Source organism: Theropithecus gelada, chromosome 18 (assembly GCF_003255815.1).
Source record: "Theropithecus gelada isolate Dixy chromosome 18, Tgel_1.0, whole genome shotgun sequence".
Taxonomy (NCBI): Eukaryota; Metazoa; Chordata; class Mammalia; order Primates; family Cercopithecidae; genus Theropithecus; species Theropithecus gelada.
The window spans coordinates 44,393,242-44,465,330 of NC_037686.1; the positions used below are offsets into that span (position 1 = coordinate 44,393,242).

Here is a 72,089-nt window from a genome sequence, read left to right on the forward strand (position 1 = left end):
GGTGTGAAGTGTATCTCTCAGCTTTGATTTGCATTTCCTTAATGATATTTAATATCTTTTTCTGTACTTATGGGCCATTTGTAAATCTTCCTTGGGAAAATATCCATTCAAATATTTTGCCTATTTTTAATTGGGTTTTTTATTTTTGAGTTGTAAGAGCCTGGAGGGCTATTAAAATCATTTATACTTGGACTTCAAAACAGTTCAGTTAAATCAGAACACTGGAGTGGGCCTGGGATCAGTATTTTTTTTAATTCCCCTGATCTGTAGTCAGGGTTGGAAATCACTGGTTTATGCCATGTGGCCACACAGGAACAGAGATGCCACCTAAGAGCCCACAGAGTTTATGAGCTCACCCGATCACCATCAGGCCTGACTGGACCTGTTCATCATCATACGTTAAGTGCCTTTTTTGTGCCAATCACAGTGTTAAAGTGAGGAGAGGTGGAAGTCGAGAGGAAATGGAGATAAATAAGATGCGGCTACTGTGTATAAGAGCCCTCAGCCTCATAGAGAAGATGGGCCAGCACAAATCATTACAACACAAAGCGCTCCAATGGATACATGTGCAGAGTGTCAAAGGGCCTCAAGAAAGAGAAAAGCAACTCATTCCTTCCTGAGTGCATCAGTATCACTGAAGGTGGGTTGATGGTCACCCGGGCCTCTGCTCTAAGGACAGTCCCCTAGCAGCAGAGTTAGCACCCATTGGAGCTTGTTAGAAATGTAGAGTCCCAGGTCCCACCCCAGACTTACTGAATCAGAATCAAGTTTAACTAGGTCCCCAGGTGATTCATGTGTACATTAAAGTTTGAAATACACTGACCTCAAGTGATGTCAATTAAGAAGCATCCAGAATGTCTGCCCACCTAAAACAAAATAAACAAACAAAAGCTACTGCAATGAGCTCATTAAATTGTTCCGTAAGGTAACTGACTTCCTCTCTGTATCCCACATATTAAATAACTCTTAGTCACACATATCTTAGCATGAATTTGTTTACCAGAATGGTTTCACCTATGCCATTCTCTTTCTGAAGCTTCTCTGCCAGCCAAGTTACTAAGGAACAGGAGTTGGAACCAGATTGGGGTAATATTGGCACTTGGGACACAAGCACAGTTGAAACTGAAGTATAGCAGCAACAGAGAAAGCAGAAAACAGCTTCGTGATTTCCTTCAAAGCCAGCCCTTACTTACAACTTTATAGCAGATTCGTAGAGGCAAGTGTCTTACCCAGCATCACACAATAAATTACTGGCCAGCAATAGCTGGTTTAAAATTTGGGTGAAATGACCCATTTGACTCTATTCAACCTATTAGATCACACCTGATCTTGATCCTTCAACAGGCTAAACCACAACCTCTCCCCTGACTGTGGGGCTTTCCAAGGTTGAATGATCCATGCCCCAGTCTCATTCTGGGTTACATCTAATTCGCAAGTATCTTCCTACCTAAAAGGTCCCACGTCTTCCCAGAGGTGATTCAGCCCAGTGTTTTATGAGCTTTGCTGCTGGAGAAATCTTTTCATTTAACTTAAATGCCATACGCCACAATGGGAGATGAGAATTCTTAGGGGTAACTGATTTCCTTGAGCCAGATTTTCATGCTGAAATGCCAAATGAGATCCTCCTGCTCTCAGCCCCTCAGTCTCGTAGACAAAGACCCCAAATGAGACCCCAGGTGTAATGCTCACTGAGGGGTGAAGAGATGTGCAAATATACAGTATGGCTGGTTCTATTACAGCCTTAATTCAAAATCCCTTTGGACCACCGCCAAAAGCCCTTCCAAGCTCCAAATCCTAAGACTTAAGCCTAACTCTTTTCTTCTCTTCCCCCTCACTGACTGGGCATTAACAAAGAGCCAGGAACTTCAGAATTTGTCCATTCGAGTATCAAATGCCTACTGGCTTCAGCCTCTGCAGTGTCCAGGCCAGGCCCCCTCCCTATCTCCCTACACAGCCCTCAGCTGTGGTCCCAGGAGCACTCCAGGAGGTACAAACAGCTGCAGCTTCCCTCCTTCAACACTCAGAATCTTACACATGGGCTCTCCTTACTCATTTTTAACCACTTTATTGAGATAGCATTAACATACCACACAATTTGCCCATTTAACGAGTACAAGTCAGCAGTGGCATGTTCACAGAGTTGTACAACCATCAGTACAATCCATTTCAGAACATTTTATCACACCAAAAAGAAACCCTGTACCATTTAGCAGTCACTGCCTCTATGTCCCTCACCCAGCCCTAGCCCCAGCCCCTCAACCAAAGGAAACCACTAATCGACTTTCTGTCTCTATAGATTTGCCTATTCTGGACATTTCTGTTGTTGGGACTCAGAAAACAATATCCAAAAATGAAGACCTCAGATGCAAAAGTTTTTCTCTGACCTTATCCTGCCCTCCTGTCTCTGGCCTCTCATTCTCTCCCTGAGGCTAGCCATAGAAACTAGACTACCTCTTCCCCAAGGCGCATCATAGAAACCAGAACCCCTTTCCCCAAAGCCGATATCTAAAACCTAAAGATATCATATTACTCTTTCTGCCTGCCTGTCTGTGTAAAAACTGCTCATAAAGAATTATCTCAGCCGGGCGCGGTGGCTCATGCCTGTAATCCCAGCACTTTGGGAGGCCGAGGTGGGTGAATCACGAGGTCAGGAGATCGAGACCATCCTGGCTAACATAGTGAAACCCCATCTTTACTAAAAATACAAAAAATTAGCTGGGCATGGCGGCGGGCGCTTGTAGTCCCAGCTACTCGGGAGGCTGAGGCAGGAGAATGGCGTGAACCCAGGAGGCGGAGCTTGCAGTGAGCCGAGATCGCACCACTGCATTCCAGCCCGGGTAACAAGAGCGAGGTTGCACCACTGCATTCCAGCCTGGGTAACAAGAGCGAGACTCCATTTCAAAAAAAAAGAAAAAAGAAAAAAGAAAAAAGAATTATCTCACCTACCTAAATGTATGATGGACATTTAGGTTGATTCCATTTATTTGCTATTGCGAATAGTGCTGCCAAGAACATACATGTAGAATTATATTTTCAAGGTTCATCCACATCAGAATGTAATTCCTTTTTATGACTGTTATCCATTGTATTGATAGGCCACATTTTGCTTAACCATTCTTCAGTTGATGGACATTTGGGTTGTTTCCACCATTTGGCTATTATGAATAATGCTACTATGAACATTCATGTACAAGTTTTTGTGTAGACATATATTTTCAGTTACTTCAGGTATTTACTTAAGAGTAGAAATGTTGTGTCATATGATAACTATTTAACTTTTAAAGGAACTGCCAAAGTGTTATCCAAAATGACTGCAACAATTTACATTCCCACCAGCAGTGTATACGCATTCCAACTTCTTCACATCCTTGCCCACACTTGTTATTATCTGTGCATCTTATTATGCTCATCTTAGTGAGTACAAAGTGGTTTTAACTGTGGTTTTAACTTGCATTTTCCTGATAGCTAATAATTTTGTGCATATTTACATGGTCATGGACCCACTTTTAGTTAATTTAGTTAATTTTTGTGTAGTGTCAGATAAGATCCAACTTTATTCATTTGCATGTAAATATTCAGTTGTTCCAGCACCATTGTTGAAGAGACTATTATTTCTTACACTGAATGGTCTTAGCACCCTTGTTGCACATCAACTGACCAGAGATGTATGTGTTTATTTCTGGAGTCTATATTCCACTGATCTATATGTCTATACTTATGATAGTACCACACTATTTTGATTGGTATGGCTTTGTAGTAAGTTTTAAAATCAGTAAGTGTTAGTCCTTCAATTTTATTCTTCCTTTTCAAGATTGTTTTGGCTACTCAGGACCCCTTGTAATTCCATATAAATGTTAGAATCAGCTTGTCAATTTTGGCAAAGAAGCCAACTGAGATTCTGATAGAGATTGCATTGAATCTGTAGATGAGTTAGGGGATTATTGCCATCTTAACAATGTCAATACATTTTTCAGTTGTAGAATTTCTGCTTGGTTTCCTATGATGATTTCTATCTCTTCCTTGATATTTTCTATTTGTTCATACATCATTCTTTTGGTTTGCTTTAGCTCTTTGAGCATATTTAAGACTTTTTGATTTATAGTCTTTGTCTAGTAAGTTGAATGTCCATGCTTCCTCAGCAATAGTTTGTGTTAATTTCTTCTGTAAATGAACCATACTTCCTTGTTTCTTTGCACGCTTCATACCTTTTTGTTTAAAACAGGATCTTTAACACTGGAAATCAGATTCTTCCCCCACTCAGGATTTATTTTCATTGCTTGCTATGGGTTGTATCTATTCATTTGCTTAGTGACTTTTCTAAACTATCTTTGTAAAGCCTATATTCTTTGTCATATGTGATCTCTGAGGTCTCTGATCCTTTAGCTTGTAATCAGCTAGTGTTTTGACAGAGATTCCCTTGAACACCAGATGCCAAAAATAGAAAAGAAAAAGGGGGAAAAAAGCTCTCATAGACGTTGCAATGGGGCTCTGTGTTGGGATCCTCCTTCAATGCTTAGCCATGTTGTTTACAACACTGCCTTTGCCTTCACTTCCTGCTGGTGCCACGTCTAAAGACCAGCCAGAGTTGAAAGCATAAGGTCTTCTCAGATCTTTTCTGAGCATTTATCCTGTCCTGGACATGCAGGTGGCTTTCTAAATTCACAATGGACACAGTCGAATGCCCTCATTTCCCAATAAAACTCCTCCCAACTTTTCCTCCCAGCTTTTAGTGATCAGCTATTTACCTTAATTGTAATCTTTTGGCCAGGCAGTAGTAGAGGATTGTTCGTTTTTCCAGCAATGTTTTCCAGGAATTCCCTCCATACAGATGCTCCTTCACAATGAATAAGTTCTGAGTTAAGTGAAATAAAGACAAGAGCTTTGCATTAGTCCTTTAGGTAGCCCATAGCCAGGTTAGAACAGACAAACACAATTCTTTGAGAATAAGACTTGCTCTGCTCCTTCCAGAACCAGGGACCAAGATCCACACTTAGAATGCAGGCTGCAGTCTTCAGGACTGCTGCCTTGCTGAGGAGGGGGATGAGACAAGGGTAAGTATGAATATGGCAAAACTCTTCTACCATATTAAGGTTTTTTTAAAACATTTATTTATTCATTGTTTGGTTGCTGTAAACCAGTGACTGTTTTCAGAGTTTTGACAAAATTAATACTGACAGTTTTTGCTGCAGTTTTTCATGTTTCCGTGGAGGGACAGGCCCTTGGAGCTACCTACTCTTCCATTTTTGCTAATGAACCTTACTTATTTTTAACTTTAAAATATTCCCATCCTCCTCATTCTGTATACTGTGTTGTTTCTCATGCCACAGGTTTGAGTGACTTCTGTGGTTTTGCCTGTTACTAGAATCTGATCTGAACAATGCCTACCATATCACTTGAACTCTAAAAATAAAATGCTTTTTGCTTCCCAAAAGACCCAGGAAAAGCAAGAATCCTGTTGATGACCCTAAGACTTGGAATAGAAATAAATTAGTACAAGGAGAGAAGTCAGCAAGGTTCATTCTCTTGGACCATTTACATTTACTACACTTCATTTTTGTTGTTTTAATTAATTACTCCTTACCTTTCCTAAGGGAATTTGGAGACCATTTATTAAATCATTATTAGAGCATTTACCTGTTACACATGAGAGCCAAAATTCCAGGACAAAATAAAAGAAAATTACCATCACATGGATAACACATTATCATTCAGGTATTACATCCACATCCACAGTCAGATGTTCACAACTGTCCCACCTTCCCTGTGGTGGCCAGACCCGATGTGCCAGCATCTTCCCCTGGCCTTCATGTACCATGAAGTGTCACTCCTCAGCAGTGTCAGCCAATTCTGCCTTCATGGAATTTTGGCAAAGCCACCAGGAGTTGCTGAAAAATTATGTACACATCTTCAGGTTGGGATGATCCAAGGCCTGTAACATCCTGCAGAAAGTTCAAGCTCATTCTCCAAGCACCAGCTGAGTATTCTTTCAGAGTCTTTTATTTATGGAATAATTTGCACATCTTTAGAGCTCAGGTGAATCTTGTTATACCAGTCAATACCATAATAACACTTCCTGATTTTGCACAGATTAGGATCAGTGACTCCTTAGTGCCTCTAGGCTGGTTTAGTCCTGGCTCAGGGAACATTACATTGATCTTTTGTCTTTCTCTTCCTCTAATAGTAATTAGGATTCTGATGAGCACATTCCAGCAGGTGCAGGCTCTTGCTGGGTCTTCCTTGCCAGTCACCTCCAGTCATCTTTGTCCATTTCTGTACCTCTCCTTTATTCTCACACACCCATACTTACCTGTGCACAAGCTTTTAGCTTATCTTTTTTCACTGTTAAAACTGGTTTGAGCACAGTAAAGATTTATACCATACCATGAACTGAATTCGTGGTAGACTACTAACTCTTTGATGGAAAAGTGTCTGAATTACTGTATAAAATTACAGTTTTAAAAATATTCAGTTGGACTTATATTCAGCTAAAATGCTGTGGACTTCAACCTTAATGAAGTACACTGATGATGACATACAGAGAAGAGAATGGAGTGGAGAGGCCCTCGCTTACTTATCATGATGTGCAAACCTGGAGTGCACTTCCCTGAAGGTGATCTTCATGTAATCCAAACTTTCTCCAGAGTAAAGCATATACATAGGGAAGCCATCTGATTCCCTGGGATGTGTGCATTCTGAGGGGAAGCAGGAGGTGTAGTCTGGTAGGAAGCCACCCACAGCAGGTAGCAATGGCTGGAAACAAGAGCCAGGTACCCACTGCACAACAGGGGAGTGTGGCCAGAGGGAGGAGGGGCAGTATGCAGCCGCTTGGCCAGTGGGGCCAGCATCACCCATCAGGCGCCCAGCTCTGGGGAGAGCATTAGCAGCAGCCACAGTGAGTAAGGCCAGGAGGCAGAACAGGAGCTCTTCAACAAACCTCTTGGCAATTGTTTACACAGGGGCCAAGGGAAAACTTCCCTATCACCCTCTGAAAGTTAGCTGGAAATCACTGACAAAAGACAGATCGATATAAGAAAAGGCATACAATTGGATCCCAGTTCTACATGATGCAGGAGCCTTCAGAATAAAGACCCAAAGATACAGGGGAAACTGTTCATTTTTATACTTAGCTTCAATAAAATACAGACAGCCTTGTAGAAACACGATTGGAGAAAAAGTGTAGGATTAATGCTAATAGAATGAGTGGGGAGCTCATGCCTATAATCCCAGCACTTTGGGAGGCCAAGGCGGTGGATCACCTGAGGTCAGGAGTTCAAGACCAGCCTGGCCAACGTGGTAAAACCCCGTCTCTACTAAAAATACAAAAATTAGCTGGGTGCAGTGGTAGGCACCTGTAATCCCAGCTACTCGGGAGACTGAGGCAGGAGAATCGCTTGAACCCAGGAGGCAGAGGTTGCAGTGAGCCGAGATTGTGCCGTTGCACTCCAGTTTGGGTGACAGAGTGAGACTTGTCTCAAAAAGTAATAATAATTAAAAATAAAAAAGGAATGAATGGGGAAACCCAGCAAGGCCTGTCTGGATTCTTCTTGGCCTCTCTGTGCAACACGTCTTCCTCCTGGGTTGGGCAGGACCCTCTCTGGAATGGGGGTGTTATGACCCAAAGATACAGCGGAAACTGTTCATTTTTATGCTTAGATTCGACCAGGTATGAGCAGCCATGTAGAAACATGATTGGACAAGGTAGGTCAGACGATTCCTTTCTGGCCAGTTCTTACACAGACAGGCAAAGGGAAGTTCGAGTAGTGTATGATATCTTTAGGTTTCATGCCTGGCTTTGGGAGAAAGGGGTTCTGGTTTCTATGACCTGCCTTGGGGAAGAGGGAGTCTAGTTTCCATGACTAGCCTTGGGGGAGAATGAGCGAGGCCAGAGACAGGAGGAGCAGGAGGGCAGACAGAGCTGATTCTGAACCTTCATTTTGGGGTTTCGTTTTCTGAGACCCTCGGAGGTGGCCTGTGACCTGAACATACGGGAAACAGTGGCAGTGCCTGGGGAACCAGAACTCAGCATACCACCCTTCTGGCAACACCATTTACAAGGCCACCTCTCAGGGTCCAAACTGCTTGTGCTTGTAAGGGATTCTCTGATGGGCGGGTTGAGGTAGGAAAGACGATGTCTCCCCATAATAAGCTCAGGTAAGCACAGAGCAGCTCTAGTCTGTCTTACAAGGCGGGAGGAGCATTACACGACCTAGCGGAGTCTGCTGAGTGAAGAATGTGTGCCAGCTGCTGCCCTGCCCCTCCTCCCACCACCAGCCTCTCCCACCTCACTAAGCAAATGTTGAAGAAATAACTTAAATATGGGTCTGAATGCAATACAATTCATTATCCTGCCTCACTCTATATTCAGTAGAACACAGTGATTAAAAACAACAGATTTGGAGTCAGACGACCTGGGCTCAAATCCTAACCACCACTTACGTTTGCTAAGCCTTGGCATTTCAGCCTCCCCAAGTCTCTGTTTCCCATTTGAAATAAAGGAAAGAAAAACTGGCCTCACACCAGTACAGTGAGAATTAAATGTGATAGGCCTGAAAATGGCCTGGTTTCATGCTGGACCTTCCATGACTTCCAGAACTTTCTGAGCCTACCTGATAACTGGAGCATGTCCAGGACTCAGTTCATAAATTCCTGCTCCTTGCACCTCCTGTTCCAGTAACTGCTCCTCTTTCCAGGCAGTGTCCCTTCCCATCACAGGAGGAGGTTCTGCTGATAAAACATCTCCAGGCCATTCTTCAGGAATGTGTGTGATACTGGTTGTCCCCAGAGAGCCAGTTGGGCAAGTTTGGAAATCTTGGCAACTGCCAATCTCCCACCAGCCTGACACATGAGAGCGGTTCTTCACTGTCCATTTTCTTTTTTTTTTTTTTTTTTTTTTTTTGAGACGGAGTCTCGCTCTGTCACCCAGGCTGGAGTGCAGTGGCCAGATCTCAGCTCACTGCAAGTTCCGCCTCCTGGGTTTACACCATTCTCCTGCCTCAGCCTCCGAGTAGCTGGGATTACAGGCGCCCGCCACGTCGCCCGGCTAGTTTTTTGTATTTTTTAGTAGAGACGGGGTTTCACCGTGTTAGCCAGGATGGTCTCGATCTCCTGACCTTGTGATCCACCCGTCTCGGCCTCCCAAAGCGCTGGGATTACAGGCTTGAGCCACCGTGCCCAGCCCACTGTCCATTTTCTTATGAGAAAGTCTCGAAATGGATACTCTCCCAAAGAAAGCAGGCAGCCCCCACCTCATAACAGATGAATATCCAAATTTCTTCCCCAAGGCAGGTCATAGAAACCAGAACCCCTTTCCTCCAAAGCCAGGCATGAAATCTAAAGATATCATGTACTACTTCAATTTCCCCTTTGCCTGTCTGTGTAAGAACTGGCCATAAAGGAATCATCTGACCTACGTCGTCCAGTCATATTTCTACATGAGAGGAGAGAGAGACTCACTAGAGAAGTCAGCAGAAAGGCAAATTCTTACAGTGCTTGTAAGGGAAGGATACAGCTCAGGCTTTAGTATCTGTGAACCCAAGTTTAAATCCAAGTTTTTTCATTAAGATGCCTAGTACCTGTCACTTACCTCCTTGAACTCAGCGCTCTCCTCTGCCAAGGAGAAATACCTACCACATAGATTATTGTAAAGGTGAAATGAGGGAACATATGTGAAAGGACATTATAATACAATTAATGTATTCATCATTATTTTATAATTAAATTTACAAAAAAATATAAGTATCTCTGCTGTATAAAGTGAAGCTCACTGACATGAGGAAGCCCAAGCCTGTTCATTTTAAAACTTTTTTAGACACAGGGCCTTCCTATGTTGCCCCTGCTGGTCTTGAACCACTGGGCTCATGCTATCCTCCTGCCTCAGCCTCCCAAGTAGCTGAGAGGGCAGTCATGAGCCACCACACTTGGCCAGCACATGTCTTTTTTTGAAGGCACTATTCTAACTTAAAAAAGAGTGGGGCACATACCCTTGGGACAGAATAGGACAAGATTTATGTCAAGATGGAAGACACAATATTGGTTAATGTCTGTGGCAAAGAAAAGTAATTAGGGAACCCATCTGTTAGATCTTGCTTGCCCACCCCTCGGTTCTGTTCACTCTGGTTTTCATCAGCATCCATAGGCGAATAAAAATGTGTGAATACCATAATGTTCAATTTGATAGTACCTCTGGTACAATTTCCTCTGACTTCCCATCTCCCTCCTCTGCCCCCATTGAACAGGAATTGAGAAAAGCTACAAAGTGGTCTTCTCTACCTTCCTCATCAGGGTTCCCCTCCAATGCTGTGATCCCCTGTTCCCAGTGGGTGAGCCTCTATTCCGCTTCCCTTGGCCCTATACAGAAAGTCTCCCTCTTTCCCTCTCTCTCCCCATTGTGTCATCCAGGTCCCTGCCACGCTGAGAAGGCAGAAGCCTGCCAGGTGCTTTCTCTGCCTCCCACTGTCAGGTGGAGTCACTCAGTGATGTGAGGTGTGAGAGGGAAAGCCCCTTGGACTAAGGCAAGTGACTTGGACTCTACACCATCTGGGGCCACTGACAAACTGCCTTTCTGTTTTTCCCATCTCTCATACCTGAGCCTCCTGGGCTGCCTGAAGATTGATAGTTACAATCTTTTAAGTCCTTGCATTATTTGCAAACTGATTAGGAAATAATCATCTATCTTAGGTTGAATTCCCCAGGAATACTGTCTGAGATGGAGATTTGCATGCAGAAGTTTACTGGGGTGAGATCTCAGGACTCCACCTCCCCTCACCCCTCCCCACCAACCAGGTGTTTGTCTTTGTGAACTTCTTACAGATAATATGAAAATCAACATCTCTAAAAGAACAAATTGATAAATTATATTTCATCAAAATGTAAAACTTCCACTCTTTAAAAGATACTAATGTGAGAATGAAATGACAAATGACAAACGGGGAGAAAGCATTTGCAAAGCATATATCTGATAAAGAACTTATATCCTTTACATAAAGAATGCCCAACACTCAGTAAGAAAGCAAACAACCTCCCTCAAAATGGACAAAAGATTTGAACTGATACCTCACCAAAGAAAATATGTCAATGGCAAATAAGTACATTAAAATATACTCAGCATCATTAGGTCAATGCAAGTTAAAACACAATGAGCTGCCATGATATATCTGTTAGCATGACTAAAATTGAAAAGACCGGCGATATCAAATGTTGGAGAGAATATAGGACAACTGGAATTCTCATACATTGTTGGTGGCAATGTAATATGGTACAACCACTTTGGAAAACAGTTTGGCAGTTTATTTAAAAGCTAAACATATACATTCCATATGATCCAGCTATCCCTACTCCCAAAGGAAATGAAAGTGCATGTCCATACAAAGATTCATATGCAAATGTTCATAGTAGCATTACTCATAATCACTCAAAACTGAAAACAACTTAAAGTTCATCAACAAGTAAATGGATAAACAAAATGTAATTTATCTATACAGTGGAATACTGCTTAGCAATAAAATGGAATAAATGACTGATCCATGCGAAGATATGGATGAATCTCAAAATAATTATGCTGAGTACAAGAAGGCAAACACAAAAGAGAACATACTGTCTGTACACTCCACTTATATAAAATTCTAGAAAATGCAACTACTCTGTAAGGACAGAAAGCAGATCAGAGATAACCTGGGGAGAGTGCGGTGCGAAGAATTACAAAGGGGCACAAGAAAACTTCTGGTAGTGGTATGTTCACAATCTTGATGTAATGCTTTTAGTTTCTTGATGATTTCCTGTATCAAAATGTCAAATATATGATTTACCTGTGTGCCTGCTATAACTCAATAAAAAGCTGTGAGAAGAAGAAGGAGAAGGAGAAGATGAAGAGGAGGGAGAAGGAGAAAGAAGCGGGGAGAAGGGGAAGGAAAGAGGAAGTTTACCTTGAAGGAGACAGAGGCAGCATGGCCAGGCCCGATGGTTCATGCCTGTAATCCCAGCACTTTGGGAGGCCAAGGTGGGTGGATTGCTTGAGCCCAGGAGTTTGAGACCAACCTGAGCAACATGGCAAAACCGCATCTCTACAAAAAAATTCAGAATTTAGCCAGGCATAGTGGAGTACACCTGTAGTCCCAGCTATTTGGGAGGCTGAAGTGGGAGGATTGCTAGAGCCCAGGAGGTCAAGGCTGCAGTGAGCAGTGATGGTGTCACCACACTCCAGCCTGGGCCACACAGCGATACCCTATCTCGGAAAAAAAAAAAAAAAAGAGAGAGAGAGAGGCAAGTCAGGGAAACAAACCCCAGGGTTGTGAAGCCACATTTCCTAGGACCTCTTTTTAGCTGATCAAAAGAATCCTATATGGAATTTGGGGCAGCCTAAGCAGAAGGAGGAAGCTCTGTATATCTAATAGAGGACACAGGATGAATAGTAAGACTGACATCTCTGGCAGGAAAATGAAAATGAATTATTGAGGTCATGATGGAGTGCTCTCCCTCAGAATAAATAGTTGAGGCTTTGACTTCAAAATAAGCCCACTGAAGTTGCCTTGGGATAATAACCAGGGAAGAAGGAAAGATAATGTCATTTTATCTTCTCCATTCCAGTGAGATAACCCTGCCTCTGTTCCTGGCCTCAGCCTTTTCTCATGTGGCATCTGTCCATTGCCTCTGGCCATGAGCAATTCTTGTGAGTCCAAAACCATTTGCCTCTGGTGAAGGTATTAAACCACACAGCTTGTGGACTCGTCTGGGCTGAGATAATTAGCAAATGGCCCAGATAACTCTGCTCCCTGCTACCCCAGCTAGCCTCTGGCCTTGAGCCCTCACCTGTTCAGACCTGTCCTAGCTTCCAGACTCTTCTTGTAGCCCTTCCCCTCTGCACACACACGCACTGGTATGATTTAAGCAAAGTCAAGGTTAAATAGTATGGATAACCACGGAGGTTTAGGAGAACAAATGACTTGAGCCCTGATTTATATTTGTTTGATTCTTACTCCTTTTATTTACATATTAATCTTTTTTAGGAGAGGCCACCCCCAATTTATAGATAACCCACAGTTATAAAAGAGGGCATCAACACCTCTCTTCACCTCTCTATGGCAACTGTTGCTGCCATGGAAACCACTGGGCATATGCAGGGAGGGACAAATACTGGTGTTTACTGAAAGGCTCTGTAAGTTCAGGAGGGAAGGAATGAAATCAACTGTGAAAATCAGGAATATGTTAGGGGCCTCGATGAGAAGAAAGATTCCCAAGCCTGTGTGTAAGGCGGCTGCCCTGCTCCACTCTTTCCCTACCCCAACAGGAACCTTTCCTTTTGTTTCTTGTTCTTTGTTTGTTTGTTTTTTCTGAGTTTGCTTTCTAGGGATAGGAAGCTTTCCTTGTGATTTACTCTACTGTCTCCATGCAAATCAAAGATTAGTTTGGATTAACAAATGTCTCCTTTAAACAATGCAGACAACTCTGGGCCAGGTAAAGGCCGACTAGCCATTGACAATGTGTGTGACTTCAGTTCAGTTACAAGCTCCCAACAGATCCCTTGTGGAAGTCAGCTACACAGAATACCAGAGAGCTGGGGCTAAGGGAGTAGAAAGTCAAATGCATTTGGAAAATGGAGCACTTGACGGGTATGAGGGGCTGAAATGCTTGGAGTCACATGACAATATGTCACGGGGCCAGGAAAGGGGGCACCAGGGGACCAGGGTGGACAGAAAAGAAATGTGGATCTGATAGTCAGTAACAGAGGAATGGCTGACAAAAGGGTAATTGTCCACCTGCTGGATGGACATTTCTGTGGCACTATTTTTTTTTTTTTTTTTTTTTTGAGGTAGAGTTTTGTTCTTGTCGCCCAGGCTGGAGAGCAGTGCCATGATCTTGGCTCACTGCAACCTCCACCTCCTGGGTTCAAGTGATTCTCCTGACTCAGCCTCCCAAGTAGCTGAGATTACAGGTGCCCGCCACCATGCCTGGCTATTTTTTGTATTTTTAGTAGAGACGGGGTTTTACCACATTGGCCAGGCTGGTCTCAAACTCCTGACCTCAGGTGATCCACCCACCTCAGCCTCCCAAAGTATTGGGATTACAGGCGTGAGCCACCATGTCCAGCCCTATGGAGTACATTTTATTAGCATTTTAATTTATTTAATATTTGTTGTTCTATTTAAATTTTCTTATTCTAATTGTGACATTTTATACTTTTTCAGTTTTTATACAGGTTTTGAATTTATACTTCATAATATCTATTAACATGATGACTTTCACATTTATACCTTTTATTCAGGTGGAATTTATTTTTATTTTTGGGGGGTTGATGGTTTTTTTAACTTTTATTTTAGGTTCAGGGGTACATATGCAGGTTTGTTATATAGGTAAATGCTGTGTCACAGGAGTTTGCTGTACAGATTATTTTGTCACTCAGGTAATAAGCATAGTACCCAATGGGTATTTTGCAATTCATCTTTGTTGCATGTTAAGATAGGGATCTAATTTTGTTTCTCGGTATTAAATGAGCCTGCTTTCTCATCATCCATCCATTCCTTTCCCAAAGATTAATAGGCACCTTTTATCATATATAAAATTTCCACATATACATGGAAAGGATTTTATTTTATTTTATTCTATTTTATTTTATTTTGAGATGGAGTCTCACTCTGTTGCCCAGGCTGGAGTGCAGTGGCGTGATCTCAGCTCACTGCAAACTCCATCTCCCAGGTTCAAGCAATTTCTTCCACCTCAGCCTCCGGAGTAGCTAGGACTACAGGTGCATGCCACCAGGCCCAGCTAATTTTTGTATTTTTAGTAGAGACAGGGTTTCACCACAATGGCCAGGCTGGTCTCGAACTCCTGACCTCATGACCCTCCCGCCTCGGCCTCCCAAAGTGCTGAGATTACAGGGGTGAGCCACTGTGCCCAGCCAGGATTTTCTTTTTATTGTATCTTTGTCTCACACTGTCCTCCTATCAGTTCAAATGTTTACAAAACGTGAATATTTTCTTTTTCACCATGTACCTTTAACATTCACAGCAACCCTGAGTAGTATTGTCTCTGTCTCTTAAATGAGCAGACAGAGTCTCAGAAAGGCTATATTTAGTTAGCCTAAAGCTCACATAATGCTGGATGACAAACCAAGAATTCTGATTCCAAACTAACTGCTCTTTTCCTAGACTACCTGCTGCCTGTTTAAGCACCTAGTTTCTTATATCCAACTTCATCTATTTATTTAAATATTCATTGAACACCCATGATGTTCCAGACACTATTCTAGGTTCTAAGACAATGGCAGAAAACAAGCCAGATAAAAATCTGTGCCATCATAGAGCTTACATGGCAGAGGGCTCAGGGTAGCTCTGAACACAGAGGTGACACCTGAGAAATACCATATTTGATGACAAAGACTGTTCTAGTACCTACTTTGTATCCATCCTTCCAAGAGCTGGGGCTTCAGCTTGTTTGGAGAGTCAAAGGAAGTGTGTGGACGTTCCCCTGACTCTAATTAGTAATTGAACCCCCAAGTCCAACAAGGAACTTGAAGTCAACCAGGTTACGACTCTTCCTTTGGGATATTTCAACAATTTTCTTTAGTATGCCAGAGACACCATTTTCTGCTTTCCTCTGACATCTGAGCTAAATGAAGAACTTACCTCTTATTGTCTAACCCAACTCCCTACAGCCATTATCAAGCCTGGTTTCCGAATGTCCTTGGTAGAGATGGACAGTGGAGTTTCCACCATCATTAAAGCCCCTTACAGAGAGCTCCCTTCTCATTTTAAAATGTTTTCACACAAGACCAGAAATAAAGTCAAACTGATGTAATGCATTATACTTCATAGTCATAGATCAGTTTAAGATTACTAAAAATTGACTACAGGATTTAATCATTTAAATGGTACTCTGGTCTATCTCGTGGGCCTTAGCAGAGAAAAATTAATTCCTGATAAACGGATGGCAAGATCCAATTTCCCTTTTAATAAATAGTAATTGGTAAGGGGAAAGGGGAAATAGGGACAGCATTGTTAAAAGATACAAAATTACAGCTAGTGGCTGGGCACAGTGGCTCACACCTGTAATCCTGACAGTTTGGAAGGCTGAGGTAGGGGGATCACTTGAGGTCAGGAGTTCAAGACCAGCCTGGCCAACATGGTGAAACCCTGTCTCTAATAAAAATGCAAAAATTAGCTGGGCATGGTGGTACATGCCTATAATTCCAGCTACTTGAGAGGCTGAGGCAGGAGAATCACTTGAACCCAGGAGACGGAGGTTGCAGTGGGCCAAGATCGCACCACTGCACTCCAGCCTGGGCGACAGGGCAAGACTCCGTCTCAATTAAAAAAACACAAACACACACACACACACACACACACAAAACAAAACAAACAAGGTTACAGCTAGACAGGAGGAATAAGTTCTAGTGTCCTATACCACTGTAGGGTAACTAGAGTTAATAAAATATGGTTTCAAGTAACTATAAGGAGGATACTGAATGTTCCCAACACAAAGCAACAATACATGTTTGAGAGGATGGATATGCTTAATTATTCCAATATGATCACTACACCTTATATGTATGGAAACATCACTATTTACCCCACAAATATGTACAATTATTATACGTCACTTTTAAATAAATAAATAAATAATAGTAACTGGATCTTCAACAGGGCCCATGGGCACCCTAAATAAAGACTGTATTTCTCAGCCTGTCATGTGACCGTGGATTCATTTCCGGCCAATAGAATGTAGGCAACTTCTCAGTCATGTCTTTAAGAGGAGACTGTTCATCCCTTCCCTTTTCTGGCTTTCCATCGGCTGGTAGGAGACCTAGTGGGGGATCCCTGGGCTGTGGGGATGTGAGGAATACCCTATGAATGGCACAGTGAAAAACTAAGAACCTGCACCCCTCTTGGCCTGTAGAATAGAGCCTTACTACCAGCTGGGACTTTAACCAATAGAGAAATCAGCTTCCCTCTGGTCTAGGTCACTGATATCTAGTTCCCATTCAACCAAACCTAATAATCTCACTAATGCTCACCAATGTCCAGCCATGCTCCCTGTTCTTCCTAACATCCACCTTCAGGCCTTCAAGCTGCTACAATTGAAATAATTTTTCTTCTCATCTTTAGTGAAATGATGTTCTTGTTCTGGTTCTTTAGTGAATTGCTGTCCACTTCTGCCAACAATAAGTGTCAAAGAATATGCCTTATATTAGAGTAACTTTTTGTCAAGCTCTACGTTGGGGCAGCTATAATTCTTTCAAACTTTAAGAACTGGTCAGGCACAGTGGCTCATGCCTGTAATCCCAGAACTTTGAGAGGCTGAGGCAGGCGGATCACTTGAGGCCAGGAGTTCAAACCCAGCCTGACCAGCCTGGCCAACATGGCAAAACCCCATCTTTACTAAAAACGCAAAAATTAGCTGGGCATGGTGGCACATCTCTGTAATCTCAGCTACACAGGAGGCTGAGGTGGGAGGATCACCTGAGCTCAGGAGGCAGAGGTTGTAGTGAGCTAAGATTGCTACTGCACTCCACCCTGGGCGACAGAGAGAGGCTCTGTCTCAAAAAAACAAAAAACAAAAAAACAAGAATTGAGTTGCCAGACCATTAAGAACTTTATAATTTTTTATTATTTTACTATTTAAAACTTTTAATCTTGAAATTGGTTAACCTAACGTAAAAACTAACCATATATTTGTTTTTATACATTATATACACTTGAGAAATAAATAGTCTTCTAAATAGCATTTTTTAAAAAGCATCATTATATACAATTAAGGCTTAAGCCAGGTGTATAAATATACAACCCACTGAGAATTCAATTCGCAAAGCTTCCACGAGTAAAAACAGAAGTCAGAAGTGACCAGGATGTACAGCCAATAATATGGGTTGAGCATCCCTAATCCAAAAATCCAAAACACGAAATACTCCAAAATCCAAAACTTTTTGAGCACCAACAAGAAAACAAGTGGGAAAACCCCTCACATAAGTACTCACCACAAACTGTGCTTCATGTACACGATTTTTTAAAATATTGTATAAAATTACCCTCAGACTACGTGGATAAGGTGTAAATGACACATAAATGAATTTTGTGTTTAGACTTGGGTCTTATTCCCAAAATATCTCATTATGTGTATGCAAATATTCCAAAATCTGAAAATAATCTAAAATTTGAAACACTTCTGGTTCCAAGCATTTTGGATAAGGGATACTCAACCTATACAAGCTTCACTTTGGCTAGAAAGCAATCACAGAAACAAGAGAAGCACATAATTGGCTTGAGAACATATCTTGAATTAAGACTCAACTGGTTATGCCTTCAGAAGTTTAACAGTGATACAACTTTGGCACGATACAGATTAAAACAATGTCCTTAGAAAACCTAAGTACAAAGAAAATCATTCTTCCTCCCCAACTTGGTATCACACTTCCTCCCGAATATCAGACATAAAAAGTCCAACCCCTTGGCACAGATGTTCTCCTGGTTATACATTAATAAAAGGGCTTAGGATTTTATGGATGGCTCTATAAAAAAAAAAAAAAAAGTCCTTGTGTGTCTCACATCTGGGGCATATTGGTGGGAATTGGCTGCAAACGTCTTCATGGAGTTTCAGAGACAGACTTTGCCTCCAGGAAATCTGAGTCCTCTCCCTGCTGCACCACTAACTAGGTATGTAAGTCTAGGCATGTGGCTGAACCTCACTAAGCTTCGGTTTTGTAAATAGGGATAATAATAGCTGCCCTTCTCCCCCTACTCTAATTAGGTAATGCACACACAAATCTTTTGAAAAGTGTAAGTGTCTCAGATATTGTGGGTATTAATTCAAATCAAGATCCAGAATCAGTGGGTTTTCCAAGAAGTTCAACAAGAAAAGGCACTGGTATTAAAACAAAATATTTCAAGGAGGAAAAAAGCACTGTATTAAATCTTAGAACCAGCTCTGTCTGGCAGGTGCTGGTTTCTGTGTACACAGATGTGTATTACATATGTCATACCTTTTATCTCCCTAAACAGAAGAGATTTGCTCCAAAGCAGTTACATCTGGCAACCAGCCATCATTCTGGCCCCAGCATGTATGATACTCTGCTTGCTATTCTGCTAGTGATCAAACATGTCACTCACAGGGGAGGTGGCACATAATAACTAAGAAGAAATAGAAACCACTTAAAGCCTCAGGGTCCCTGATGCTTATATCCTATAGCCTCCCCCAGGCCCCAAGTGCCTTTCCCCATGCATATACACATATACCATCCAAACAGAAAGAGGGTCTAGAAATCCCAACTCCACTGGGTTCCAAATGGAGAGGCTCAGTAATATATCCACTGCCACATTCTAACTAATTTTAAGTGTTCAATAAACATTTGCTCAATTAAAAAATGAACAACAGGCCAGGCGCGGTGGCTCATGCCTATAATCCCAGCACTTTGGGAGGCTGAGGTGGGTGGATCCCAAGGTCAGGAGATCGAGACCATCCTGGCTAACACGGTGAAACCCTGTCTCTACTAAAATTACCAAAAATTAGCCGGGCATGGTGGCGGGCACCTGTACTCCCAGCTACTTGGGAGGCTGAGGCAGGAGAATGGTGTGAACCCGGGAGGCGGAGGTTGCAGTGAGCTGAGACTGCGCCACTGCACTCCAGCCTGGGCCACAGAGCAAGACTCCATCTCCAAAAAAAAAAAAAAAATGAACAACAGAAAAATAAGAAAGCCAATTATGTGTGCTTCAGAGGGCGAGCTGGGGAGCAGGACGGAATGGCTAAGATGTAACCAGTGTGGTCAGTGCAACCCATGAGAACCCCAACAGTCAGGGTCTGAACAAGATACCAGGCCTGCCATTCTGACAAGAGTCAGCTCCCATTGGAAGGACTTCTCACTAAGGCTCAAGGCAGGCTGAGCAGCTGACAGCCTTCTACACAGGGCCTCTTCGGAGCCAGCATTCCTTGTCAGGCAGAGTACAGGCTCACCCAGCAACTGAGAAACCAATCCAGTGTGCACGGGAGGCCCCGGGCACCCAGCTGCTTACACATAAATCTGGACTTGGTGGTCTGGAGGTGTGGACAGAGGTTTGGAGTTAGAGCTATTCAAGAGAGGCAGCAAGAGCTATAGCAGCGTACAGTCCCCTCCCACGAGGAATCCCGGCCATCACAGGAGACCAGTTGTTCCCAGAGCTCCAGGGTCAAGGCTGAGAAGAATCCTCCCATTGGTGGGTCCTCAGCAGTAACTCTCCTCCGTGTGCTTGGATAGCAGGCAGTCTTCCAGCCTTGCTGGCAAGACTTGCCAGGGCACCCTCAGGGAAGCTCCACAGTGGGACTGAAAGAAACCGTGTGACAGTGGCATTCATTAGCTCACGCACCAGCAAACATGCAAACCTGTATTCAGGGTGTGCTCTGTCAACCTCAAGGCCAAACTTTCTGACACTCCATAGGACTATTTTACCTGTATTCCTTTCAGAAGAAATGGACAAGGTCCTGAGTGCTGCCTTCTCTCCCTAACCTGAGAAGCCACAAATGCACTTTGAGAAACATCATGCTACAGCACTCTCTGGACCCTGAGTTGAGTACATCACAGTTCTCGCATTTACATATTTAGCACAATATCCACTCACAACACACACGTACACACACACACACACAATCACAGACACACAAGTATGGGGAGAACCATCAAAGCATCCTCCTTGCCTTGATCTAGAAATACAAGAGAGACACCGTATTGGCAGGAAGGGGGCAAGACTGAGAGTTGGGAGACCTGGATTCTAGTCTCAGTTACGTGAACAAACCACTGAACCTTTCTGAATCTCAGGCTCCTTATCAGTGAACATGTGAACAGCATCCATGTCAGGAGGGAGGATGCTGAACATGTTACATATGATGCTATGACTTCCTAATGTTCATTTATTACTTGGGCTCCTATTGTTTTTGAGGGAAATGGAAAGGACAGCTTGTTTTCTAAAATTAGTAGTGAGAGGGTGAGTCATAGAGTTCTCAGGTATATGAATTCCAAAGTGGGAAAGAAGAATAAATATCTTAGCCTTTATCAGAAGAATAGCCATCCTGACTTGGCACAGTGACTCATGCCTGCAAACCCAGCATTTCGGGAGGTCGAGGCAGGTAGATCACTTGAGCCCAGGAGATAGAGACCAGCCTGGGCAACATGGTGAAACCTCATCTCTACAAAAAATACAAAAATTAGCCAGGCATGGTGGCGCATTCCTGTAATCCAAGCTACTCAGAAGGCTGAGGTAGGAGGATCATCTGAGCCCAGGGAGGTCGAGGCTGCAATGAGCTGTGATCCTGCCACTATACTCCAGCCTGGGTGACAGAGCAAGACCCTGTCTCAATAAAAAAGAATAGCCTTCCTTAGCCATCTTTTCTGGGTGTGTCCAATCTACATGGTTGTCTGGAGGATCAATGAAGTTAATATATGTGGAAACACTTTGAAATGTATATATTTAAATACATAAAGATTTACAATTGTTATAATAGTAGAAAATCATATAAGCCTACACTAGACCGAGTCCCTTAATTAGATGGCACGAGTCCTGTGATGATGGTGCTTGTGGTCATGTTCAGCTCCTAAACAGGAGACAGAGCAGCTGGGATGCAGCCCAGCCTCGGGGGTGGCAAACTGTTCATCACAGGGGACCCTGGAGCATGGGCACAGCTGCCTGATAATTGATACCCAGACAGAGGCGAGGTGATTCATCTGAGCACATGGAGCCTCGGTGCTCAAGAGCGCAGGCTTTGGAGTAGACCGACCTGCTTCAACTCCCTCTGCCAGCGCTGAGGGCCTTGGGAGAGAAACTTCATCTCCCTGAGCCCCGGTTCCTCATCTGTACACAGGGATAACAATCCCTGCCTAGTGGGGTTGATGATAAACATCATTATGTAAGTCCCTGGGTGCAGGCTGGGCCCAAGCTAAGTGCTAGGTGTACCACAGCACTATTATTATCTAGTACCCTGGTTAGAGCAAGGGGTGGGGACAGGCATGGTGTGGGGAGACAGTCCCCTTCCTCCTCAGCAGGTGTTTCGGCTTAGAAGGCACGTGGCTGGTTCCCCAGGATGAGCCCACTGCCTCACACCAGGAGATGGGCCTTCCTCACATCTGAAATCATGGATTGCAGCATGGGACAAGGGGATAGTGAAGCATGACAACCCTTTTGTCTCACTTAGCTCCACATACATGAGCATTTCTGTTTCTCAAAAAGGCAGAGGATTGGGGTCGGGCACAGTGACTCAAACCTGTAATGCCAGCACTTTTGGAGGTCAAGGTGGGCGGATCACTTGAGGTCAAGAGTTTGAGACCAACTTGGCCAACATGGCGAAAACCCGTCTCGACTAAAAATACAAAAATTATCCAGGCATAGTAGCAGGCACCTGTAATCCCAGCTACTCGGGAGGATGAGGAAGGAGAATTGCTTGGACCCAGGAGGCAGAGGCTGTAGTAAGCCAAGATCACTCCACTTCACTCCAGCCTGGGCGATAGAGCTAGACTTTGTCTCAAAAAAAAAAAAAAAAAGTGTGTGGGAGAATTAGGCCCACACTCACCTGAGTTCTAGAAAACCTAAGAAAGGAGAATATGCTTTGTGCTTCTCTTTGTCTCCCACCCCATTCCCAACCCTGACATAGTGGCCAAAGGAAGTTAGGAGCCCTTAGGCACCTTCCCACAGCTCTAGTTATTACAGAGAAGATGTCAATCAAAGATGGCAGGGGCCAGGCACAGTGGCTCACGTCTGTCATCCCAGCACGCTGGGAGGCCGAGGCAGGCGGATCACTTGAGCCAAGGAGTTCAAGACCAGACTGGGCAACATGGTGAAGCCCTGTTTCTGCAAAAAATGCACAAATTAGCTCGGTGTGGTGGCATGTGCCTGTGGTCCCAGCTATTCAGGAGGCAAAGGTGGAAGGATCACCCAAGCCTGGGAAGGTCAAGGCTGCAGTGAGCCAGGATCATGACACTGCACTCCAGCCTGGGTAACAGAGTAAGACCCTGTCTCAAAGGAAAAAAAAAAGATACTTCAAAGATGGCAGGCAGGGGCACCAACCCAGGGACTTAGTTACAGAGACAATCTCATGCCAGTAGGGTCATGTGCAATGAACCCCTACAGGTTGAGGCAGGACAAAATGCAGAAGAGACATTAACACTTCCAACATCATATCTACAGTATTTCACTTGCTTCTTTATCTCCTTGCAGAAGGTCAGCTTCTTTCCTTCTTTCTTTCTTTTTTTTCTTTTTTTTTTTTTCTGAGACAGAGTCTCACTCTGTCACCCAGGCTGCAGTGCAGTGGCACGATCTCAGCTCACTGCAAGCTCCGCCTCCCGGGTTCACGCCATTCTCCTACCTCAGTCTCCCAAGTAGCTGGAACTACAGGCGTCCGCCACCCCACCCGGCTAATTTTTTATATTTTTAGTAGAGACAGGTTTTCACCGTGTTAGCCAGGATGGTCTCGATCTCCTGATCTCGTGATCCATCTGCCTTGGCCTCCCAAAGTGCTGGGATTACAGGCGTGAGCCACTGCAGCCAGCCCTTTCTTTCTTTTTGAGACAGAGATTCATTCTTGTCGCCCAGGCTGGAGAGCAATATTGCGGTCTCAGCTCACTGCAGCCTCCGCCTCTCAGGTTCAAGCGATTTTCCTGCCTCAGCCTCCCAAGTAGCTGGGATTACAGGCATGCACCACCACGCCCAGCTTTTTAGTAGTAGTAGTAGTAGTAGAGACTGGGTTTCACCATGTTAGCCAGGTTGGTCTCAAACTCCTGACCTCAGGTGATCTGCCTGCCTCGGCCTCCCGAAGTGAGCCACCATGCCTGGCCCAGCTTCTTGAAGAGATTTTTATCTGTTTTGTTCATGCTATGTCCCTAGCACCCAGATCCATCCCCAGCACATGCTAGGAGATCATCACGTCAACATGTCCTGGGTGGAACACATGAAAACGTCCTGCTTACCTGGTTTCATTTTTCATCCTCCAGCCATCCCGACACTTGCGAAACCAGAGCTCCCGGCCTGGGGATATGCTGGTGTTCTCAGGGTCTTCTGCACAAAATGTCAGTCTAGGAAGGAAAAGAAACCATTGATGTAGTCAGAACTTTAGGGGGAATCCAGCTGTGCTTTCTGGATTCAAGGCAGATGGGTGAGGAGGCAGGGGTGAAATTTTCATGCCATGCCCTGACTCAAAAGCCTTCAGAATTCCCCATCGCTACTGCAGGGACTCTAAACTGTGTCTCACATTGAAGCTTCCATGATTCAGCCTCATGCAGCCTCAGCCAGACCTCTCCCACCTGCTTCCCTCTGTCTATCCAAAAGGCCACTTGCCTGTCAAGGCCATAGCCTCTCGAAAGCCTCCCTGACTGCTTGAGCCCTCATTAACCTAACCCTCCCTTGGCCTTTCAACTGGTTACAAAGTATGTCCTTATATAAATATTGCTTTTGTTAGTGTTGCTACTTCTTGCAACATAGAGTTAAAAAAAAAAAAAACAAAAACAAAAAACACGTTTTATTTTAAAACCTTATGCCCTATGTGAAACTGCTTGCTGATTTCTGTAGTTGACTCCTCCACTAGACCGTAAACTTGAACGGAGTGATTCAAAGTACTTCTAGTCCAGTGCTCTGTAAATATCCATTGGCAAGAGCAACTGCAACTCAGCTGCAAGTCAAAATCAAAGACTCAGCAAATGGACAACCAAGACTCACAAGAAAGAATCAGGGCCTAATAACCATTTCCCTGTAACTTACAGCTGCCCCACGCAGCCTCGGGGGCGTGTGAGTAGCGTGACCACATAATCCTTAAGTGTGTGGGGCACCTGACCCTGGAGCTGAGGCAGGACAAAAGCCCCATTCATAACAGTTTAAGAACCTTTCCCAGGAAGCCCTAAGGACCTTAGGACCTATATGTTTAAACACATATAAAAACATGACCTATCTCACGCACAATCAGGAAATGCAAATTCAAACAACAGCAGGGGGCCCATTGACACCTAACAAAATGACAAGAACGTCCCTCCAGATATGGATGAAAAGGAGGGAAAAGGGAACCCTTCATCCATAATTAAGATGGAAAATTAGTTCAACCACTTTGGAGACAGATTTAATAATATCTGTTCAGGCTGGAGAATGCATATACTACAACCCAGCAATTCCACTTTTTAGAACACATGCTGAAAAACAGCCCTTACACACATGTGCACAAGGCAAGTGCAGAGGATGTTCATCTCAGCACCATTTGTAACTACAAAAAATCAATAACAACTTAACTTATTCAGCAGAACAATGGCAAAACTATTTGTGCAATGGTGATTTACATACAGAGTTAAACAAGAATAGATTAGATCTTTATGTTTTGGATAAACTTCACAAACAATATTAGAATGAAAAAATCAAATTGTAAAATATTATGTCCACTCATGTAAAATTCAGAAGCAACCAAAACAATTCTATACATTGTTTATGTATACAAACAGAAGCACTAAGGGGGCTGGGCGCGGTGGCTCACACCTGTAATCCCAGCACTTTGGGAGGCCGAGGCAGGCAGATCACCTGAGGTCAGGAGTTTGAAACCAGCCTGGCCAATATGGCGAAACCCCATCTTTACTAAAAATACAAAAATTAGCTGGGCATGGTGGCACACACTTGTAATCCCAGCTACTCAGAAGGCTGAGGCAGGAGAATCACTTGAATCCGGGAGGCGGAGTTTGCAGTGAGCCAAGATTGTGCCACTGTACTCCAGCCTGGACAACAGAGCAAGACTCAGTCTCAAAAGAAAAAAAAAAGTACTAATGGTATAAAAACATGATGGAAGGAAACACACTAACATTTGTTAATATTGAAATATTAGTTATATTTGGTTTGAAAGAAGAAGGGTAGAGCAGAGAAGGACACAGGGGCTTCAACTGTATCTATAATGTTTTACGTTTAAAAATCTTATATCTAAACCCAAATGGAAAACTATTTATATTTTTAAGTCTCAATGGTGATTTAATTGGTGTTTATTTTATTTGAAATATTTTATTTATAAGTGATCATCTTCCTGCTATCACACCCATAGGTATAGTTTGCACCTGCAAGGGCCAAGAGAAGTAAAAAGATACACAGTCTAGACCACCCCCAGTTCACAGGTTTCTAGACTAGAATCATTCAGCTGAGGGCTCCAAGCCTCCACTTCACTTCCCTCTGCTGCCAAGCTGTGCCACAGATGATGAATGTAAACCAGACATGGCAGGAATTATAATGGAGAAAATGCCAGAGGAGGGACAAAGAGGGAGGCAGTTGCCTCATCCCATGCCAAGGCTGGCAGTGACCTCTCTAGAGGTCAGCTGAAGGACTTGGTTAAAGAAACTCTCCCTTCTTGACAAAGATCTCGCAGGCTTCCCTGGCTTCTGTTTAGAAAGAAGCCTGCTCAGGGAGTCAAGGCACGGTGTTAGGAGCTGATAGAAAGGTCTGGATCTTTTATGCTAGGCTTGGGGTTAAAAGAAATGGGAAACTGCCAGCTAGCATGGCACAGAGGATTCTCTGTGACTTGCAGTTAGGACCACAGCCCCACATCCTTGACTTAGAACCTCTGAAGGAGAGAGTTAATGATGCTCTGAAAATCAGATGCTGGGGAAAACCAGCTCCTCCCACAGATCTCATCCATGGGGGCTCCCTGGACATGATACTCCAGTCTGCTCTGGTCAGAAGCAAGCAAAGCCTTTTGTCTGCATGGACCCCACAGTAAACAGATCAACAAGGCAGCACTCCTAAAAAGCCTGGACCAAGAGAAGTCCCCCTCCTCCAGGCTGACACAAGGCCTGGCAAACAGGGCCAGGGCTGAATTCCTGCCGCCACTGGCCCACCCCTCTCCCCGAGGGCCTATGTTCAGGGCATGAGATGCGTAACAGTTGATAGAAGGCTTGATCTGGAAGTCACTTGTCCTTGCAAAGGTGTTTGAGGTTTTACCTGCATGCTGGAGGGAAGGATTGAGGGTGGATGCAGCAAAGGAAAGGAAATGGCAGAGGCACGGCCTTCTGTTCCCCACCTACACCAGGCAGAAAAAGGAGCAGGAGGCACTTACTTCCGCTGGGTTTCCCCAGACTTCACCCGGATGCGCCTGATATTCAGCTCCCGTCCGGGGTTGTGGGGTTGAGACAGGTAGCTGCGAAGCTCCTTCCACAGGTTGTACCAAGACTGAGCGGCCCCCTCCCAGGTGAGCTGGATTTTCAAGAGGTCTCCCAAGTCCTCCTCGGTGTAGACCAGGAAGGTGTTGGTGGCATTCTGCTCGATCCGCTCCACTCTACAAGTTGGAGAGAAGCTGATCTCACTCCCCTGACAGCTAGAAAACTGCCACACTGTGTGGGGTGACACAGTGGCAGTAACAACCCCACACAGACAGGAGAGAGACAGTGTGAGTCCTTCCCCCACCTTTAACCCTCCACCTCCCACCGGCAGGACCAAGATGGAAGCTCGGGTGTACTCCACATGGGCTGAACTAACTTTGCCCACAGCACTCCAGCTTCTTATCAAAACCATTCCTGGGCACCCCCTCCGCCCCACTTATGCTACTTCCTGAAAATACAGAACCAAGAAAGAACACAATAAGAAAACACAGAGAAGTCACATCCCCACTCAAGTGCGCTGTTCCGCTCAGCCCACAGGCATCTGTCTCCCCCGAACTCCTAGCTGCTTCCTGTCTGTCCCTCTCATTTGGCTTGGCCTCATCTGCCCTGCCCCATCTGTGTGTAAGTATGCATGTGCATGTACAAACCTGGTCTCCCAGCTAGACCCTGAGCCCTGAAAAGTGAGCTACTTTGATGATGTTTCATCACAATGCCATTACTTGGCATGACGCTTTGTCCCTGGTGGATACTCAACAAATATATACAGATCGCTATGCACCCCTCCCATAGCCACATCATTAGGAAAGGTCCAGGGATGACGTTTATGAAATTCCAGATTGCCTGAAGCCTCATCAGGCATTGCCTGGAATGAAACAGCAGTTTCTGCCCAGCTGATCCAGCCGCTGATCTAGCAGCTTCTCATGATGCTGATTCATCCCAGGAACTTTCCTCCCTGAAACACTGAGTCAGAGCTTGGTAGAGAAGGTGCAGCAGGAGGACTGCAGAGGCCAGCCAGACCACCTGGCTCCTCCCCAAGCAGTCAGACTCCACTCTCCTGCATGCTGCACTTGTTCACATGCTCCCTTGTGCTCTCTCATTCTCAAACCAATCTGTTCTCTATCCCAAACCCAGCAAGGGAAACTGATGACTTACATTTCCAGTGGCAGAGTCTGGGAATCTGCATTAGTGCCATAAAGGGTAACATAAAAGGTGGGCTCAATTTCTCCCATGTTCTTGTAACTGAAGACATGGATTTTCATCTGATAATGGTAAACTGCAGAGATAGCAGAACAAAGATGCTTGTAACCCTTGCTTGTCATCACAGGACACCCCAACCCAAACTGAGTCACCCAGCACAGAGATTTTAGGGCTAGTGTTCTTTTGGTTGAGCCCAACCTGCAGCCCCCATCTGCTCTTGTTCTGTCCAATGCCATAAGAGGCCACTGCAGTCTAGAAGAAGGAGCCCTGTGCTTGGGGGTTATATCTTTTGAGGATTTTCATTTAGCTGCTTTCTAACTACATGCCCCTGGATTAAGGACCAAGGTATTAACCTCTCTGAGCCTCAACCTCCTCACAGTAAAATAATACCCACAGTACCCAGAAAACCTTGTGATTTTGCAGTGCATTATAAAAATGTAACATGTCATTTTGGTTCACTGTTCATCTGCCTTATGTTTCTTGTGATGATCAAATGAGAAACCAAATATGAAACAGCTTTGAAAGTTAAATGCAAAAAAAAAAAAAAAGAAAGAAAGTTAAATGCAAGATAAAAATTTAAGATACTGATATTGTGATCATGGACTGATAGCCACATCACAAAAGGGGTCCCCACTGTTTATTTTGTAAAGATTCCCTTTCCTAGGACATGCACAGTGTAATCTGATTTGCAATGATTTGATTGAATTGTGCTGGCCACTTCTCCTGGGCTAGGACGTGCCCTGCTCTGCAGCATGGTATTAAGAAGGAGGTATAAGGGCCTTCCTCAGGGATGCTTCAGGGACTGAAGGTTACCTCTGAAAGGCATGCCTGCCCGGGTTTTTAGATACATTTTGCTGTTCCTCTTGTTCCTCATTTTCTTGGCATTGTAGCCAATGCTATTACAACGGTTCTTGCGGCAGCTCAGACAGATCCCCTTCTTGAAGCGATTGGAGTCAGTGCACTGGAAGGCAAAGCTTGGCTTGTCTTGATTCACCAAAGAGTCAACAAAGAGGTGGACGGCCCGCTCATGCTCACATTTTACCACCTCTGTGATTGCTAGGGGTGGGAGAGACAGAAAGCATGCAGGATGAGCTTTTCTTGACGACTGGACACTCAAACAATAAATACTGTAATCCTCATCAGTGATAGCTGTTCATTGTCACTGTTAGTATTTTCATGTAATACTTTTGCTTGTTTGTTTGTTTTGAGGCAGGGTCTCACTCTGTTGCCCAGGCTAGAGTGCAGTGGGATAATCATGACTCACCGCTCACAGCAGCCTCAACCTCTGAGGTTCGGGTGATCCTCTCACCTCAGCCTCCCCAGTATCTGGGACTACAGGCACATGACCACCACACCTGGCTAATTTTTGTAGTTTTTGTAGATACGGGGTTTCACCACATTGCCCAGGCTGGTCTTGAACTCCTGGACTCAAGCAATCTTCCCACCTTCGCCTCCTAAAGTGCCGGGATTACAGATGTGAGCCCTTGTACCCAGCCTGTGTAATGCTTAATTAATGTCCAGGAAGGTGCTAGGCTCCCATTAAGATGTAGAAGAATTTAAGGCCATTCCTGCTGCCTAACTGTTCACTCTCTTGGTGGGAAGACAGCACGAATACACACAAAGCAATAAAGAGCAAGAAAGCCCATATAGTAAGTGCTAAGTAGAGTGATGCAGACCAGCTGTGCAGCAGGAGTCACTACCTCCCAATAGGGCTATACAGCCACAGAATGTTGCAAATGGATGAGATCCTAAGCATCTCATGCAGGGCTCAGCAAAATATGACTTGCAGACTGGCTACCTCTTTTTTTTTTTTTTTTTTTGCTTTGTTTTGTTTTTGTTTTATAGACAGTATCTCATTATGTGGCCTGGGCTGGCCTCAAACTCCTGGGCTCAAGTGATCCTCACCTGGGCCCAAGCAGTCATCCTGCCTCAGTCTCACAAATAGGTGGGACTACAGGTGCACCACACCATGCCTGCTGGCTACCTGTTTTTGTAAATAAAGTTTTATTGGAATAGTTACTCTAATTTGTTTAAGTATTATTGTGGCTACTTTCATGCTACATCAACAGAGTTGGAACAGAGGCAATACGGCCCGCAAGGCCTAAAACATTTACTAGCTGATGCTTTAAGAAGATGTTTACCAACTCCATTCTAGTCCAATGGCTTCAATTAAAGATTATGACCCAAAGGTCCACAGGGGTGAGGTAATCTGCTCAGGGTCTTACAGACAGTTGGTTACAAAGTTAGGCATACAATTTGGATTTTCTGGCCCAAATAATTTCTGGAATCTTATGAAAAATTTGGCAAAGCCACCCCCAACCCTGCCTCAATGGCACCAGCAGCCTTAAGAAATGCTATCATCTAGCCGGGCGTGGTGGCTCACGCCTGTAATCGTGAGGGGGGCCAAGGCGGGTGGATCACCTGAGGACAGGAGTTTGAGACCAGCCTGGCCAAAATGGAGAAACCCCATCTCTACTAAAAATACAAAAAATTGGGGCCGGGCGCAGTTGCTCACGCCTGTAATCCCAGCACTTTGGGAAGCTGAGGCAGGCGGATCATCTGAGGTCAGGAGTTCAAGACCAGCCTGACCAACATGGAGAAATCCCATCTCTACTAAAAATACAAAAAATTAGCTGGGTGTGGTGGTGCGTGCCTGTAATCCCAGCTACTCAGGATGCTGAGGCAGGAGAATCACTTGAACCTGGGAGGCGGAGGTTGCAATGAGCGAGATCATGCCATTGCACTCCAGCCTGGGCAACAAGAGCAAAAGTACGTCTCAAAAAAAAAAAAATACAAAAAATTAACTGGGCATAGTGGTGGGCACCTGTAGTCTCAGTTACCTGGGAGGCTGAGGCAGAGAATCACTTGAACCTGGGAAGTGAAGGTTGCAGTGAGCAGAGACTGCACCATTGCACTCCAGCCTGGGCAACAAGAGCGAAACTCCATCTCAAAAAAAAAAAAAGAAAGAAAGAAAGAAAAGAAAAGAAAAGAAAGCCATCATCCTATATTCTGAGGAGGGAGTAAACTCCCCTTGCATGGACCTCCAAACCCTGCAGAGCTACTTGGATTAAACTAGGACAGGGGAAGACGGAGCAACAGAGAAGGACATGTGGAGGGCAGAGCATCAGAGTGGAGGGAGCTGCCTGGGGTCAAGACAGGAAATGCTGTCAGCAGCCAAGGCAGTAAAAGGATAAGAAACCCCCCCAAAATTGGTCACTGCCCTACCCCTCAGCTTTAGCAAATTCAGTTCAGCCCAAATCTGCTGAGAACAGGCTCAAGCATTCAGAAGATAAATTTTGGAGCCAGGTGTGGTGGCTTGCGCCCGTAATCTCAGGCTGAGGCAGGAGGATTGCTTGTTTCCAGCCGGGGAAACATAGTGAGGAAGAAGGAGAAGAAGAAGAAAAATGTTAAGTGAATGGAAAAAACTTAAGTGAAATGGTCTTGCTTCTTTAAAATGTTACCAAAAATTCAAATAGAGTGTATCCATGCTATGGAATATTATACAGCCTGTAAAAATATTGTTAGTAAATCTGTGTGCTCTGATATTTAAGAATGTCCATAATAGCAAGATGCAATGGCACATGTCTGTAGTCTCAGCTATTTGGGAGGCTGAGGCAGGGGGATAGCTTGAGCCCAGGAGTTCAAGGCTGTAGTAAGCTGTGAATAGCCACTGCACTCTAGCTTGGGTAACATAGCAAGATTCTGGCTGGGTGCAGTGGCTCACACCTGTAATCCCAGCACTTTGGGAGGCCGAGGCAGGTGGATCACCTGAGGTCAGGAGCTCGAGACCAGCCTAGCTAACATGGTGAAACTCCGTCTCTACTAAAAATACAAAAAATTAGCCGGGCATGGTGGTGGGTGCCTATGATCCCAGCTACTGGGGCTGAGACAGGAGAATTGCCTGAATCTGGGAGGCAGAAGTTGTAGTGAGCTGAGATCACGCTACTGAACTCCAGCCTAGGCAACAAGAGCAAAACTCAGTCTCAAAAAAAAAAAAAAAAAAAAGCAAGATTCTGTCTTTAAAAAAAGAAAAAGAATATCCATAACATATTATTACAGGAAAAAAAGAAAGTTGAAAAAAATTAAAATTAAAATAAAGTTGCAGAATAATGTGATTTGGAGGAAAATATGCATGCAACTAATTTGCAAAGAAAAAAAACAAAAGGATACACACAAAAGCATTTATACTGGCTACATCTGAAGAGTGGAAGTAGGGGTGGGAGTGGGAGTGCACTTTTGCTTTATGCAAGTCTATAATGCTTGATTTCTTTTTCAACAAACGTGTGTATTCTTTTTTGTCATAAAAAGAAATTAATCAGCCAGGCACGGTGGCTCATGCTGTAATCTCAACACTTAGGGAGGCTGAGGCAGGTGGATCACCTGAGGTCAAGAGTTTAAAACCAGCCTGGCCAACGTGGTGAAAACCCATCTCTACTAAAAACACAAAATTAGCCAGGTGTGGTGGTGTGCGCCTATAGTCCCAGCTACTTGGGAGGCTGAGGCAGGAGAATCGCTTGAACCAGGGAGGTGGAGGTTGCAGTGAGCCGAGGACTGTACCATTGCACTCTAGCCTGGGCAACAAGAGCAAAACTCCCTCTCAAAAACAAGAAAGAAAAAAAAGAAAAGAAATTAATCAATAATAACTGTGACCTTAAAGCATGGGAAAGTAGAGCAGGAACCACTGGGTCGGTTAGTCTTGGAGGACAACAAGAAACATTAAACACAGTGTTGGAGGCCTCTGTGGCAGGAGATGAGAATAGTGAACACGTAGTGCCTGCAGCGCTAAAGGCTCGGCTGATTTAGAAGGAGATGGGATAAACTGAGTCGAACACAAAGCAGAAAACAGGGAACTCACTTCCATATGCCATTGATCCCAAGACATCGTTGAGTCCACAGCCTGGCTGGAAGTCACCCCCATTGGGGTAGATGTCAATGTGGCCCACAGGCATCTGAATACCAATGCTCAAGCCGAAGGAACGCGTGTAGGTGTGGAGGACATCTACAAAATCTGCATCGTCAGGAGAGAGCCTCTTGTGGATGTCAGCCCCTTCAAACATGGGCCCGGCAGGATCCAAACCTGCAGCAGAACAAGGCCCCAAAACAGCTCTGTCAGGTACACAAAGTCAGTGAGTCCTGATTACAAGTTAAGCCTGGGTGTGCAGAATGAAGAAGATGCCTTCTGAATCTAGCTGGGAGAATCGAGATGTGGAAAGCACGGAAGAAAGTAAGAAACCCATTTCCATATGCAAGTGACCCCAAGACATCATTGCAGAAATTAAATCCTATTGTTATGGAATTTATACTTTCTTCTGAAGCCTTCATGTATCCCGACACCTCAACCAAACCCCGTAAACTAGCTATAAGGTTCATGCTGCCACACAGCTCCAAGGAACTGCTCCTGTTAAAACTGAAGCAGTTCTAGAAAGAACTCAGACTGCCTAAAACTAAGCCATTTGTCCCATTCATTCTGCCACTGAGCACCTTTCACGTCCTTAATTTTAGCAGAATTTTTACAGAATAACTAAGCTGCCTACATCCTTCTGGAAGGAGAATCCAGTCTCCCTAAACTGAGCTATTTGTATCTGAACTTATTCTTCCCCTTCCTTTAGTTACGAGTCAGGCCCAGGGGTGGAATGGTGAGAGAGAAGAGGATACCCAACACACTGAGAATCCATACATCAGGCCTCCAGAATTCCTCTATTTTGCAGCCACAATGAGAAAATCTTTCTTTCTGCCTCCAAACGTTTTGTGTTGAGCAGGCAAGCGGCACTGTTGAGAGCACTGGTTCATATTTGAAACTGGGAGCTTGTCAAATTTAAATTCTACCATACAGCTACAAAAAATTCTGGAAGGTCACACAAGCAACTAGTTACCCGTATGCAGGTACATTGGGGAGAGGGTGGGTAAGGGAAATGGACAGATAGCAGAGCAGTAAGAGAGACTTTTCACCATCTTTTGATTTGAAAACTGCATTAACGTAAAACCGTTCCAAAAAAGAACTTGCAAAGTATAAAATGCAGATTCACAAGTCCCTGAACTCCTAGAGATTCTAGTGGGTAGTTACGAATTATGGCTCCTAGAAATAGATATTCATTCCCCAGATGATCCTAAAAGTAGGTATGCTGTGGGCAAAATATTAAAAAACTTCCCTGTGTTTCACTATCATTTATAAAATAGAACCTGAATTTATACCTTAATTCATACAGTCCATGTGAGATCTTAAGAGACTGAGTTCCCATCAGTATTAGCTACTATTACCAAGCCCAAGTGATTGTGGGAACCACATTTAACCCAACCAGAACGCATCTTTGCCCCACAGACACATAGGAAGGACCTGGAGAAAGTTAAGAGATGAAATGTGCCAGAAAGGAAGGGCCGCTGGAACAGTGGTTCACCACTACAAGTGGCTTTGCCCCCCAGGGGACATCTGGCAATGCCTGGAGACCTTTTTGTTGCCCCCGTTCTGATGGAGAGAGTTGCTAGCATCTAGCAGGGCCAGGCCAGGAATACAGATAAACATTCTACAGTACAGAAGTCAATCCACCCCCAACACACACACACACACCCCCCACACACACCAAAACCTTACCTGGCCCCAAATGTCAATATTGCCTAGGCTGAGAAACCCTGGCCTCAAAACACCAAGGCTGGGAGGGCATGTGACCAATGAGAGTCCTGAAAGGAGGACATGGGTAACAACCATGTTCACCAGACCCCAGCACATTAGAACCAGGGAGCCTATCAGGAGACTTTGAGATGGCAGCTTCAGGATAAACAAGAGGCAGAGCTACTGTCTAGAGTGGACGGTCAACTTGCAGAACTCATTACTCATATGAGAACTGGTAGAGGCTGAAACATTAAATAGTTTCCATAAATTTAAATAACTTTTTTTTTTTTTTTTTTTTTTTTTTGAGACGGAATCTTGCTCTGTCACCCAGGCTAGAGTGCAGGGGCGCGATCTTGGCTTACTGCAGCCTCCACCTCCTGGGTTCAAGCAATTCTTCCTCAGCCTCCTGAGTAGCTGGGATTACAGGTGTGAGCCACCACGTCCAGCCAAGTTTAGATAACTTTATGTGTGACCAAGACAGAAAAGGAGCCCAGGCTGCTTGAAGGTTCATCCCTAGCCCAGGACCCAAAAGAAAGATGGCACAAAAGCAGCGTCCTCCCACAATAACCAATGACTACCCATTTCAGAGGCCGCAAGGACCACATTACTGACACAGCAGCCTCTCCCTGTGTCCCCTGGAGGAAAGAGAAAGAGAGAGCAACATTCTGCTTTGCAATCAATACAAGAGAGAGGCTCTTTACTCGGTGTGAACAAAGGTCCCCACCAGACGGTCAGTGCCATGGAAACCAGGCTGTACTGGAGGAATGCGGGCAGCTGACAGGGTTTCACAGGCTGGCTGGCAGCAAGGCTGGGCCTTCACCTCCCCAGCCAGAGCCTGCCTGCCCTGCTCTGACTGTCCCTGACACATATCAATGGCCCACAGATTCAGGGGCGCAGTGGCACATTTAACTTTTTTAACTAGGAATGAATGACCAGGAGAACTGCCTCCTTAAATAAAGGGGAGATAGAGAGCTCCCGCTTCTTCCATTCAGTCATAGATTCCTCAAAGTCGCTTTGTCCAGCAAATGGAGCACACACACATGCATGCATGCAAAACTTCCAGGGCTGTGCATTCTGGCTTGGCAGGGCAGGGCCTGCTGTAGTTCAACAGCTACTTTTTTTTTTTTAAGACAGGGTCTCCCTCTGTTGCCCAGGCTGGAGTGCAGTGGCCCAAACTCAGTTCACTGCAACTTCCACCTCCTGGGCTCAGGTGATCCTCCCACCTCAGCCTCCCAAGTAGGTAGGATTATAGGCATGCACCACCATGCCTGGCCACTTTATCTCTGTCTGCAGAAGAAAGGCAGCATGGCACAGCAGTGAGGTGCATGGGATCCGGAATCTGACAGCATGGGTTGGAGTCCCAGTTCTGCTACTTATAGGGCCCAGGATATTGGGCCCTTTACTCACTGAGTCCTAGTTTCACCCTCTGTAGAATGTTCAGAGTTGCTATGTGGCTCAGAGATAGCACAAAGCAGCTGTCATACATGAGGTTTTGTTTGTTTGTTTGTTTTTATTTTTGCTTTTTTTTTTTTTTTGAGATGGAGTCTCACTCTTGTCACCCAGCCTGGAGTGCAATGGCGCGATCTCAGCCCACTGCAACCTCCTCCTCCTGGGTTCAAGCGATTCTCCTGCTTCGGCCTCCTGAGTAGCTGGGATTACAGGCGCCTACCACTACACCCAGCTAATTTTTGTATTTTTAGTAGAGACGAGGTTTCATCATATTGGCCAGGCTGGTCTTGAACTCCAGACCTCAGGTGATTCACCCAACTCGGCCTCCCAAAGTGCTGGGGTTACAGGCGTGAGCCATCGCGCCCAGCCACACATGAGGTATTTAACATTAGCTAGCATCTAGCCTGCACACATGGATGCATTTCTTGAATAAATTCATCTGCTTGCTTACCTGATTATAGCAAACAAGGCACAGGTTCAATTATAAATATATGACCTCTTTCCTAGTATATCACAGGCTTCTCTCAGAAGCCTAAGAAAGTAAAACTCTAGCAAACCCCCATCCACACCCTCTGGTCCAAGCAAGATTGGGGTTCAGATATTCCCTTGCAAGGCCCAGGCTAAGGACTGCCTGGTGGCCTTGGCATAGTGGCATCACTGGACGCAGGACCCTATGCGAGCCTCAATCTGTCCTCTTACCAGTTGTGATCACCTGGTCCACAGGTCCATGAGAAGTCTACCAAGGGGAGAGAAGAGGACATAGCCTCCCCCAACAGACATACACAATAGCATGTGTCAGGGGTGCTGCTTGGCAACTGGACAGAGGCCAGGCCCCTGCTCTACAGAAAAAGGCCAGAGGGAAGGGGCTATGCTCAGGGCATGTGGGCATCATGCTCCATGCAAACGTCCCAGAGCACTAGTTAGCATTCTGCCTGGCTCCCCTGCCATCCTCAGGAGAAAAGCCCTCACCCCAGCAGATGCCACTCAAACAGGCAGGGGGAAAGAACTGGAAAGTTCCGTCCCTAGCCCTATCTCATTTCAGATTTAGAAATAGAGAAAGGCAAGATCTGTAGTGTGTCATTGTTACTGACATCCTGGGCCTGACTCTGGTGTCTGCTGAAATTTGAACTCAGCCGCCTGGATCTGAAATATCACACCTCTCATTCAGGGGCTAGGAAGAGGCGCTCAGAAAATGGAACCCAAGTAGCTTCAGGTCAAACTGCTTTGCACCAGCAAGGGGTTAATAGGCAGTCATGGGTGGTCACACAAGCATAGCCCACTTTGGGCAGCTCAAGCCCCGCAGTCTTGGAAATCAAAAATAAAGCTCTCAAGCTGGGATGAATCAAATCATTGGATCAACAGGCATTTGCGTGCATGCATGTTCATGTGTGTGCACGCACATACTAGACTCAAGCCCAGGGACAGGATTCAGGAGAGCCAGGAAAACTTCACAAATATTCTTTTTAAAATTCTACCATATCAGCTTGTCACTGAAATCTGAAATTCTACCTTTACCAAATCGTTATTTAGCTAAGGACTCTCTTCTGCCTGAGTTTTGTTTTGTTTTTCTGAGACAGGGTCTTTCTCTGTCACCCAGGCTGGAGTGCAGTGGCACAATCTCGGCTCACTGCAACCTCCACCTCCTGGGTTCAAGCGATTCTCCTGCCTAAGCCTCCCAAGTAGCTGGGATTACAGGCACCCGCCACCACACCTGGCTAATTTTTGTATTTTTAGTAGAGACAGGGTTTCACCATGTTGGCCAGGCTGGTCTCAAACTGCTGACCTCAAATGATCCGCCCACCTCGGCCTCCCAAAGTGCTGGGATTACAGGTGTGAGCCACCACACCCAACCTGAGTTTTGTTTTAAAATGAAAATGCTGCAGGACAAGGAATTGTTCACATCTTTCCTTCTAGGTGATCACCCTTAGAGTCTTGGGAGTAAGGGGGAAGTTAGGGGTAAATATAAATAAAATGATGCTGGAAGGACAATAGAAGTTCAGGGCAACAAACTGTAGCATAGGGGAAGCTCTGTGTATATACCTGAGGGGCCCATCAATGAGAAAGAAAACCTTTGACACTTTTCACAATCATTCAATGATTTAATCCAAACTCTCATGTTAAAAGCTCACTAAGATGCAGTTTTCAACATGGAAAATTCAATTTTCTATTGACCCCCTGGGGACCAATATCAGAAAGTTTCCTTTTATTACCAAGTTGAACCACCCGTTCTAAATTGGTAGCTATCATTCATAAATATGCTACCTTAACATGGGAAAGAGGCTATTGCGAGACAAGATAGAAATCAGAGGCAGAATTCAAACTAAAATCTACTATTCATTCTTTTCCCCTGAGTCTTTGGGTGGAGACCTGAAGTGAACACCCAAAAGCTTTGGGGCCAGGACTCCATCCAGCTTCTGCTCTTGAGTTGTTAGCTGTTTGCCCCTGGGCAAGTTGCCTCACCTCTCTCTATCTGTTTCCTCACCTGTTGGACCAGACCCATGGTTTTCAAACTGTGTTCCCTGGTGCTCTGAGACTCTGAGATGCCTCCAGGGAAGGAGAAAGCCCACACTGGCAAGGCTAACACAACCCGCCATATACCCACCCCACCACCCACAGCACCCCCCTCTCTCTCCATGTCTCATATGTTGGGAACCTGTGCGAGTTCAATCTGAAAAAAAAAGGTTCTTGTGACTAAAAAGAACATTTGGGAGGTTTTGAATTAGATGCATTCCAGGTTCCTTCTAAAGCTAACTCTCTATGATTCACTCCGCTGCCTCATTTGGGAGCATTCTGGCTCAGTGTAGCTGAGGGAGCCCGGCAATCACCGGCTACTGGTGATGGAAGCGGAGCTCACCTGTGATTCGGCCCACCGTTCCTTTCACGAAGTTGCCAGCATACCCAGCCACATGCGCTCCAAGGCTGTAGCCGATCAAGTGGACATTCCCGAGAGAAAAATCATCTTTCTCCTGCAGAAAGTCACCAAAGTATGTGAGCAGAAGAGCAGGGTCGGGAGATCCAGAGTCACCAGCAATTCAACAACTCAATCACGGTATAGGAGGAGATGCGGGGGCTGTGGGCACAGAGACTCCCCAGGGCCCCACTGGCTTTGCTGGTGATGCCCCATGTGTGGGTCACAGTCAGTTTAGGGGAGGCCAAAAGGACACGGTGGCACTGAAAATGCCAAGCACGGGGGCAGGGTGGAGGGTATGACTGGAGGCTGCCTATGTGGCTGTTCCCTACATGTTTCCTGTTCTTTCCGGCAGTATCTAAGAGAGGGGAGCGTGGTGGTGAAGAGGCGGGGCGCAGTGGCTCATGCCTGTAATCCCATCACTTTGGGAAGCTAGGCGGGCCAGATCATGAGGTCAGGAGATCAAGACCATCCTGGCTAACACAGTGAAATCCCGTCTCTACTAAAAATACAAAAAATTAGCCGGGCGTGGTGGCGGGCGCCTGTAGTCCCAGCTACTCGGGAGGCTGAGGCAGGAGAATCACTTGAACCCGGGAAGTGGAGGTTGCAGTGAACCGAGATTAAAAAAAGACATATTAGGCTGCATCTTTGAAATAACCCCCTCCCCACCCTCAACACAGCCATGCTTCAGAGACGAGAGCAGGCTCTGTAGGAATTTCAGATCACAAGCTTGGCCTGGTTCCTGGCCATCCCCAACCAGCCTAAGGGTATCTGTTTCTAAGACAGGAAGGAACAACCCACAAGGCCAATTTTCCGCAAAAGTATCAGGAAAAATCCAGAGATCTATCAATAATTAAAAGGCTCTTGAAAAGTCCCAGCTTTCAAGTATTCCAGGCAATACTTAATTCAATAAAACTTATAATCTCAAAGATTTTTATCAGACTCCAGAAGTTCATGACAACAGATGTATTTCTTAAGAAGATTGGGGTTTGAGATCCTGCTGGCAACAGGAGACTCCCTGTCATCCCCCAGTACCTGCAGCCAGTCGAGCATCCTGGCAATGCTGTGTCCCACCACCCTGGTGTTATTGACCGCATCCGTGTAAAGCTGGTGGGCCAGGGGGAGCCAGTCAACCACAACTACATTGGCATCTTTCTCTCTTGTGTGCAGGGCTGACACGAGTTTGTGCAGCCAGTTTTCAAAGATACCACTCATCTGCAGAGAAAAGTGGAAGTTATTTTTTATTCTTGGTTTCAGAAATCCTAAAAAATATGAAATTCCGTTCTATATGACCCTCTCTCCAACCGATTTTTTTTTTTTTTTTTTTGACTCAGGGTCTCACTGTTGCCCAGGCTGGAGTGCACTGACAACCATCTCAGCTCAAGATAGCCTCGAATTCCTAAGCTGAGGCCATCCTCCTCCCACCTCAGCCTCCAGAGTAACTGGGGCTACAGGCACACGCCACCATGCCTGGGTAATTCTTAAATTTTTTGCAGCAACAGGGTCTCACTATGTTGCCCAGGCTGGTCTTGAACTCCTGGGCTCAAGCGATCCTCCCACCTAGGCCTCCCTGAGTGCTGGGATTACAGGCATAAGCCACCATGCCCAGTGCCCCCAGACAATTTTAGAGCCTGCACATTGGCTGCTCGGGGACCAGACATTTGCACATGAGCAGGACCAGCACAGGCAGAATCACTATGCAGGTATTTGTCTTCCGTTGCTCTTCACATCCCCAGTATTTCCCATCAAAACTTTCCTAGCTAATGTCCTATGCTGTTGCCCCACTGTCTGTTGGGGCCACTGTAGATAAGTGTTAAGGGTGATACTGGCATGAGGCTGGTCTGAGTCCCTGTTACAGGCAGGCAAGTGGCCTGGTCCATCCTTCAAAGGCAGTGGGGAGGGTTGTCCTGGAGAATTAGCTTCTCTCTTAGAGATGCAGGGAGATGCTGTCTCCTAGGTGAATGCAGAGTTAACAAATGACCCCTTCCCACAACCCATCTCTGCCGTCCTTCCCGACCCCAGAGTAGGGAGAATCTGTCCCCGGAATCCCAAATTACAACTGAGAACATATTTTCCCACAGAAACAAAGTTATAAATGGCGACTAGGTCCAGTTGTAAACCTATCCACAAGCACATTATCAAATAAATAGATTTTCTGTGCCCAGCCTGGGAACCCAAACACCATTTACAATCTTGCTTCTATGGGAAACTGCTGTTTCAAGTTCCAAACAGATTACAAAAGAACTTTCTGGAATGCAACCCATTTGTAAGTCGCAGGCAGCTTGTATTTGCATTTTGACAGGGTGCCTTAAAAAGATTCAAACATATGATTCTGATTGTAGGTTGTGTGATGAGCACGGTTAGACAGGCTCTTAATCATCTCTTCATTCAACTAGGTAGGCAGACACCTGCCCTCTCCTACCCCTGACCTCAACCATGGATGACAGACTTAAAGACCCCAAAAGCATGTAACAGATACGAATTTCTCATCATTAAGAGGAGGACTGTTCCCTTCCAATTAGCCCAGGCAGAAATCTGCTCACTTCATAGTGCCATTTCCCTACAGACTGTCATTATATGAATGAATAAATCCCTGGCTGGTCAAAAGCTTCTGAAGCTGAGCACTAAAGCCCTTTTTTGTTGAAGTTTGTCATGAGCTTTTCAATGTGAATTGCTCAGCTAGAGCACATAAAGAGCCCCAGTGCCTTTAAACTGGGCTATCTCTATGCAAACAGGAGGGCATCATGCCAAGGGCAGCCGGCAATCCAGGCCAGCTGGCTACTCATAGGTTCTCGGAGCCAGTCAAGTTGCTTTAGTCAAGCTCAGCTCTCACGGCAGGACAGCCCCCTCCAGGCAGTGGTTGACCAGCGTAATTAAGTGTAATTAGAGGGGTCCTTAAGAGCCAGTGGAGCTGGGCTGCTGCCCTCAGGAGAGCCACTTTCTGAAAGCCCGTTGTATGCCAGCATTAATACCACCCTGCTGGAGTCCAGATTGCCCCTTAGTGAATGCCCGTTACATTCTTCACAGCTGTCTGAAATACAAGCAGCCCACAAGGAAGGGGGGGAAGAGGGATTGGAATCTGGAAACACCAGAATTCTTTCTAATTGACCAAAACAAAGGGAATCAAATCTTGTATAAAGCCACAGAGCTCCCTCCCCGGGCTCACCGTCCATCCGTGAATGATGAAAAAGGTTTTAGCTGTCATGTTGAAACCGCAGTCTTCTAAGGGCTGGCTGTGACCGAGGGAGAGGTAGCATCCTTCATGCTCTGGGTCCTTGGAGGTGCGAAGGTTAAACCTCACAGAGGGTTTGACCTCAGTCTGTACAGCTTTGGGTTTGTGGAGCTCATCTGGGGAGACAGAACAGAGCATAGGTGCATCTAGCAGACTTGGGGAGTGAGAGACCTGGAGTCTGATTCTAGTTCAATCGTGAGCAAATTGCTTAAGCCATCTGGATTTCACTTTTTACATCTGCTGAATGTTCCCTTTTCACCTCCCACAAAAACTGTGAAGATTTTATTTAAAAGTTCATCTCATTTATACTTAAAGAGTATTAATTAGTCACTAGTATTAATTACTGTCACTCTGAAATAAATAGATCTCTCTCTGGCTTTTCCCTCTTCTTTCCTATCAAAAGGAGTTCTACTTCCTTCCTACTTTTAGATCACAGGTTCTCAATTCTTTTTCTGAAATGCTTGAAACCAGGTGAGTTTCACAATTTAGAAGTTTTCAGATTTTAGAAAGGCATTATGGAGCATACACCATATATTATATGATGCTTTCAGTGGGGCCTGGGCTATTCCCCTTGGATCAAACACCCTAAAATTTCTGCAGAGAAATACATAACCACTCACATTTGAGGGCAAACATAAAGATAACCAATAGCCTCCTGTTATCTCAGGCTTTTTGCTGCCAAAAAAGTTCAGATCAGGTAAGGCCAGGTCTTGCTGCCAAACAAGTTACCAAACACATTTTCCAATTTTGAGAGATTGTGGATTTTGGAATTGGAGGCAAGAGGCTGTTGACCTGTTGGAAAATAGGCTTCCCCTAGTGTTCCCATCTAGGGAACCTCAGGCATCCTCAGTGCCCTTTCTAATGGTGGCATGTGCCAGGCATTCATCTGGTTTGTTAAGTAAGTGACTAAAGCCATGGAGAAACTCCTAAAAGCAACAAAAATCCCCCCTTCCAGCTTTACTGCTCATGCACAGTGCCACCTCGGAGACGGCCCTGCTCCCAAAGTGCAGCTCATGTCACTGATGGCCCCTGTGGCTTAACACTAGGTAGGTGCTGTCATCATGACACTGTTTCAGAAAGTCATAAATGGACCCCACCCAGTGCTCTTTCAGCCATCCTGGCATGCATCACTGGATAACTGGCTAGGACGTTAGAGTATCAAATTCTCCTATCACCCAGCAGGGAAAGATGCCAAATGGTCATCTTGGAGTTAATTTATCTCAGAGTTAAGAAGCAAAAGGAAAAAGATACCAAAAGGAAAGAGATACAGCGGTGGAGAGGGTGGAGGGAAAGGAGAGGGAGGGGGGAAGAAGGCAGCAGATATAAGAGGGATAAGGTTCCAGAAAATGCTGCTAAATGCACATGAGCGAAAATCAGGTTAACTGTCATGAAAGTAATGAACAAAAGCCCCAACCAGCAGAAATTTGAACCACGGACATAATGAGTTCAGCAACTCCCCACCTTCTACCCAGAGAGCCACTCACGCAGAGGCCAGATGGGGAAATCTAGGAGAAAAGGAGGCTCCTGGTTTCCTGAGACAGATCTGCGGATAAACCCGCATATGGACAAAGACTCTTCCTCTTAGCATCTGACCGCTCTGACCCCAAAGTTCTCTAGCTGCATTCCTACTACTTTGGCCTGGGTCACTTCAGCCTCTGGGACTTTCTGATTGTTCCTCACCCAGATGTCCTCATGGCTCCTTCTCTCACCCCCTTTAGCTCTTTGCTCAATGGTTAGCTTCTCCAGAAAGGCCTTCCCTGACCACATCATAAAATCGTGCCACCTTCCCCCACCAGCATCCCCCACCTTCCTCCTCTGCTTGATTTTTCTCCATAATACTGAGCACCACTGGTATTTTAATCAGTGCACTGTCTGTCTTCCCACCACTGAAATGTAAGTGTCACGAGGGCAGAGATTGCCATCTATTTTGTCCACTGCTCTCTCCCCTGCTCCCAGAATAGTGTCTGACACTAAGTAGGTATGCAGTAAATACTTTTTGGAATGGAGGAAATGACTCACACATACTCAGAGGCCCAGAACACAGAAGTTAAAAGGAACTTTAGCATTTTACAGGTGAGGAGCCAGAGATGAGACCTGCCCCCAGACAATGCTTCTAGTTAGCACCAGAGTTGGAAACATGTTGAGTAAAGGAAAGCTTTCCATTCATTCACAGTAACCCTCCCACACATACATAAGTGGACACAGACCATTTGGCACAACCTCAGCAGACTAGAAAATGAGATGATGGGGTTCAGTTTAGGGGCTCCCCAGCCCTCCACTGCTTAATCAGCTGACTTAGTTCTCACTCTGACTCTGACTCTGACTCTGACTCCCCCAGAGCTGACTGACTCTGGCTCCCCTAGGGCAAGCTGCCACTGGAAAAGGCTGCCATAGAGAACCCAAAAGGAAGAAAAGCTAAATGCCAGGAGGAGGAAAGGGAGGAAAAGTGGGAAGAGGAAGAGTCGGGGGAGCACAAGAGTGTTGAAGAGGAAAAGGCTGGCAACCTGGGGGAATAGGCCCTGCAGCTTCTAAGCACAAGTGACCCACCAGATACTCCCTGCAAGCACGAATCAAGCCAAAGCCAGCTACCCTGCCACCTGAACTTTCAAGACACCTACAACAAGATTGAAAGGCAGCTCCAGCAGACAGAGCTCTAACAACCTTCTTGCCTCTCAAACCGCCAGGTTCAAGCATGAGGACAAGGTTTCAGAGCTGCTGCCAGGCCGGTCGGCTGGCTGGACAGCACCAGCACGGTCTGAGGGAAGGAGGTGGGGGTGAGAGGGCTGGCAAAAGCCAGCGCAGCCTGCCAGCCTTTGCCTTTTGCATGACTTGCCGGGGATGCTCCCATCAGACACGCAGAGAGACAAGTGGACTCCAAGGCGGACTGGAGAAGAAAATGGGCAGCACAGTGGGAAAGGAAGAATTTCATAGGAACAAGGAGGGATTGAAGAATCAGCAAGACAGAGGGGACCCAGCACAGAGAAGTGACTGGGGGGAATAAAAATAAATGCACGTTACCTTCCAGCTGTCCCTCTGGACCAAAAGGTGTGGGGCTCCCAGCAGCAAAGCAACAGCAAAGGCTCCAGAAACAGAGCAGAGGAACGGAGTTGCTCATCCTGCCCCGCCACACCCCCTCCCCAGAAACAGGAGTTTTAAAAACAAAAACCACCTCTCGGTGTTTCCAGCAATCCGGGACGGTAAGACCCTTCTCTCGGCCAGGGGCTGGGGGGCTGGACCCGGAGAAGGTGGAAAATGAAAACTTGGCGGCACGGAGCCGCGGGCGGTGGCAGGAAGCGAATGTGAACCGCCTGCACCAGAACCAGATCTGCCCTCGTCCTGAGCCGCCGGGAAGCAAGGGCTCGCTGCTGTCACGCTCCTACAGAGGTAGTTTTTAAAAGTATGGGAGTCATCTGACCCATCGCCAGATGGTGATTTGCATAATTTATTCCCGTCTCTGGATTCTGATTGGTCACACCTTGCTGACGCCGGAACCGAGACTGGAGAAAGTTTGAATGAAAGCGCTGCACACTCAGCGCGTGGACGCCGCACGCTCAGCCCCGCTTCCTCCCCGGCCCGCTCAGCCGGCAGCTGCGACTCCAGCAGCCCCAGCTTTCTCCCACTGCCCTCCTCCGGACCTCCAGATCCTCCTCTCGCCCCTGCCACCCCAAGTGGCGGAGACGGACATTTCCCCGAAACCCTGCGTCCGCTGGGGACGCGATCCCTGGAGAAGGAGAGCACCCTCTCCAAGGCGCAGAGCCACACTCTGGGAGTGGTCTACCCACGCTCGGGGCCGGGAGTCCGTCAAAGGAGAGCCACCTGCTCATCCCCTTGGTCCTCCTCTTCTCCCTCCCCTCCCGCCTAGCGAAGGCCGCAACAGGTGCAGAAGGCGCGACCGCACAATAACCCAGCGGAGCTAAGGGGCTGTGAGCTGTGGCCGGCGCTGGCGGATCGCACAGTACCTGCTCGGAATCCTGGCTCCGCCACTAGCTGCAAAACTCCAAGCGAGCCAGCCAGCTTCTCCGAGGTGGTTCTCTCGTCCGCAATACGCGGGTGATAACGTATCCGCGACTTAGGGATGTTGGGAAAACTAGGAGTTCACGTAGCAAAGCACTTAGCGCGGCGCGAAGCTCGTGGCAGGCACTCTCCTACGGTGGGGTGGAGGGCTGCGGGAACCCCAGGCGACCTCCTCAAAGGGACCAGCGAGCCGATATTTGGTGTCTGAGACGCGTGACCAGCGCCCGGTGTCTGCCGGTGAGCACTAACTGCTTGGTAAGCGAAATCAAGCACCTCCTTTCTCTCTGTTCTCCATCATTTCCTCCCGGCTCTCCTTCCCTTTATTGATCCGGGTCCTGGGGCAGAAAGCAGCGAGCGGAAGGAGAACTTGGCCCAGAGTCTGCGTCTGGCGCTGGGGAGCGGGGACTGAGCCCGGAACACCGGCGGGGCTGCTGCGCCAACAGCCACTGCGGACGCAGGGCGGGTACGAGAGGCTGAGAGGCTGCGCCCCGCCATCCAGCCTCGCTCCAGCCTGGAGGAGCCGGCTCTTCAAGGCGATACCCTTGACCGCGAGTAACCCTGCAGTCACCCGGAACAGGTCCTGCCCCTGCCTGGGGAGGGAAAAGCCCCGCAGCAGCACCGCGCCCCTTCCTCCCTATTGTCGTGGCTCGAGCTGGAGGGACCTGTGTGAGGAAACCGAGCCGGAGCCAGCAGATCCTGTTCCTACCTCGCCTCGTTACTTTTGTTACTCCAGCTGCCAGCAGAGCACGCTTTGTCCCTCCCGTGTGCTATCATTCATTAACAAGATGCAGGCTGGCTTTAGTTTTTGAGTATGGAATTCAATGGTCTGTATGCGATGGTAAATGTCACTCCCAGCTATGTTGTTCCCACTCTCTCTCTTCATGAGCAAACGATACAGACAGGTCTAATGTTATCTCCATTTTACAGACGGGAAAACTGAGTCATGGGGACAGGCTGCAGATTTGAAGAAAGTCTCAAGACAACCGGGTCTCTCTTCTCTGCTCTAGGTTCAATTTCGCCAACTGACCTTTAAATGTGAGCCCTTGGCAACCCGGTCTTGTGGCTGAGGCAGCGGGTAAGCTATAGTCAAAAATCTTCTTCCCTAACCCTGGCAGCATAGACACCCATCTCTACCAAAAAATTTTTTTTAATTAGCCCAGCAAAGTGGTACTCCTGTGGTGCAAGCTATTAATACTTGGAAGGCTGAGGTGGAAGGAGTCCTTGAGCCCAGGAGTTCAGGGCTGCAATGTACCATGATCACACCACTAAACTCCAGCCTGGACAACAGAAGAAAAAAACTCCTTCCCTGTTCTGAGTTGCTCACAGTCACGGTCCCTAGAACATTAACTGGATAATGTGGAGGGTGTGTCTTGAGAGCCTTTGTCATAGGTGAGATACCCCCACAGAAGCTAGGGTATTTTGCAGGGTATTCTTGGAAGGTAGTCCTGCAAAGTTAGTTATCCTGCCTAGAAAAAAAAGAAAAACCTGGCCGGGCGCGGTGGCTCACACCTGTAATCCCAACACTTTGGGAGGTGGAGGCAGGCGGATCACCTGAGGTCAGAAGTTCGAGACCAGCCTGACCAACATGGAGAAACCCCATCTCTACTAAAAATACAAAAAACTTAGCCGTGCGTGGTGGCGCATCCCTATAATCCCAGCTACTCGGGAGGCTGAGGCAGGAGAATGGTGTGAACCTGGGAGGCGGAGGTCGTGGTGAGCCAAGATCGCCCCATTGCACTCCAGCCTGGGCAACAAGAGTGAAACTCCGTCTCAAATAAATAAATGGAAAGAAAGAAAGAAAAACCTGTGTTTTACAGGTTCGACAAATCAACATCCATTTTTTAACGGCCAAGACTGTGAAACCATTTATGTTTTATTGCTAGTTGGTTAGAGTGCCCTCCTGTGTCTCTACACTAAAATATCATGCAAGAACTTTGAAAGGACATCATGAAATTATAATTGTAGCATTAGAATGCATGACATCAACTGTTCTGCTTCATACTTCCCAGAAGAACAAGGAGATCTGAAGAGCCTCTCGCCTGGAGGAGTTCCAGCTGAGGAGTCTTGGTGGAACTTCAGCTGTGTTGCAGACAAAATTTCAAGGTCTCAGGCAACACAAAGAAAGGGTTCCAGTCCTTATTTGGCAGCCCAGCATCTAAAGACCCTTCCTGTGTTAAAGGAATAAATCTTCTGCTTATGATAACACCCCACTTTCCACTAAAAAAAGCTCAAAAGCAATTGCTCACCTTCCCAACCTCCCTGGCAGCTAGTCCCCGATTCAAACTCAACCGAACTCTGAACTGGAAGCTAATGAGGCTGGAAGCACATACTCAGTCTGCCAGTGGGCAGCCAACTCTGGTTCTCTGGTGCAGCAGTGGAGTCACCCCCAGGCGAGTCTGCAGTGGGATTTGGGACATTGCTGTCTGCCTGAGTATATCCTCCAAGCCTGGTTCTTCTGCCCTGCAGAGATTCCAGTTGTTACCCAATATTATCTTAATGAGGTCCTCTTTTACATACATTATCCAGAGACTGTTTATATTCTTACAAGTCAGAAAATGACTTAATTGCCAGAAACTTACTGAGCAGCTGCTAGGGAGGAAACACTGGCTTGGAGACCATGCCTGTGCTCTCACAGACAATGCAGAAAGTTACAAGTGCCAGAAGGCGGGCTGGTATGTAGAAGTTCCCAGATACCTGGACCAATGCTGTCCAACAGAAATATATAACACAGCCCGCATGTCTTGGTCAGTTTGGGCTGCCAGAACAGAATACCATAGACTTAGTGGTTTTAAACAACAGAAACTTATTTTCTCATAGTGCTGGAGACTAGAAGTCCAAGATCAGGATATTGGCATAGTCGGTTTCTGGTGAGGGCCCTCTTTCTGGCTTATAGATGGCTGCCTTCTCACTGTGTCCTCATGTGGCAGAGAGAGAGAGAGAATGCTGATGTCTCTTCCAGTAACAACTCTAATCCCATCATGGTGCCTCATCTCATAACCTCATCTAGACCTAATGATCTCCCCCAGGGCCCATCTTCAAATACATCATGGGGAGTTAGAGCTTCAACATAGGAATTTGAGGGGGTCCCAATTCAGTCCCTAGCAGCACATATATAATTTTATGTTTCCTAGTAACCCTATTATAAAGGTAAAAAGAAGCACATGAAATTAAAATTAAGTGGCTGGGTGCGCCTGTAATCCTGGCACTTTGAGAGGTCAAAGTGGGAGGATAGCTTGAGGCTAGGCGTTTGAGACCAGCTAGGGCAACATAAGGAGACCTCATCTCTACCCAAATAAATAAGTAAAAACATTTTTTAAAAAAAATTAATATATTTCACTTAACCCAACATATCCAAATATTGTCATTTCAACATGTTGCAAATATAAAAAAAATTATTGAGATATTTTACATTTTTGTTTTGAAATCCAGTGTGTATTTTACACTTATAGCACACGTCAGTTCTGACTAGCCATATTCAAGGGCTCAATAGCCGCATGTAGCTGGTTGCTACCATATTGGACAGCATAGATCTATAGTATTAAAACTAAAATAAACCTTGGAGATCATTTAGTACAACTGTCTCACTTTACAGATCATGATCCCAAGACCCAGCCAGATTAACTGACTTGCTCAAGGTCACACAGTTGGTAAAAAGGCAGAGATGGAACACAAACTTGGGTTACTAATTCCTTTTTTTGAGACAGCATCTCACTCTGTCACTCAGACTGGAGTACAATGACAAAATTATGGCTCACTGCAGCCTCAAATTCCTGAGCTCAAGTGATCTTTCCACCTTAGCCTCCCAAGCTGCTAGACTACAAGTGCCTGCCACCATGCCCAGCTATTTATTTTTTTCTTTTTTTTTTTTTTTGAGAGGAAGTCTTGCTCTGTCCCCCAGGCTAGAGTACAGTGGCGAGATCTCAGCTCACTGCAACCTCCACCTCCAGGGTCCAAGAGATTCTCCTGCCTCAGCCTCCCGAGTAGCTGGGATTACAGGCACACACTAACACACCAAGCTAATTTTTGTATTTTTAGTAGAGACGAGGTTTCACTGTGCTGGCCAGACTGGTGTCGAACTCCTGACCTCAGGTGATCTACCTGCCTCGGCCTCTCAAAGAGTTGCAATTACAGGCGTGAGCCACCACACCTGACCTTATTTTCTTTTATGTTTTTTGTAGAGACAGGGTCTCGCTGTGTTGCCCAGGCTGTTCTCAAACTCCTGGGCAAGCGATCCTCCTGACTGGGCCTCCCAAAGTGCTGGGATTACAGGTGTAAGCCATGGCACCCAGCCTCTAATTCCAAGATCAGTGCTTTTCCCATGGCCTCTCCCCATTCAAAGACAGAAGAGATGATGAAGGACTGAGAGGACCAGACTTAGTGGAGGATGTGAAATAAAGACATACCATTGCCTGAAAAAAAGAACACAAACATGACCCCTTCAAATACTCACTAAACACCTAACATATTCCTGCCATTGTGCTAGGTGCTGTAGAAACTCAAAAAGAAATGACAAATATAAATGAATGCACAGTTTACTCACACTCTGAATTCCAAGTGCAGAGAAGAGAAAAAGTATTAAGTGAAGCAAATTGATAAGACAGACCATTAGATGAAGGTAAGACTTGGGAGGACCTTAAAGGATGAAAAGCCCTTACTTTTTGACTCTTGGCTAGCACTTGGATTCTATTGCGTCATTTGCTGCCTACAAAGTTTAGAAAGGGAATGCCAAGTTTCCACCAGGCAGCATCTCTATGCTTACCTGGTCTTAGGTCTGGATAACATATAGCCTCGCTATCTCCTCAATAAGTTGAGAGGCCTGAAACCTCCAACTGCTTAAGGGTTTTGGTGGGGGGGGGGTTCTGGGTTTTTTGTTTGTTTGTTTTTGAGACAGCATCTTGTTCTATCTCCCAGGCTGAAGTACAGTGGCTTGATCATAGCTCACTGCAGCCTTGAACTTCTGAGCTCAGGCATTCCTCCCACCTCAGCTCCCCAAGTAGCTGGAACCATAGGTGCATGCTGCCGCACCCAGCTAATTTTTTTGTTTTGCTTTTTATAGAGACAGAGTCTCACTATGTTGTCCAGGCTGGTCTTGAACTCCTGGCCTCAAGCCATCCTCCTGTCTCAGCCTCCCCAGTATCTGAGACTACAAACGTGAGCCACCGTAACCGGCTCTTGCTTAAGTTTATATTAGTAGCAAGACTTCCTCTAAGTGTAGTCAACTAGAGCAGCATTTCCCAATGTGTGACCCTAGGACATTGTTAGGTGTTACATGGAATAAAAGTGGGAACACTGAGTTAGACAAGCAAGAATGGGCTTTTTCACTGCAGAACTTCTCAGGAGTTTTTTTTTTGTTTTTTTTTTTTTGAGATGGAGTCTCGCTCTGTCGCCCAGGCTGGAGTGCAGTGGTGCGATCTCGGCTCACTGCAAGCTCCGCCTCCTGGGTTCATGCCATTCTCCTGCCTCAGCCTCCCAAGAAGCTGGGACTACAGGCACCCATCACCATGCCCAGCTAATTTTTTTTGTATTTTTAGTAGAGACGGGGTTTCACCGTGTTAGCCAGGATGGTCTCGACCTCCTGACCTCGTGATCCGCCCGCCTCGGCCTCCCAAAGTGCTGGGATTACAGGCTTGAGCCACCGCGCCCGGCCTTCTCAGGACTTTTAATATGTTTTATGCCATCAGTGGCTCAGCTTCAAGGTCAAGATCCTTAACATGCCTACACCACCTTCCATGGACTGGCCCAGGTGAGGGCAGCACCGCAGCACCTCACACCCTCGTCCCTCTGCCTTCCTGCCACAGTGGCCCTGCCACCAGTTTCTCTAGATGCTTGTCATCAAATGCAGCATCCATGGGCCACCTGTGGTTTATGAGCATTTGAGACATGGCTAGTCTATACTGAGATGTGCCGTAAGCAGAAAATACCCACCAGATTTGAAGACTTAAGACAAAAAAAAGAATGTAAATTCTTACATTAATATTTTTTATGTTGAATGCATATTGAAATAATACCTTGGACAGACTGAGTTAGGTAAAATATATTATTAAAATTGTTTTCACCTTTTTTTCACTTTTTATAATGTGGTTGCTGGAGAAATTATAATTACATATGTGGATCACAGTATACTTATATATAAATTTTTTTTAATTTTTTTTTTTTGAGACAGAGTCTTGCTCTTGTTGCCCAGGCTAGAGTGCAATGGCGCGATCTTGGCTCACTGCAACCTCCGCCTCCCGGGTTCAAGTGATTCTCCTGTCTTAGCATCCCTAGTAGCTGGAATTACAGGCACATACCACCAGGCCCAGTTAATTTTTGTATTTTTAGTAGAGATAGGGTTTCATCATATTGGTCAGGCTGGTCTTAACCTTCTGATCTCAGGTGATCCTCCTGCCTCAGTCTCCCAAAGTGCTGGAATTACAGGCGTGAACCACCGTGCCCGGCCAATCACAGTATATTTTTATTGGACATCCTAAAGCCTCAAGATCTGGTCGCTGGCCTCGTTAATGCTAATTCTGCAAGCTTCAGATATCTGTTTGCATCCTTTCCTCAAAGTCACTTTTTCTGAACCCTTGCCTAGGTTTCCTATAAGCATATTCCTTTCTTTTGTAGAACTTACCTTGGTTTGTAATTATACATTATTTGTTTGGCTATTTGATTAATGTCCATCTCCCTATTAGGGTAAAAAATCCATGAAAGCAGCAACTGCATTTGCTTTCCTTTATTACCATTCTCCCAGAGCCCAAAATAAAGCCTGGCAGATAGAAGGAGCTTATTACATGATTACATAAATGAAGTGTGTTGTGAATCTCCAAGAAAGGGACAGAATTTTCAGCTTTTACTAAATTGATCTGACCACAGAACCCTCACCCCACAAAGAGTTTAGTGAGTGTTACAGCAAACTAAACATGGCCTGAGAAGGACCCCTACTTCTTTTTTTTTTTTTTCAGATGGAGTCCCGCTCTGTTGCCCAGGCTGGAATGCAGTGATGCAATCTTGGCTCACTGCAACCTCTGCCTCCCGAGTTCAAGTGATTCACCTGCCTCAGCCTCCCAAGTAGCTGGGATTACAGGTGTGCGCTGCCATGCCCAGCTAATTTTTGTATTTTTAGTAGAGACAGGGTTTCACCATGTTGGTCAGGCTAGTCTTGAACTCCTGACCTCGTGATCCACTCGCAGACAAACCATAACCTAACTTAATAGGTAGACAAGATTGAAAACCTAATTTAGGAGTATGTGCCTGTAACAATAGCTGAGTCTTGGCCAATCCCAGCAACCACACTTCAACCACTCATAGACTGCTGAGTGTTCAAATTGTGTTCAAATAAGGCAAAGACCAACCTGTAACTAATCCAGTTGTTTCTGTACCGCCCTTCCAATTTCTGTACGTCACTTTCTTTTTTTTTTTTTTTTTTTTTTTTTTTTTTGCCTGTAAATTTGTTCTGATCACGAGGCATCCCTAGAGCCTCTCTGAATCTGCTGTGATTCTGAGGGCTGCCCAATTCACGAATCATGCATTGCTCAATTAAACTCCTTTAAATTTAATTCGGCTGAAGTTTTTCTTTTAACATGAGGGATCAGAATTCTCCAGGAACACAGTCTGGGAAGCACCGGGTGAGAGGCTACAGAGCAAGGTGACTGAGCCTAAATTGAAATCTCCACTTGCAGTATGACCTCAGCTCTCCTGAATGCTGAAGGTAGCTTCTGATAGGTGTATTTCAGTTTCTTTCTCTTTCTTTCTTTCCTTCTTTCTTTTTCTTTTTTTCTTTCTTTTTCTTTCTTTCTTTTTTCTTTTTCTTTCTTTCTTTTTCTTTCTTTCTTTCTTTCTTTTTCTTTCTTTCTTTCTTTCTTTTTTCTTTCTTTCTTTCTTTCCTTTTGTTCTTTCATTGTTTCTTTCATTCTTTCTTTTTACTGTTTGATATGGTTTCACTCTGCCACAGTCAGCTTTTTTTTTTTTTTTTTTTTTTTTTGGTAGAGATGTGGTTTCACCATGTTTCCCAGGCTGGTCTTGAACACCTGAGCTCAAGGGATTCACTCACCTCGACCCCACAAAGCGTTGGAATTACTGGTGTGAGCCACCATGCCTTGCCTGGTTTCTTTACTTTTTATGTTTTCCCTCTTTTGCAAATCATGAGTTCCAATTTCTTGAAGTCTTCCATTCAGAAGACATCTAGGGGAAACTGAATAATTTATTTTCATGCAACTTCATGCATGCTATTCATGCATGGTTGTGTTTTTCTCCTGTATTTATATAGGCAAGAAGCAGGTGAAACAGTAGCTTTAACCAGCATTTGGGGGAGTTTAGAGGGATTTACTTGAGAGACCAGCCAGGCCTGGCACATTTCTTTTGGGAGAGGTCGTGCATGGTAATTGGCCATATTGTGAGAGGCTCAGGGAGTGGTTGTCAGGCTCCACTCACCCCACCATCCCCACTCCTATAAAAAACAAAATATACCAGAATGGTTCAGCTCAGAGTGTTTTTTGTTGTTGTTGTTGTTGTTGTTGTTGTTGTTGTTGTTGTTGTTTGAGACGGAGTCTCACTCTGTCGCCCAGGCTGGAATACAGTGGCATGATCTCCGCTCACTGCAACCTCTGCCTCCCGGGTTCAAGCAATTCTCGCACCTCAGCCTCCCAAGTAGGTGGGATTACAGGCACGCACCACCACACCTGGCTAATGTTTGTATTTTTAGTAGAGACGGGGTTTTGCCATGTTGACCAGGCTGGTCTTGAACTCCTGACCTCAGGTGATCCTCCCAAAATACTGGGATTACAGACATGAGCCACCACACCCAGCCCAGAGTGTTATTTTAATTTACCAGATTAATATTCTTCTCCTATTTGTCCTATACACAAAATCATTCCGCCATGATTATAAGTTTTCTGAGGTCTCCCCTGCCATGCAGAACTGTGAGTCAATTAAACCTCTTTTCTTTACAAATTATCCAGTCTTGAGTATTTCTTCATAGCAGAGTAAGAATGGACTAATACAACAGTACACCTTGAGAGAGTTCAGGGGAGGCTGTATGTAAGGATGAGACAGCAAAGCTGGCACTAGGGGACTCCCTTTCTGATGTCTTACATGATTATTCATAAGGTGGGAAAAGGTGTTGCTAGTAAACACGTTCTGGGAGGTCCTCTGGGTGCATATGTGCAGTAGCCATACATATTTGTTCATATGGCACCTGTCTCATTAGCATCTTAAATCTCCACCCAGGGGTGTGTGTCTTTTACTATTATAATGAACAAAGGGTCATTCTGAGGACAGGTAAAAATCAAAATGTACATGCTTTCTAGAGGGGAAAGTCCCTACTGAAGATAGCTTTGCTTGAATGACCTCAGTTACAATGCGAATGCTGAGGCTTATTGTGTTGGCTGTATGATCATTGCGGTTGCTGCCTCCCAAGAACATGGTCACTTCCTTGACTACCTATCCTGCTTCACTCCCAGGGACAGGACTGTAGCCAGCACTGTACTGATGAAACACAGCTGAGCACACCATGCAGCCCACCTGCTGACATGCTTCTCTCTCCAGTCACTTCCACAGACTGGAAGAGGGCAGGACAAATGGCAGACTGGAGGCCTAGATCACCAAGTGAAGTTCAATTTTAAATGCTCTGGGCAACTCCAAAGTTCTGTGGGGGAAAAAAACAAAACAAAACAAACGAACAAAAAAACCTGATCCAAAATGGTCCATTTTCTAGCAAAATATGTGATAAAGAACTGACGCTAGAAGATATAGAATATCTAAATGGGCCAATAAACACAATAAAACAGTTAATAAAAATGACTATCCTATCCAACCTCCCGCCCCAAAATGTCAAGGGCATATGGTTCCTCAGGTACACTTTTTCTAACCACCAAACTCTTGATTAAATCCAGTTTTTCACGTATTCTGGTACCTATACCACCAAAGCAGAACAAACTGAAAAAAGCACTGCTAAATCCAGTTAATGACCACTAACCTCAACAGGTCTTTTACTTCTGCCTAGCAATAAAATTCTATTTCCCTGGACCACATACCCCATCTACTCCTCCTTCTAGACAACGCTCTCACATCTTCTTTCTCCTCAAACCTCCATCATCTCTCCCATCCTCACCCTCAGCTGATGACCTGACTTCATATTGCACTAGAAAAATAAGATAACCAGAAGAGAACATCCATGAGCCTCCTCCTCTATCATACCCATCCAACTATTTGTATCTGTACCATGTCCTCGGCCTCCCTTCCTGTTCAGACTGTCTGTGCATCTATCTAAACTCACACCCCCTCCATTTACACACCAGATTCCATCCCCTCTCACTTATGCAAGGCCACCACTCCAACTATTTTTTGCTGTCTACTGGATCATTCCCATCAGCATACAAGTCAGTTATAATTTCTCCCTCTTTAAAAAAATACAATCAACTTCCTTCTCTAGACTTTTCTGCTTCCCTTTAAAGTAAAATTCCTTTAAAGAGTCCTCTGTGCTCCCTGGTTCCAATTTTTCCCTATTACCTCCTATTAGGCTCCAGCCAGCTTCTCCCCTGACCCCAACCACTCTCATCAAAGTCCCCCGTGGCCTCCACTGAGCCACAATCCTCTGCTCTTACCCCCCGCTCATGAACCACTCCCTCCTCCTGAAGCCCCTTCTGATTTCCCTCCTCTCTCCCTGATCCCTCATCTCAGTTTCCTCTGTTCACAGACTCCTTGTTGTTGGAGAGCCTGGGGTTCAGTCCATGGACCTCTTCATTTTTGTTTACCTAAAACCACTCCTCTGATAATCTCATCTACTTTCATGCTTTCAAAGCCATCTTTATGTTGTTCTCAAATCTTACCTCCAGCCTGAACCTCCTCCCTGAACCCCACACTTGCCTATTCCCTTACATACATGAAAAGCATCTCAAATGCATCTTGTCCGAAACGGAATCACTGATCATCCCCAGAAATCTACTCCCGCCTCTGTCTTCCCAATCTCAAAAAATGGTAAACAAATCCTTCCAGTCACTCCAGCCAAAAACTGGAGTCAAATTCGACTTCTCCCATTTTTTCTTATCCCACATCCAATAGCCAACAAATCCCAGTGGATCCACCTTCAAGATTCAACAGGAGTCTGACTACCTCTGAACACCTCCATTGCTCCCACCCCGGTCCAACCACCCTGAGCTGTCACCTGAAATAAACCACCAGAAATACCCTCCAGTGACTCCTCAATTCATTCATTGTAAAGTTGACTCCTTACTCTCAGGGCCCCCTCTACCTCTGATGTGAATTCACACTTCTTTTCCCCTGGCTTAGCCCTCCTCATTCTGACCTTCTTAATGTTCTTTGAACACCCCGGGCAGTTCCCATCTCAGGGCTTTAGGAATGCTATTCCCTCTGTTGACCTCTCAGTACTTACACGGCTCATTCCCTCACCTCCTTCAGGTCTTTGCCTAAATGTCACTGTCTCTATGAGGCTTCCTGACCTCCCCCTCCTTTTTTTTTTTTTGAGACCGAGTCTTGCTCTGTTGCCCAGGATGATGGAGTGCAATGGTGCAATCTCTGCTCACAGCTCACTCCGCCTCCTGGGCTCAAGCAGTTCTCCTGCTTCAGCTTCCTGAGTAGCTGGGATTACAGGTACCCACCACCATTCTTGGCTAACTTTTAGTAGCAATGGGGTTTCACCATGTTGGCCAGGCTGGTTTCAAACTCCTGACCTCAAATGATCTGCCTGCCTTGGCCTCCCAAAGTGCTAGGATTACAGGCATGAGTCACCATGCCTGGCCTCCCCATTTAAAATGGCAACCCCTGCTCCTGCCTCCTAGCACCTCTGTCTCCCTCCTCTGCTTTATTTTCTCTAGAACACTTACCACCACCTGACATATTATATATCTTAACTATTTATTTGTTTACAGTCTGCCTTCCCCTGCTAAGATGAAAGGCATTCTTGTCCATTTTGATCATTGCTGTATTTCCAATGCCAGTACTTAATAAATACTTGTTGAATAAATGCATGATAAATTCTGAAGCTATTTAAACTTTTTCAGAGACAGACCACACAACAAAAGTGTCAAAATTTCTACAAAACCAGAATAACACTAACAACAAATCTGAAAAATAATTGAAATGCAAAAACAAGAAAATCATAAATCAATCTCATTTCAAGTATTTTATATCTTTAGCAAATAAAACTCAACAGTGCATTAGAAGGTCATGACCAATTGAGATCCATTCAACCCAGAAATGCAAGCAAGCCGGGTTCAATACAAGGAAATCTATACACATAGTTTACCACATTTACACATCAAAGGTGGACCAAAAATATTTTCAATAGGCATTTGAAAAACCTTAGAAATGAAATACTTTAATAACAAGAGTGATTATATACTTAATATACAAATGTCTCTAATTTAAAAAAAATTAAAAGTAAAAATTTACTTTTTCAATCTCATAAAGAAGGGCAGGCTCTTTAGGCAAGATATAAACACAAAAAATAAAAGGGAAACATAATAAACTTGGCTATACACATTTTTTTTTTTTTTAGACAGAGTCTTGCTCTGTCATCCAGGCTAGAGTGCAGTGGTGCCATCTCAGCTCACTGCAACCTCCACCTCCCAGGTTCAAGCAGTTCTCATGCCTCAGCCTGAGACTACAGTCATACGCCACCTGGCCCACTCCCAGCTAATTGTTCTATTTTCAGTAGAGACAGGATTTCACCATGTTGGCCAAAGTTGTTTTTTAACTGCAATGAAAAAGAGTTTAAACAAAGTCAACGATAATTTAAAACTAAATCACAAAATATTTGCAACATATAAGAACTTGTTTTCTTAGTTCTCAAAAATTTTTTACACAATATTTTTAAAAGACAAAAGTCCCATATGTCACTTTGATGCAAATTAGAAAAAGGATCCCCTTCCTCATCATACTTTACCTCCACTGTTTGGAAAAACTGTCACAATGTGCTCATTTTATTAGAGCAAGACACTTCACTGGCATCTGCCAGAAAAATAGCATAATAAATATTAAAATCTATGATTTCTATGATGTGAATAGCATCTCCCAGGTTGGACAGAACTGAACAACTGTTAACATGTATTTTCTAGATTTAGATCATAGTAAACAGGATTTTTCACTTATATGAACATCCACCAGGATTCAAACGTTGTGTTGGATGCAGGTAAATTCTTTTTTTTTTTTTTTCTTTTTTTTGCAGGATGATAAACATTCTTTGCCACTCCCCCAATTCCGTAATACCTGCAATCATTGAAACAATCAAAAATACTCCCCAACCTTTCCAAAGTGTCCCCAGGAGATGGCACCACCCACCTTTGAGAATCAGGGGTCTAGAAGTTGGTGGGGGTAAGGGGGGTATTTTAACTCTTAATTTTATGCTTTTTGATGTGGTTTGGTTTGTCCCTCCAAATCTCATGTTGAAATGTAACCCCCAGTGTTGGAGGTGGGGCCTGGTGGGAGGTATTGGATGACGGAGGCAGATCCCTCATGAATGGCTTGGTGCTGTCCTCACCATAATGAATGAGTTATCTGGAGATCTGGTTGTTTAAAAGTCTGTGGCACCTCCCCTCTCTCTTGCTACTGCTCTGGCCATGTGATGAGCCTAATCCCTATTCACCTTTCCCCAGGAGTGAAAGCTTCCTGAGGCCTCCCCAGAAGCTGATGTGGCACCACACTTCTTGTACAGCCTGTAGAACCATGAGTCAATCAAACCTCTTTTCTTCATAAATTACCCAGTCTCGGGTATTCCTTTAAAGCAACACAAAAAAGGCCTAATATACTTTTCTGTACAGCTTGAATTTCACCATGTGCATACATAAAAAATGAATAACTAAAATATAAAAATATAAATAAATGAAATTAGTACTCTAAGGAGGAGATCAATATCAGGGATGGAGGGGATTCCAATAAAAGACACATAATATTTATGCTGGTATATGATAGTAACAGAGGTCTGAGGTCTATCTCAACAGTAACTAGTTGAAAAGCCTGGTCCAGAAAGCCAAAGGCTTGCATTTCATGGTATCTTGCACCTCTAAATAGATGGATGGCCTGGAGTACAGCAGTGCTCAGACCCATTCAGATGGGAGAGCACCTACAGGTCATGATAGTTTCTGCTGACGTGCATTAAATGTGAAATACTTCATTTTATCACATAAAAATGATCTCACAGACACCATTCATTTAGCTAATGTGCCTTGCTTTAAAATGTCAGCTGAATTAAATTTGCATGCTTTCAAAGATAATAGAAAACATGATTTTAAAATACAGAAGAAAAACCAGCTGTCTAAGCATTATTGGCAACTTTTGAGTCTTTTCATTACAACTCCTCTGTTACTTGTTTATGTGTTCTTTTATCTTTTGAAAGCATGAAAGTTGTAGAAAGCACAAAAGCTTTTTTAAAGAGTAAGGTTTAATTTTCCATAACCCTGGCCAGGCATGGTGGCTCATGCCTGTAATCCAGCATGTTTGGAGGCCGTGTGGGAGGATCACTTCCAGTCAGGAGTTTGAGACCAGCCTGGGCAATAAAGCGAGGCCACATCTCTACAAAAAAAATTTAAGTTAGTCAGGTGTGGGAGTTCAAGGCTACAGTGAACTCCTAGAATTAATAGAAAGCTATGGTCACACCACTGCACTCCAGCTTGGGCAACAGAGCTAGACTCTGCCTAAAAAAATAGAAAATCAAAATAATTTTATGTAAGCCCTAAAGAAAGTTCAGAATAAGTTTTTTAACGTGATAAAATTGGCCAGGCATGGTGGCTCATGCCTGTAATCCCAGCAATTTGGGAGGCGAAAGTGGGCAAATCACTTGAGGTCAGGAGTTCAAGACCAGCCAAGCCAACATGGTGAAACCCTGCCTCTGCTAAAAATACAAAAATTAACCTGGTGTGGTAGTGAGTGCCTGTAATCCCAGCTATTCAGGAGGTGGAGGCAGGAGAATCGCTTGAATCCAGGAGGAGGCAGAGGTTGCAGTGAGCCGAGATCATGCCACTGCACTCCATCCTGAGTGACAGAGCCAGACTTTGTCTAAAAAATTAATTAATTAATTAAAATAAAAGGATAAAGTTCAAGTAAGTTCTGTAGTTTAGTTAGTAGTATTGTGCAAATATTGAGCTCCTAGTTCTGCTCATTTTGCAGTGATTATGTAAAATATTGACATTAGGGGAAGCTTGTGAGGGGTATACAGGGCTCATTATACTATTTTTGCAACTTTTTTGTAAGGCAAAAATTAGTTCAAAATTAAAAATTAAGAACATTGTGGGAGAAAACTTGCAACTGAGAATGATACATTAAATTAAGTTTTTTTGCAAATTGGGAAAAGGCAGTTATTCCATCGTAGTTAAGAATGTTTTATTCCTGCTTGAAATGCACCAGAGGGATTACAGTTTGGAAAACAAGGTCTGGGGCTCAGCAGAGACCTGAGACTCCAGCCTGACTTTGCTGCTAATTCAATCAATGCAATATCTTAGTTTCCTCATTTGCAAAATGAAGAGATAAGACCAGATTGGTTCTTTCCCAAGAAGCCCAGACATTTGTGTGTTGCAAAAGCTCCTCAAGTGATTTGAACCCACACCCTTGGTAAGAACCACAGAGGGGGGTGCTCTTTAAAGTCTTTTTCCAACCCCTTTGTCTTGTCCATTTGGCAATGTCCTATTTATTCTTAAAAACCTAAGTCAGGAATCACCTCCTCTATGAAGTCCTCATGCCAAGAAGAGACCAACCGGAATTCTGGCGATGCTGTTCCCAGGTGAAGTAAATTTATATTATAAATCTGGAGGAGCTGACTGGCTCAAGGATATAGTGCAGTGGGCGTAGCAGTGCATGGTTCAAATGCACCTCTCAGGTCCAATGCACTCATTCTCTCAGCTGATGGAGTGTTGGCAGCTGAGGATTCAGAGCTGACTCCCTCCCTAGGAGTTACTCTTGGCTTGAGGGAACAAACTACCTGCACACAAATCTCTTCATCAAAATCCGTTTTCAGGGCCAGGCGCAGTGGCTCCTGCCTGTAAACCCAGCACTTTGGGAGGCCAAGGCAGATGAATCACCTGAGGTCGGGAGCTCGAGACCAGCCTGGCCAACACGGTGAAATCCCGTCTCTACTGAAAATACGAAAATTAGCTGGATGTAGTGGCACACACCAGCTACCAGGAGGCTGAGGCAAGAGGATTGCTTGAACCCAGGAGGCAAAGGTTGCAGTGAGCTGAGATCATGCCACTGCACTCCAGCCTGGGCAGAGCGAGACTCCATCTCAAAAAAAAAAAAAAAAATCCATTTTCTGGCGAATCTACCTTAAGACAATTACAGCTACCAATACCCTGCACTGTGCAAAGTCAAATATGTGCAGGAAAATTTATTACAGCATGTTTGCAACAGCAAAACATTATGAACATTGTCCATCAGTAGGGAGCCGTAAATCATGGCACATCACACAACAGAATAATATCCAGCTGTAAAAAAGAATGAAAAAGCACCTTGGCTGGGCGCGGTGGCTCAAGCCTGTAATCCCAGCACTTTGGGAGGCTAAGACGGGCGGATCACGAGGTCAGGAGATCGAGACCATCCTGGCTAACACGGTGAAACCCCGTCTCTACTAAAAATACAAAAAACTAGCCGGGCGAGGTGGCGGGTGCCTGTAGTCCCAGCTACTCGGGAGGCTGAGGCAGGAGAATGGCGTGAACCCGGGAGGCGGAGCTTGCAGTGAGCTGAGATCCGGCCACTGCACTCCAGCCTGGGCGACAGAGCAAGACTCTGTCTCAAAAAAAAAAAAGAAAAGAAAAAGCACCTTATGTCTTGACATGATACTAACTTCAATGTATAAAGTGGCTGTACACAGTGGTTCACACCTGTAATTCTAGCAACTAGAGAGACTGAGGTGGCAGGATAACTTGAGGCCAGGAATTGGAGACCAACCTGAGCAACATAGCAAGACCCCATCTCTAAAAAATTAAAAATAAATAAAAATAAAAAATTAAAGTGAAAAAGCAAGGTATGGAGGAGTGTAATATGCTACCAATTTTTCTAATGAGGAGCTTTGACAAATAGAAGTAGCCAGTTTAAAAAATGAGGAGAAGGCTGGGCAAGATGGCTCACACCTGTAATCCCAGCACTTTGGGAGGCCAAGGGGGGGCGGATCACCTGAGGTCAGGAGTTTGAGACCAGCCTGGCCAACATGGTGAATCCCTATCTCTACTAAAAATACAAAAAAATTAGCTGGGCATGGTGGTGCATGCCTGTAATACCAGCTACTTGGGAGGCTGAGGCATGAGAATTGCTTGAACCCAGGAGACAGAGGTTGCAGTGAGCCCAGATAGAGCCACTGCACTACAGCCTGGGTGACAGAGTGAGACTCTATCTCAAAAAAAAAAAAAAAAAAAGAAAGAAAGAAAAAGAAAATATATATAGTCGTCCCTCGATTTATGCAAGAAATTGGGTCCAGACCCCCATGTATACCGAAATCCACGCATACTCAAGTCCCGCAGTCAGCCCTGCAGAACCCATAAATATGAAAAGCCGCCCTCTGTATACAGAGGTTTCCTATCCCGTAAGTACTGTGTTTTCAATTTGCATTTGGTTGAAAAAAAATCTGTGTATAAGTGGACCCTCCAGTTCAAACCCATATTGTTTTTTTGTTTGTTTGTTTTTGAGACAGAGTCTCACTCTGTTGCCAGGCTGGAATGCAGTGGCACAATCTCTGCTCACTGCAACCTCCACATCCCAGGTTCAAGCGACTCTCCCGCCTCAGCCTCCTGAGTAGCTGGGACTACAGGCATGCCACCAAGCCCAGCTAATTTTTGTATTTTTGGTAGAGATGGAGTTTCACCATGTTGGCCAGGATGGTCTTGATCTCTTGACCTCGTGATCCACCCTCCCTCAGCCTCCCTAAGTGCTGGGATTACAGGCGTGAGCCACGGCGCCTGGCCTCAAACCTACACTGTTTACGGGTCAACTGTACACATGTTTATATTCATAGAATATTTCCAGGCACGTTTAGAGGAAACTAGGAACATTGGTTGCCTCTGGGGAGGGCATTTTGGATCGCTGGGGGAAGAGCTGAAAAGATAATTTCTTTTTATTGTAGAGCATTTTGTACCTTTTAAGTTTTGAACCACGAGTACTTTAGTCAAAACTAAAGTGATTGAAAAAAGCAAAATAGAATAAATGTTGAGGACTGAAGAGAGACCTTTGGGCTTGGAGAACAGGAGCCATGGATGGTGCTCAGGAAAGTTTCAACAGAGTTACAGAAATAGAGCACTTTGGCCAGGCACAGTGGCTCATACCTGTAATCCCTGCATTTTGGGAGGCCAAGGCAGGTGGATTGCTTGAGCCCAAGAGTCTGGGAGGCCAAGGAGGGTGGATCATCTGAGGTCAGGAGTTTGAGACCAGCCTGACCAGCATGATGAAACCCTGTGTCTACTAAAAATACAAAAATTAGCCAGACGTGGTGGCGGGCACCTGTAACCCAGTTACTTGGGTGGCTGAGACAGAAGAATCACTTGAACCCAGGAGGCAGAGGTTGCAGTGAGCCGAGATCGCCTGTGCAACGTTGCAAAACAAAACCCCATCTCTACAAAAAGTACAAAAATTAGCCAGGCGTGGTGGTGCACATGCCTGTGGTCCCAGCTACTTGGGAGGCTAAGGCGGGAGGATCACTTGAGTCCAGGAGCACTCCAGCCTGGGAAACAGAACAAGACCTTGTCTCAAAAAATAATAAATAATTTTTTAAAAAACATAAAGAAAAATAAAGAAATAGAGCTCCTCCTGGGGTAGAGTGTGTGGAAAACAGGAGGAGAGGAAGTGAGAGGATACACTCAGACCACTCTTCCGAGATGCCTGGGAGAGCAGGGGAGGTTTCCTCTCTGTGTCCGTGACCCCGCCTTCACAGGTGGACACCTGAGCCAAACACAGCTACTTCCTGGGCTGGCCAGCAGCCTGTGAAGTAGCAAGTGCTCTAAACTATGCCCTTTCAGGAACAAACTTGGCTAATCAAGTTTCTCTGTATTCAGCCTTTAAACTGGGGAATATGTAAAGCATCAAGGAAGAGCCAGGAGTGAAGCCAAAGAGATGCACAGAGATGGGCAGTTGGTTGACTGGGTGCTGTGGCTCATGCCTGTAATCCCAGCACTTTGGGAGGCCAAGGCGGGCAGATCACCTCAGGTCGGAAGTTTGAGACCAGACTGACCAACACAGAGAAACCCCGTCTCTACTAAAAATACAAAATTAGACAAGTGTGGAGGCACACGCCTGTAATCCCAGCTACTTGGGAGGCTGAGGCAGGAGAATCACTTGAACCTGGGAGGCAGAGTTTGCAGTGAGCCAAGATCGCACCATTGCACTCCAGCCTGGGCAACAGAGTGAAATTCCATCTCAAAAAAAAAAGAGAGAGGCAGTTGGATTGAGGGACCCTGTTAGGCTGTGCAGGGTCAAAACCACCAGTGAGTAAAGCAGCTGAGAGGTAAAGACACAGGGAGCAGGAGAAGTGAACAATCCTGAGAGAATGAAAGCACCAAAAATAGAGAAAATAGGCTGGGTGCAGTGGCTCACGCCTGTAACCCCAGCACTTTGGGAGGCCAAGAAGGGCGGATCATCTGAAGTCAGGAGTTTGAGACCAGCCTGACCAGCATGATGAAACCCTGTCTCTACTAAAAATACAAAAATTAGCTGGATGTGGTGGCGGGCGCCTGTAACCCAGTTACTTGGGTGACTGAGACAGGAGAATCACTTGAACTCGGGAGGCAAAGGTTGCAGTGAGCCGAGATCGCGCCACTGCCCTCCAGCCTGAGCAACAAGAGTGAAACTCCATCTCAAAAAATTAAAAAATAGAGAAAATAGAGAAGGTAGCTGCACAACCAACATGACTCCACACAGCTTGGGCCAAGATCCATGGGCTTCTGTGACTGAGATTGCCAGGCCTGCTTTAGGCAGGGGGAGGTCTCAAAGTGTGGGGCCTGGACCAGCAGCATCAGTATCACCTGCAGGCTTGTTAGAAATGCACATTCTCTGGCCCCATCTCGGTCCTACTGAATCAAAAACCCTGGAGGTGAGAGGCCCTGAGATCTGGGCTTTCACCAGCCCTCCAGGTGATTCTGGTGTGCTTTAGTATGCGATCCACTATCTTATACCCAGTCTCCACAAGGGCCAGCTGTAACAGGACCCCCATGCGTGGATCCCTGGCTGTGTCTCTTTACAACAAATGCCACTGCTAAAGCTAGCATAAGCTCTCTAGCATAAGATCTTGTTTCTTTCACCAAAAGAGCCTAACACAGCCATGCCCTGCTGGTCAGGCTAACTCCTATTCTTACTGTTGTAGCAGGACGAGCCACAGACAAAACTCCTCAGACACCGAGTTAAAGAAGGAAGGGGTTTATTCGGCCGGGGGGGCATCGGCAAGACTCCTGTCTCAAGCGCCGAGCTCCCCGAGTGAGCAATTCCTGTCCCTTTTAAGGGCTCACAACTCTAAGAGGGTGCATGTGAGGGGGTCGTGATTGATTGAGCAAGCAGGGGTACATGACTGGGGGCTGCATGCACTGGTAATTAGATCGTAACAAAACAGGATAGGGATTTTCACAGTGCATTTCTATACAATGTCTGTAATCTCTAGATAACAGAACCGATTAGGTCAGGGGTCGATCTTTAACTACCAGGCCCAGGGTGCGGCGCCAGGCTGTCTACCTGTGGATTTCATTTCTGCCTTTGAGTTTTTACTTCTTCTTTCTTTGGAGGCAGAAATTGGGCATAAGACGATATGAGAGGTAGTCTCCTCCCTTACTGTGAGTCACCTTCTCCAAGAAGCCTTCCCTGCGGATCTATCCCAGTCTAAGTTAGACATCACTCCTCCGTGTTCCTGCAGCCATCCTTGTTGTGCGAAACACCTATCAACACCAGTGGGGATGGCACCAGGTTCAAGAGGCCGAAGAAGAGACCCAAAGCCAGCCAATGAGACATGAGGTTTTTACTGGGTACTTACATATGGGGGAGAATGTCCAGGGCAGTGGACTGAGCAGGAGAACTGCAACCACTTGCAAAAGGCACACAGTTTCAATAGCATTTTCACATAGTATCCTCCCTCCGACAACCTCCACCCGGCAACCTTCATTTAACCCCGAACAAACGGCCTGGGTCCCCTGTACAGCCCGAATTCCACAGGATGGGGATAGGGTCGGGTGCTCAGAGGTTCTTCATAGACAAGGAATGAATCTCCGGGTAAGCTATGCCTGGATTCCTTAGCTCAGAACTCCTAACCGCATGCAGGGGCGTCTGCCATGTGAGGTCCTTCTCAGGGTATGCTTAAGTTATGCTATCAGGTGAGTTTACCATACACCGCACCCACCCCCAACCCCCTGCAACTTCTAGCATAACACGATCACCCTGTCATGTCAGCAAGGATTTATTAGTGCACCTCCCACTAGAGTGGGACTATGTCTTCTCTGTACCTCCAGCACTCGGTACTCAATTAATACTAGCTATTAATAACTATTATTATTAAGCAGTCTATACATAGAAGAGGGAGGAGAGAATGCTTATTATTTTATATAAACCATAGCAGTTCCTTTAAATGTCTAACTGCTCTCTCGTGAGTTTGCCCAGCAGGACAAGCCTGCTGAGCCAAGTGATAATTATTAGTAATCCTAAATTGAATTAAACTCATTGTTTCTGTGCAGGGAAGTGCAGGTGATTAGCAGATGATCACTGGGCAGAAGCAACAGAAGATGGCCAGGTGGCATGCCCAGTGGACTGGGCCTGTGTTTGGTGTACATATAAAAGGTCCCTTCCCTCAAGGATCCTGCCTACCAGGGAGGCAGACACATATCAGATCACCATAACACAAAGGTAAGTTCTACAGGGATGGTACAACAATGAGATAAAGGGAGAGGGACTGGGCACAGTGTCTCGCACCTGTAATCCCAGCACCTTAGGAGGCTGCAGTGAGTAGATTGCTTGAGCCTAGGAATTCAAGACCAGCATGAGCAACATGGCAAACCCTAACTCTACAAAAAATACAAACATTAGCCAGGAGTGGTGATGTACACCTGTAGTCCCAGCTACTCAGGAGGCTGAGGTAGGAGGATCACCTGAGCCCAGGAAATGGAGGATACAGTGAGCTGAGATTGCACCACTGCACTCCAGCCTGGGTGACATAGTGAGTTCCTGTCTTAATGATAATAATAATAATGGGAGAGGGAGAAAATAAAGGAGTACTGAATATAGACACATAGCATATACATGTGAGCCAAAACCATGAGTGGATAAAGGGAGAATATGCATAGCTGCTACTATCTTCATTTCTTTTCTTTTCTTTTCTTTCCTTTTTTGAGATGGAGTTTTGCTCTTGTCACCCAGGCTGGAGTACAGTGGCGCGATCTCAGCTCACTCCAATCTCCTCATCCAAGGATCAAGTGATTCTCCTGCTTCAGCCTCCTGAGCAGCTGGGATTACAGGCATGCGCCACCAGGCCCAGCTAATTTTGTATTTTTTAGTAGAGACGGGGATTTTCCCTGTTGGTCAGGCTGGTCTTGAACTCCTGACCTCAGGTGATCCACATGCCTCAGCCTGCTAAAGTGCTGGGATTGCAGGCGTGAGCCAGCGTGCCCAGCCTACTATCCTCATTTCTATGCTAGTCACAGGGCTGCAGTTTGATAAGCCTTTCTTCTTTCACTAGTCATTCCATGTTCCATTTCCTCAGCCAGTACCTCAACTGCTCAAGTTCTTTACCTGGGGGGTGACTCAAATCTTCACTCCCAAAGGGGCTGAATCCTTGGTAGGCCTACCTTTTTTACTTGCTATATTTTTACACTTAACTTCTCTTATTGGGTATGGTAGTACTAAGAGGTGTTCCAGAGACTGCTCTGGGTTCCAAACATGGCCCTCCTTGCCTCTATTGTGTGACAGTCACCAAATTCCCCCTAGTAATTGGAATCAATCACTCCAGCCAGTAGTTGATGGCCAAGTGGCCATCTTATCTCCAAATCAATGGAAGCATCATGATGTCTCCTAGTGGAAGAATTCCCAAGACCAATCTATTCTCTCTGAAGCCTGCTACCTGGAGGCTTCATCTACATGATAAAACTTTGATCTCCACAACCCCTTATTGTAACCCACATATTCCTTTCTATTAATAATAATTCTTACAACAAATTGCCAATCAGAAAATGTTTAAATCTACCTATGATCTAGAAGCCCCTACTTCGAGTTGTCCCACATTTCCGGACTGAATCAATGTATATCTTACATGTATTTGATTGATGTCTCATGTCTCCCTAAAATGTATAAAACTAGGCTGTGCCCCAACCACCTTGGTCACATGTTCTCAGGATCTCCTGAGGGCTGTGTCACTGGCCATCAGTCATTCATATTTAGCTCAGAATAAATCTCTTCAAATATTTTAGAGCTTGACTTTTTTGTCAACCATTTTAAGACCAGAATGTTTAACAAGTGAGATTCTCAATCTAGCCCTGTAATCACAAAGCAACTCATCTTTTTTTGGCTTACACGTGTAAGTAAAAAATTTATTTTGCCAAGGTTAATGACATGCCCAGGAGGCAGGTATCTGTGCCTTTCTCCAAAGATAATTTTGAAGGCTTCAATATTTAAAGGGGAAAAACAGGCTGGAGAGGAAAGAAGGAGGGTATGGTAATCCACATGTTGCAAGAGAAAAGGAACAGGTAAGGGAATAGTCAGTTGTGTATTCATCTCCTGATCAGTAAATCATGAGATAAGATGAATATAGAGGAGCTACTTGTTGAGATATTTAACATTTTATCTGTAGCTATCAGCTCAGAAACAAAAGGAAAGGCAGTTTCTTACATACTCAGCTTTCAGCTTGATTTTTTTTCCTTTTGTCATAGTGAATTGGGGTCCCAAGTTTTTATTTTCCTTTTATATTCCTCCCCTGTTTTCTTTTGAAAATCTTTTGGAGAAAACATTTTAGAAGAAAATGAGTCGCTGGTCTTGGATTTTGCTGATCTTTCATGGATAAGAGAGTTTATTCCTAGACAAATAGGTCCTATGCTGTTGGGAAAGCTCATTTGGAACAGGTTGTGAACTCTCATGTCCTATGAAGAAAAAAAAAAAATAGGGGAAGGAAAAGAGAAAGAAAACAGAGGGGGAAAAGGAAGCAATAACCGAAAAAAAAAAAAAGGAAAGAAAAATCCCAGAAAACTGATACACGCCATATTACTCTGAAGTCCACACATCAGTAGGCAGATATGAAACTGATTTATGTATATAAATAGGTTGCTATCATTTTCTTCCAAAGTTTAAGTTGTCTAGCTCCAGCATTTCAAATCTGGAAAAATGGGGAGGAGGAAAAAGAAAGAAAGAAAAAAAATTGAAAACATTATTTTAAGACTTGTGGACAGGAAAAATTTCTAGCTTCAGTCCAAATTGTAGAAAATAATAAAAATTGGAAAACACTAGACAAGGTTAGAATCTAATAACATGTGTACTATACATTATTTTGAAACATAATTTTTCTCTCTCCAATTTCCCAATTTTATTAAAGAAAAAATCATAGTAAGACCAGTTTATTTGTAAAATAAGTTTTAGCCTTTTTGTACTTGGCTTGATTATTTGCATAAAGTGCAGCAAGAATAATCATTCGCTATGTAGACTCTGTATTTTTTTTTTAATTGACTTTGCTGGAAGCTTTTCCTCAAGGCATCTGAGATTAGACCTTTTTAAAAACCTCAGGCTCGGCCTGGGTGACTTCCTTTTTTCAGTATCCCAAGAAAACTTGGGATTCCTGGGCCTGTCAGAAACCAACATTCTTTACTTGCCACAGATCAGACCCCTATGAAGGACAAGGTATGGGACCAGTTTTTCTGAAGGGCTTTAATTGGCTCTATAGGTCAACCTCATTTCCTCAAGGCAATCTGAAAATATGCCATTCCAGTCAAAGACTTGGGAAAATAAGCAGAGTCTCCAGGTATGGCCTGTAATAAAACAAAGCAGATTCTTACGGAACTTATACAAATAAGTATATTGCCATAAATTAAGAACACTCACAAATAGTTTCTGAATTTCAGAGAAATTAGGTAGAGAGAAATAAATTATGTTGTAAATTTTGCTTGCTAGAATATACTTTACTCAACTGTTAAAAACTGTAAACAGCTTAAAAGAAGAAACAGTTTTCTTGACTCTGAAAAACAAAACAAAAAGAATAAGCAAATGTTTTAAACAAAAAGTAATGAAAGATTATTTCAGGCTTCTGTTAGTTTAATCCATGCAATTAACTTCTGTTCTGCCAGTATTGGATCAACAATCCTCATGAAAACATCAGCTCTCCATGAGAGTCCTGGAAGTTTTTCTCTCGATTCCAATGGCACAGTCTCTAAAATTATCAGAGTACTCAGAGTTCTATAGTTGATTATAAACCACTCTGTAAAAGGATCAAAGTAAAACAACAATTGTGGATGACAAAGTCTTAGAACAGCCATGGTTAAAGACACAAATGACAAGGAAATTTAGTTACTTATGTGGCATGCAATAATTTTAAATAATAATCATAATTACTACCATAATCTATACTAATACATATCAGAATTATAGGAATTTCATATAATTTTGGAAGGCATACTAATAACACATTTATATAAATATAATCCAAAGAAGGTTAAACACCATTTCATATTTAATAACACTTTCTGTATGCTTTTGTTACACCAAA

General features: G+C 44.9%; 1 protein-coding gene across 2 annotated transcripts; it reads right to left on the minus strand.

Moving 5' to 3' along the window:
* Positions 1–19,656: 19,656 nt before the first annotated feature.
* LIPG (lipase G, endothelial type) lies at positions 19,657–45,841 on the minus strand. 2 transcript variants are annotated; one of them, XM_025365227.1, is made up of 10 exons: positions 45,467–45,841; positions 42,383–42,564; positions 40,252–40,431; positions 39,163–39,274; positions 33,108–33,329; positions 29,066–29,308; positions 28,208–28,328; positions 27,013–27,231; positions 23,912–24,016; positions 19,657–20,281 (listed from the first exon to the last, which is right to left on the minus strand). In XM_025365227.1, exons 1-10 carry the CDS (start codon positions 45,561–45,563, stop codon positions 20,260–20,262), a joined length of 1,503 nt encoding a protein of 500 aa, XP_025221012.1. In that variant the 5' UTR covers positions 45,564–45,841; the 3' UTR covers positions 19,657–20,259. The 2 variants fall into 2 exon arrangements, with proteins under 2 accessions (XP_025221012.1, XP_025221013.1); XM_025365228.1 differs by lacking the exon at positions 33,108–33,329.
* Between the last annotated feature and the right edge of the window lie 26,248 nt (positions 45,842–72,089).

Coding starts and splice junctions, on each gene's coding strand:
- LIPG (XM_025365227.1), bottom strand. CDS start 45,563: ATGAGCAACTCCGTTCCTCTGCTCTGTTTCTGGAGCCTTTGCTGTTGC. Junction 28,329..29,065: donor GGCAGGCATGCCTTTCAGAG/GTAACCTTCAGT, acceptor CTATCTCTGCAG/TTTACCATTATCAGATGAAA. Junction 27,232..28,207: donor CAGACTCTGCCACTGGAAAT/GTAAGTCATCAG, acceptor TCCAACTTGTAG/AGTGGAGCGGATCGAGCAGA.